Below are 72,089 nucleotides of genomic sequence, written 5' to 3'. Positions count from 1 at the left end.
TTCTCTTCTGCAGGCCTAACATATCCAGTAGGCATGTGCGATCCATTAAAAAATGGTTCAAAAGTACTTACAAAACTGGAGGCCCCTGTGCTTCATTTCTAAAGTTTTTCTAAAGCTTTGGTGCTGAAAAGTTTGTAACTCTAACAAAACTTCTGAAATTTGGTTATTATTCTGTTAATGGTGACTGTGCATGCACATTAAGGAAAACATCACTCTCAATGGGGAAACTTCAGAGACTTCTCTCTACCTCATTTTTGAGCTATCACGATGAAACTTGCTACAGTGGTAGAACACATTTAACCCCCCCCCCCCCCGAAATTCTCATGGTGGTCTGTGAGAAGGCCTTACTGGTGCATTATTTAAACAATTATGTTTATTCATATTATGATCTGATCACCATACTCAATATATCCCATATGCATCGAGGTATTGGGGTAATGATACAAAAGGTTTGCTAGGCTAGACCCTCCTTCACTCAGACTCAGCCCCCTCCCCCCCCCCCCCCCGAATCAAAATCCTGGCTACGGGCCTGGTACAGATGCTATCAAAGGACACCAAGAATGGCTCCTTCTTCGAGGTAGAAAGGCACCATCCAAACTCTCCTGACACCCCCTGATTGCCCTATTGAGTTGAAGGGGACTCTCAAGGTGCATCCATATAGGTCATTCCACCTAAACATCGAGCAGCTCTTCCTGATGGTAAGAGCTGCTCGGCAATGGAAGATGCTGCCTTAGAGTGTGGTAGATTCTCCTTCTCTGGGTTTTTAAAGCAGAGGCTGGATGGCCACCTGCCAGGGGTGCTTTAATTTTGTTTTCCTGCATGGCAAAGAGTTGGATTGGAAGATCTTTGTGGTCTCTTCTAACTCTATGATTCTATAATTTAGTGCATTGCTCACCAGCACAGCAGAACTCGATTGGCTGTTGGGACTTTCTTGCTTTTAAGGAAGGATTTAAGGGACATTTGCAATCATGGCAATAGTGTCTTGATAATAAATGTGAATGCCAAAATTTATGAGGTTGCAAGTCTAGCTTACAACATTATATATACCATACAGATGTCAGCTATCATTTTGTCTGGATTGTTTTTTTAAAGGACTATATATTACAGGTGGCTTGAACTTGGGAATGTGGTTTAAAACACTTCAATGCCATAAAATGCTATCATAAACACGAATGTCAAAATTTACAAGGTTGCAAATCTAGTTTATGACATTTTAAATACTGTATAGGATGCCAACCTTCATTTTTGTCTATTTTAAAAGACACATATATGTGACGTAAACTTGGGAATATTGCTTAAAACACTTCAGATGACAAATACATAAAATGCCTTCTTTGCAGGTCTAGTTCAATATGAATTCTGCAGTAAAATATAACTGTAAGATACTAAAATAACCTGTCCACTAGGATGAGGACTAAGCCCTTAATGCTCATGCCTGAAGAGAGAGAGAGAGAGAAGGAGGGGGGAGGGAGAGGGAGTGGGAGGGGAAGGGGGAGAGTTTTTTAAGTGATTTCATTTTGGGTTTTGTCTCACATGTAAAAGTCCAGTGAATTTAATGAGGAATTAGTCAGTTTATAATTTGTTTTCTTTTGAAAATCTTTTGTAGATTGTTTTAGACACTTTTAAAACTGTTTAGCCCTTTTATCCAGCAGCAAATTTAGACACATTTAACATTGATGCTAATGAGCTTTTTCACTATTTATTTTCAGTGGGTTTGCTTGGACTTTAAGTAGATGTAATCTATTCCCATTAATAGACTCTTGTAGTCTCCAAAGTCTCCAAATGGTTTCCTTTATATAGGGACATTAAGCTTATTAACTTTGTTTCATCGTAAACTTCCTAGTCAGATGATTTTTCACCCATTATGCATCTGTTAGCAATGGGTTATAATTGACTGTATTTTGGGTAGGCCTACATATCTATAATCACAATTCAAGGATTATATGGACAATCACTCTGTGTTTGTATAATCCAAACATATGTGTCTAAAATCAGCACCTGCTCAGCATCTTTAGGCCTCTCAAAATACAGAAAACCTTTAGCTATATATTTATCTCTAATGGGTTCTCTGCAAGTTTCACCATGAAGCAGTTAGATAAAGTACAATAAGTGTACCTGTATATGCTAAGAGCATCATTGTGCCTGCCTCAGCTTTTGTTAGCACTGATTACAATGCACTCCAATGTCAATGTGGCAATATACAGGCCAATAACCACATTACACAACTCCTGGAAAGAAAACATTCATCCAAAGCATACTTACGAGTTTTCCTGTTTTGATTACTTTGAATAAGTCTATCACCATGGATTTGTCCTAAAGTGCTGCCTGATTACTAGAATCATGGTTTTATGAGAGAAAGTCAACATTCTTTTTATGGTTATGTTCTCTCTCAGTGGGAAATTCTTAGATATGTGATTGAACCCGTGAAAAATAGCAGTTGAAAGTTATGCAAAGACAGGATGTTTGCTAACAGTGAAGTATCTTGAGCTAGCGGAAATTGTTTTCTGTGATCATATAATGTGAAGAGATCTCTTGTCTGCTTTCTTACATGGGTGTTTTGTTGCCTCTGGTTACTATGGATTTTTAAATAACTACACAAAGAAGATAGCCAAGAAGAAAGTAAGAACCTAAGAGACCCCATAAGGAGAGATCAAAAGATCAATATGTCCAACATCCCCAGATGTTACTGAAATAAAACTCCTAGAATCCTCAACCATTGTCCATGCTAGAATGGAAGTTCCCCAATATGTGAAGAATCAGATTTTGGAACAGCTTATATAATTCATCTGGTATTCTGTTTCTATGGTGAACAACCAAATGTCACTGTGAAATCCATGAGCAGGAGATGAAGACAACAGCTCTGCTTTGGCCTTATTCTTAGGATTTAGAAAACAGGATGTGAGGAAGAAAGGAAAGCCAGAAATGTGAAATGATGTGATTTGAAGACTGAAGGTAGGAGGAGAAAACTTTCTGAGGAATTGCAAACATAAGGCATCATGCAGGAAACCAAAATAACCTATTTATTTTTAAGTTATTGGTTATTGAACAATACTGGACAAAAATAGTATTACTGTATATATACTCATGTATAAGTCTAGAAATTTCCGTCAAAAATTTAGTTTAAAATGTGGTCAACTTATTGATGGGTCAACATAGTACAGAACCTTTACTCACACTCATATCATAAACATGAATGCGTGTGTGTCCGTCTATGTGTGTGTGTGTGTGTGTGTATATGAATAGTAGTAGTTTATTTAGTGCTTAGACCAGGGGTCCTCAAACTTTTTGAACAGAGGGCCAGGTTACAGACCCTCAAACTGTTAGCGGGCCAGATTATAATTTGGAAAAAAAACATGATTGAAATCCTATGCACACTGCACATATCTTATTTGTAGTGCAAAAAACACTTAAAAACAATACAATAATTAAGATGAAGAACAATTTTAACAAATATAAACTTATTAGTATTTCAATGGAAAATGTGGGCTTGCTTTTGGCGGATGAAATAGAATTGTTGTTGCTGTATACTTTCAAGTCATTACAGACTTAGGTTGACCCTCAGTGAGGGCCATGTAAATGACCTTGGAAGGCCATATCTAGCCCCCGGGCCTTAGTTTGAGGACCCCTGGCTTAGACCATAGGTCTTTCACATATAGGGCAAAAAGATAAATACATAACAACCATATTAGATACAATACAGAATACACTATTAAAATACTAAATAAACCATTAAAATGATATATATATCATACACACACACACACATATATATGCATATATATACACACACACACATATTCACATACACGCCATCCTTTTCTCTTGAGCAGAGTAGCAAGAGGCAAAAATTGAGTCCTTTCAATAAAAAACTAAAAGCAGCACTGACCCCTTTTGACTCTTTGCCATGATATAACTTCTGACTTTTATAATGCCTGGTAGATCGAGTGGCACCTGGTTCCCTAAGGCAGTGCTGGCTCTTTCCCCCTCCAAAAATGATTCTCAACTTATCTATTGATCATATGGAAACCCATGATTTAGACTCCACAATTTTCTCTCAACATATACATGAAGTTGACTTACAGGAGTATGTATGGTAGTATTTCAAATGTCTCTGATGATCAGGATAGGAAAACTGCATCCCACAGATAGCATGCATCCTCCAGGCCCCATGTAAATCCCCACACCATTTCTCTTTTTCAGTGGGATTTTTGGGAAAGTTTTGTTTGAAAATCATACCCACCCCATGCAAATACTCAAAAATGAATTCCCACAAACCACAGACCTATAAAATATGTGTTTCTATTTATTTCTTTTCCCAAATGGTAAAAGGAAGTGATGTGATATCAGTTCCAGAAAGTGGGTTGCTGTGGGTTTTCCGGGCTGTATGGCCATTCTCTCCTGACATTTCACCCACATCTAAGGCAGGCATCCTCAGAGGTTATATTAGTAACTGCAATATACCTCACAACCTCTGAAGATGCTTGCCATAGATGTGAACAAAATGTCAGGAGAGAATGCTTCTGGGACATGGCCATACAGCTCGGAAAACTCACAGCAACCCAGTGATTCCAGCCATGAAAGCTTGAACAACACAGTTCCAGATAACTTTGGGGAAAAGAAACAAAGGTATTAGGCATTCTTGGAGTGGTGGTGGGAAGTGCAAAAATGGTTTAGGGACCCTATAGCATTGTTCCTACCTTCTTATGATAACAGTGATTGTCTAAGCGGCTGGCTATTAGGGGGTGGATTGATTGTACTTTTCGTGCTTGACAGCAGGTTGGACTGGATGGCCCTTGTGGTCTCTTCCAACTCTATGATTCTATGAGTAGTTATAATAAAGTAAGCATGCCTTTATTTAGCCACTTTGAGTGTTTGAGTTTTTTTTAGCTACTTTGAGTCTCCGTGTGGAGAGAAAAAGTTGAGATATAAATAAACACAGCAACAACAACAACCGCAACACCTTATAGTGTAACAGTTGGGTGGGTGCTACTTCATCTTACAGCACACATAATAGGCCAAAACTATAACTATTGCCTACAATATAGACTTGTAAGTAATTCAACCCTATAAAATAAATGGCATGTTCACAGTGTCACTCAGTAAGTTGAAAGTGGATCAATTACTTCCATTCCACCCACACTTGGAAATGTAATATTGATACATGATCTGCGTTTGATAATTGACTGGAAATTCAGCAAAGCTGGAAAGTGGCATTTTGCAGATAACCACAAGGGCTGTCATCCCAAAGTAAGTGATGGATCCTCCTTACTATGAAGTAAACAGAGGAATAAAAAAAGCTTTCATGATTTACTATTTACTGGGGCTCATAACAGATTACTTGGACCATGAAGAATATAATCACCCAGAAGATAGGTCCTTGTTTTGTTTTGTCTGCAATTTATTTTTAAGTTTCTTCAATGTCATACATTTTAAAATTTGTCACTGAAGACAATGCTGATCAGCAGCTTACCTGATAAACCACTGTTAATAATTAACAGCATTCTCTAGAAACTCCTCCTCATCCCTCCCTTCTCCCTGTGCAGCCAAAAATACGTTGATAGGAGTTATGGCAGCCAGTGACCTTGTAAGTACATTTTCAGGGCTTGATTGGGGTTGGCTGCATGCTACCTCATTTTATCTCAGTATGGCATGTAGCCACACCTCTCCCCGCCCCCCCCCCCCCGGAAAGCCCAGGGTTTGGGTGGGTATGTGGAACTGAAGTCCATGCCAAAGCGGGTTATTTAAACCTGCTTCAGTATGAATTTTAGAAATGTGTGAAGGTGCCCTTAGATACATGTTATTAGAGGGGGAAAATACAGAAAAATGGAGGGGGGAGGGAACAGGGGAAAGTTCTACTTTCTTTTGGAGCATTATTATTATTATTATTATTATTATTATTATTATTATTATTATTATTTATTACTTTATTTGTACCCCGCTAGCATCTCCCAAGGGATTCGATGCGGCTTACACAGGCCGAAGCCCCAAAACACATACAACAATACAATACCTAAAGCAAATTAAAAACAGGAAAACAAAAACAGTAACAATACAACAAGACACTATTAAAACTGGGCCGGCCGGAGTAGGGGTACAGGATTAAAAGTGCTGATGTGGCGGGAGGGATGTAGGATATAATATAAGTGCGGTGTGCAGTGTGCAGTGATCTTGGTTCTACTAAGGTGCTTCTAGGATTTGGTGCTGGAGGTTCCTAGTCTGAAAAGGCACATCGGAACAGCCAGGTTTTCAATTCCTTTCTGAAGACTGCCAGTGTAGGGGCTTGTCTGAGATCTTTTGGGAGGGCGTTCCAGAGTCAGGGGGCCACCACAGAAAAGGCCCTGTCTCGTGTCCCCACCAAGCACGTGAGATGATATATCTAACTTTTCCCATTTTCCCAACTTTAACTTCCATACCCTTACCAACCTTCATATCCTGGGACTTCATATCAGTATATCCAGGATGGCAAATTAATTTTATGCATGTAAAGAAATCTAAAATTCATCTTTTGATGAGTACTAGAGAACATCTATAACAAGAAAATGATACTTCATGCCACCCAAAATTGGTGCCAATAAGTAGTGTAACATTTCTTAGTCTATGCTAACACAGATCAAATATTAAAGCCTTAATAAGTATTATATATATATTTCAGCAATAAGTGACTGCATAGCCTATTTATCAAAAACTAATGCTTTATTAAGAGAGAAAAAATGTTATCATTTTTAAGCCAGCCTTTTCAAAGTAAAGTAATTTGAATAGTGAAGAACCATAGTGGACATATTCATAGACATTTGTTATCTTTTTCCAACATTTTCTGGGCTTGCATGGAAAAATAGAAAATAGCAAAATTAAAATGGCTGCAAAAGTTCTGGAGACCTTGCAATAAACAGGAATTGATATAATTGATATGGTTTGTTTTTATCTAATATGCTTTATCTCCAAATTTTCCGCGTGTATGCCTTGAGTTGATTACATCCTCTTAAGATTATTTTCAAAATTAATTTTTAGTCAAATCTAAAGATATTATTTCCATAGATCCAATCCAAACAATAATAGTGATAATGACAACTGCTGCTTTGACTGATGAAGCATCCTATGAACAGAACTCCAGTCAAGGTCAGTCTGGATCCAGCCTTTTGAATTTTATAGATTTGCTTTTTATTATTCTTTGAAACCAATAACATACAGTCATGGGTGCTGCAGGTGAGGAGACAGTTATTATGGCCACTGGATAGAGGGCTATAAAAATTATCTCAAGATACACATCAAGATGGGCCATATGTTGAGGGTGGGATCAGAGGCTATTTAAGCCCTCACATAGGTGTTCTTTGAATTTGCACAAGGAATGCTGTATGACTTCTCAGGATCATTGGCTGCTACGCTTGTGCATTTCGGCTGAATCTCTATTGATTTCTGCTGCCAGATACCAGTAGACCCCTATATCCATTTTTGCATGCCTCCCAAAAATGGGCATGCAGACAGATGGCATTTTCAGACCACAGCCAAAAATACGGCTAGATCCAGTCCATTGGTGGCAATTGGGGGGGGGGGGGGGGGCTCCTTGGGCTCCCCTTTCTGACATTTTAGGCCATTGCATTTTTTGTCCTTATATCCTTCATTAAGACCTGTATTAAAAAGATTCCACTCTTTCTGCGGTCCTTTCCTTTTGGTCTGTAGAGGAGACCTGAGTTTAATGCTTCTTTAAAGCTATTTCTACTTTGGAGGAGATAAGCATTACAGTCTCTGCAGGCACGTGCAATCTCTCCCTGCACTCAGCTTTCCAAGGCATTTAAGGAGGCTTCCCCCTTCCCAGAAAAGGAAGAATGATGACCTGGAGCTATCCTACCCTGGGTTTCCTTTAAACAGTCCTCTCTTTTCTCTTGATTGCACTACAGGGCCTGCCTGGAGTGGTGCTTGCCTTTTCCCCCTCACACCGTTCTTCCTTAAAGCTGTTTCTACTTTGTGCTCTAGAGGAGAGGTAACTAGGGGGTAATAGTTTTCTCAGAATGTTTTTCTTTTTATTTGCTGGGATTACTATTATTATTAATAATTATTATCTTTTAGAAGTATTTTCAGAAGGAGAGGAGAAAAAGAAGCTAAATGGGTGACTTTTCAAGCCCCCAAATGGATGTGTGTCCACCCCATCCACCCATCTTCCATGTTCCCATCTCCCTGATAGTCCCACTAAATAAAAAGAATCAAGAAAATAAAGGACAATAAAAAAGAGTCAACTAAAAGGCCAAGCCAGAAGCCAAGCCAAAAAACAACAACAATGAAGCCAGGATGCACCTGTGCTGCCGAATAAGGGAGAAGGAGCCATGATAGCTGCCACGTGGTCCTGTTACAGATGGGAAAACATGGTAACTAGGCCCTTGCCATTACGATCATCCAGTAGAGCCAAAGAAGGTGGTTTGGCTGGAATAAAATGGCTAAAATTTATCAGTGCACAAGTCTACTGGCTATGATTCATATTGATCCTTTTGCAGGACTAGAGCCTGGTTTGTTGAGATTGCAAGGTTGGCATGCAGACACCTGTACCTTTTAGTGACATTGGGAGAGAACACTCAACATTTGTGTAGTTATTGGGCTTACCTGGGAGATGGGGCTGCGGGACTAAGTACATATGTGTGAGTAATTCATAAGACTGGATTGCCCAAGGGGAGAGTGAATGGGATTTGTCATAGATCTGCCCTAGTTAAGACCTCAGCCAAGTTGTTCCCCTCTGAAGCATGTTTCCAGGTTTTAATCATGAATAGCTAATAGGTTGAATAGAGTTGCCCCCATTTCATCCAACTTTATTTCAGGGTTGGTCATCAAATTCCGTTTACCAGTACCAAACTTAGTTAAAAATTGACTGCATAAGGTTGCCTTCCACAAAGCAAAGCATTAAACAGCTATTATCAAGGTACAAGAGCTCTTGATGATATAATCAAGAATTTCCATAATTCATGCTCATCATTTTATCCTGGAAGATGTAATGATAAGTATGCACTGCAGAGATAAATGACAGAAGATTGTCTCCTTAAAAATCCACATATATTTAAAAGAAATTGATCATTGTGATAATAACCTAGCTCAGCATTATTGTGTCATCTTGTATGTGGTATTTTTATATCCCTGTTGTTTCTAATCACATTTTAACCCTTCCCTTTCTTCCTCTTTAAGGAATTGTTTTATTTCTTTAAATAACCAAGGTTTTATGAATAGTTTGATTTGTCCATCAGTAGATGGAAGGTGAATAGCCTGCATGATGAGTTCTGTCTGAATTCCCTCCTGCCCCATTTCCTTCTCAATTTCCCAGAGGAAACCTTCCATACAAGCCCGCAGCCTTTGCCTGTCTTCCCTGGAAGATCAAACAGAGGGACTCGGAGAAGGAAGCCCCCCTCCCCTAACTGAATCCCCCCTTCTGCTCTTCCAAAGAAGTGGGGAGGGGAAGGGGGAGGGGGCAGCCTCACTGGGCAAATCTGTATCAAATAGCTGTGAATAGTAGAAGCATTATTATATGTTTAAAATGTCACCAAAGTATTAATCATACACTACTGTGTAATTTGTTTATTTAATGTATAGATGTTTCAATTTCATGATCTTGTTCTTTAACTCAAACTTACTCAGGTTGTTTTATGCAACTTGGTTAGTCACTGGCACACACTGTCTTTCAGTGCTAATTTTTACAGATGAAAAATTGCAAGTCCTCTTTGCCAATTTTTTTTGTCTCCTAACAAGACAAAAAAAAGGGAAGCCATTTCTGTACGACTGGACAAATCAACTGATAGAATACATGAAATGTATTCTAAATAGGCAACAGAAGTAAATCACAGGATGTTCTGTTTATACATGATGAAAACAGTGTGTAGGTGGAGATAGCTGAACTGAACTATCTATGCATGGTTGAATAGGCAAGCCAATTTTAAACTCGAAAAGCTCTGTGAGCACCTACAATACTGAGGTCAAACAAAAACTCAAACTCTGCATACATTTATCTGCTGCCTTTGACTGAACTTTTTTGAATGATCTTTAGTAGGCCTGGATAACAACGGAAAAATTTGTTTCTAAAATCGATTTGTATTTGGGGTTTTTTTTGTTTCGATATTTAAAATAATTACAAAATTTTCCTTTTAAAAAGTTCGATATTTACGAAATTTCGTAAATGGTAAAAAAATTAACGAATCGATTTCTGAAACAATAATGAATCGATTCGTTAATGGCGGACGCGACCGCGAAATACGCTAAAAAACCTCCAAAACCTTTTGAAGCTTCCCTCTCCCTCTGTTGTTGACTGTTGGTGTGATATTATAATTTTTTTTCACTAATTAAACCATAAAACTGGCCCAGACGTGCGGAAACAATAACGAAATGAATACAATATCGAAATACGAAGCATTTACAAAACGTTTTTGAAAATTCGTTTTTTTTAATAATTGCTCCAGAATGGTTCGTTATCGTTTTGTAATTGAAAAAATTAACGAATTATTAACGAATTACGAATTAACGAAACGAAACCGCCCAGCCCTAATGTTTAGGGATGGCAGTTTTTTAATGTCCTTATAAGCTGATTGAACTGATTTGTAATAATGTAAAAATGAATTGCTAAGGCTGCAATCTACTATTCACTTTCTCAAGTGTAAGCTCTTCTGAAGATATGCATATGATTGCAGTTTGAATGAGGTTGTTTCACTGAAGTGTCTGCTAAGCTACACTGGGCCAGCAGATTTCAAAGATGTAGTCAGAAGTATGGCAAATCTGGATCCAACCTATTATTTTCTCCACCTTTCTCCTCCAAAAAAAAAAGCTATAAAAGAATGAACTCAAGCTATTATTTATTTTGTAAGAAGTTGCAGCAATGCCCTTCTTATAAATATTGATGAATATGGTTTCATATACTCCACATCTCTGAGTGCTATTATGCCCTTGAAGCATTCTTCCATAGACCTGGGTCTCTTCATAAGGAGCAGGTTCTGGGATGTAATCATAATTTTGATAATGGGGTGCTTGTTTGTTTTACTGAAAAGGAAACAACAAATACCCAAACAGATGGGGAGAGGAAAGCAAAAAGAAAAACCCTGCCTCAGAGTCTAGAAGCTAACAGTATCTCCATAAAGCCCCTGAAGGCTTTTTGTTACCAGTCAGCTGGAAAAACAAACTGCCAGTTCCAGTTAAATAGTTCTCTTCATCCTCCTTAAAACAGGTGAGATATCCAATCCTCCAGCTTTTTTTTTTGAAAAATCAACCCCTCCTTCTAAAAGATAAATTAATGACATGGTTCTTATTAAATATATATTTAATTAATTATTTACAAGTTCAACAGTTGTGAAACCCTTCCAGTCTTTTGAAAATGATTATTTTCCCCAGCTGCCCAGAACCTGAACATTACAAAAAGGATTAATCAATTATCTTCCCTACTCAAAGCCCTGAGGGAGGTAGAGGGGAAATGTACTTGAACAATCGATCGATCTCAAATCCCCTCACAAAAGGAGTTTCGTCCTAAACTTCAGAACTGTGAACCCTGAGTTTTCCCTTTGGTTTTATTGATGGATTTCTGATGAGCAAATGGTTATGAACAAGGGAGGATTCTTATATGTATATTTTATATTAAAGGAGACTAGGATGCATTGAAATGGATATGGTCCAAAACATCTATAAAAGCCTTAAAATATAATGTTATGTTTGTGCTTATGGAACTATTCCAATGTCCTGCTGTGAGGTGAGCTCACCCAGAAAAAAAAGAGCAAACAGAAAAGACCACATTGCATTTAGAAACACAAAGAGGGTCGATCTCTTGGGGGGATTCAGGTGGTGGGAAATATCAGACACAAACAGCACCTTGATGAAATCTGTATTTATCTATAGGCTTTCCATTGAATTGTTTATGTTTGCATAGCCTGCTCATTGTCTCAAAGGCTGACTCTTTTGTGTACATCGGACTTCACCTATAATCCCATCTTGGACTATTTACATATTGCTTTAAACCATTGAATTAGCCCAGCCTGGGTGGACTCTCTAAATGACTCCAGCCTCAAATGAACAAATGGACAGCTCTCCATTCTTCCTGCCACAAAAGAGACTCCATCCATCTCTGATGTCAGCAGGAGTCCCCAGCCAATGAGGACCCAGATCCTAACTTGACTGCTTTTCAGACAAAAAGGGGAGGGATCAGGAACTTTGAATAAGGATAAAATGTCTAGCACTGCATTGAATAGGTGTGCTCAAATCTTTTAATGCAGAGACTCTGTATCAGACATTTTTTATGCCTGAGAGCTGACGATAACAATAACGATGATACTTTTATTTCTTACCTCCCTATCCTCATGGCTCAAGGTGGGTTACAACATTGCTAAAAACATACAATCATCTAAAACATTCCACAAAATACACATATTAAATCATATATATATATATATATATATATATATATATATATATATATACACACACACACACACACACACACACAAAACAAAGGTTAAACACAAGAATTAAAACTGGCTGGATATGCTTGCTAGTAGGTAAGTCTTTAAATGTTTTAAAAATTCTGACAGCTCATTTAGCTGTCAGAGCTCTTCCAGCAGGTTGTTCCACAGCGTTGGGGTGGCCAATGAAAAGGTACTCTGGGTGACAATTGCCAGTCAGATTCTGGCAGGCTGGAGTAGTGTTCGGGGAGGATTGTACGGAAGTAGTGATGCGGGAAAATTTTCTGAGCCCTTGTGGATACTGAGAGATGCCTGGCAAGCTTTACTAACCATAGATGTTTTGAGTCAGGAATCAGGAATCTCACCAGGTTTTTTTTTTTTGTCATGTTAGGAGCATCTTGCAAGTTGCTTCTGATGTGAGAGAATTGGCTGTCTGCAAGGATGTTGCCCAGGGGACGCCGGGATGTTTTGATGTTTTACTACCCTTGTGGGAGTCTTCTCTCATGTCCCCGCATGGAGAGCTGGAGCTGATAGAGGGAACTAATCCCCACTCTCCCCGGATTCAAACCTGCAACCTGTCGGTCTTCAGTCTTGCCAGCACAGGGGTTTAACCCACTGCGCCACCTGGGGCTCCTCACTAGGTTGAAGGCAAATGACAGATATTTGATTCAATTTGCACAAAAGGGACACTTTATACAGTAATGGATGCTCAAAGGGTACAAGTGTAAAAACATAATCACAAGCAGGCATTTTTATACACAAGAGTTCTCATGCAATAACATTGCTACATTTTGAAACTCCTTCTCTTTCCTGATTGGCCTGCACCAAGAAGCCGGCCGGTGTTTCCCAGCAAACTGATTGGTCACAAGGCAGGACCCATAAAGTTCTGAATTGATGGCCTTAACGTTATTTAATATTTCCCAAAAAATGTTCCATTATATCATTCAGAATTAAGTTTAGCCATATTGCTAGAGAGAAGTTTAATTAAAATTGCTAATTGATCATTAAGTAGTCCTTCTGCACATTTGGCAGTTAGTTTGATGTGCCACATATTTGATGGATAGTTAAAGTGGTGACAAGTAACTCAGAAGTATAAATGGATTTTAAAAATTACTTCGCATGTGGAATACAATCCTTTTAAAAGAAGTTTAGTTTTTGGGGTGGCAGGCCTAATTTAATTTGTGCTGGTGAATAGAGCTAATTAATTGATGGATTAATAAACAACAAAAAAGCATTAGTTTACATTTTATCTTTTTCCCATCAGATTCTGAGGTATTTCATAACAGTCTGATGGACATCTGAATAATATATACATTCCTTTTCTATTATCCTTGTGGTCTTAACACATTGCTGCTGTTTTAAAATAATTTATTACATGATTTCTTTAAAACAACTAATTCTCACAAAATCCTACATGAGGGGTTGGGGAACTTGTTACATTTGTTGTCATGGAATCATAAAATCATAGAGTTGAAAGAGACCTCTTAGACCATCCAGTCCAACCCCCTGCCAAGAAGCAGGAACATTGCATTCAAATCTCTGGACAGACTAAGCTCTTACCTTTCACCTCTGTATTCAAAGAAGGGGATAGTTCACTTTTAGTAAGGTAAAGTGCTTATATTGACCCATTAGTAAGTTGAACCAGTTTTTTGGGGTTGATTTTTTTGACTAAAATTTCTAGATTTATATATGAATATATAGGATGCTTGAAAATACGATTTATACTAGCATAAAGCATGAAACATTACAGCCATGCCTTCTGAAATCGTACTTTAAAAGTACTGTAAAAAGTAATAGTTAGTTCACATCACTATAGATTGTAGTTTTAAACACTAAATTTACTAGATTTCAGTTCCTTCCCTCTTTACAATCTTGCTTCTCCCGAGCATTCTAGTGATGAGACTTTGGGCGTTCACACTAACCACTACAATGTGTTTTGTTTTTCATAAGAGAAATGCTTAGTTAGCTTCCTTCTTAATGCATGGAGGAAATTTCTCATACATGGAGAAAAAGTTAGTCTTCTGGAGTTCACATATATTTTCTGATGTAATACAGTTAAAGAAACATAATACTGAAATGCTTCTTTGAATTCCATTGAATATGAGTAGGACTTCATGTGTGCAACAGAGCTCTAGAACTCCATTGGTTCATACATTTAAAAAAAGACTTGAAAGTTTGAACTATCTATCATACCCTTCTGTAGACAGGTCATTTAATTTCCTCTTTTTATTTTTCTTATCAAGCCCACCAGTGAATATTTGGCTAACACGTGTCTTATTTGGAATAATTTATTTTCACAATGGAAGGGTTTTGTTGTTGGAGAAATACATTATTCATGTTTCATTGCAGTAGTGACAAAGCAATGCCATGATAGCCATTTGCAAGATAAAAGTAAATACATGTGCTTAGAATTTTGAAAGGTATACATTTTTTATTCTTCTTTAGAACTACTATGAACCAGCCCCCAAATTTAACAAGTACAGTTGTTTCAAAGACAAAGACTTCAAGCAAACAGTTCAAGTGGGTTCTCATTTCCAGTTTCAAGAAAGCAAAGACAAAGCACACATACCTCTCTACCTCTCTCTCCCTCCTTGTCCCATGTTTGAGGGGACAAAAAGATCATATGCTAATGAAAAATAGACTCATATTTATACTAAATTACTGGACAAAGTAAGGAATGAGGAAATGAAGACAAGGTTCAGTGCATCAATGAGGGTATAATTGCCGACACAAATGCGTAAGTAGAGAATGGGACAGCTAAGAAGGTTATGGAGAACAGGAAATTATCTTCTTCAACTATTAAGAGGAACCAAGGGCATGAGGTTAATGTAGTGTAGAGCCACTTAAAAATATAGTAGATGAGAGATTGGTGGAAGATATAAGAAAGCACAATGTAATGGGGAACATTCTCTAAGGTGGTCTTAATGCATGCATTTACAGGTTACGGGTTATTTCTCCCTAAATTAATTATTACCAATTTTCAATACAGGATTCATCAGTAACACCAAGCCTGTTCTGCTGTCACTGATGAAATATCCTCCCTTTTTCTGAAACCTTACACAACAATAATATATAATCAAACAAAGGTCAGTCAGGGGCACACTCTCCAAGTAAGTTATGTGACCTTACTGAAGATGGAATTCTCTGCAACATCCACTGGCACGTCAATGGAGAAATAAAAGTCGTTGGAGGAGAAAGAAAAGTGGCTCAGCCTAGAGTAATGAAAAGTAAACCTTGGGTTTCGATAGAAAGTAGAGTTTGGGCCTAGAAAGTAGAGAGTATTGTCCATGGTGTTTTCACCTCTCACTGGCTTTTTCTTTTTACAGACCTCACTGCCACAACTGTCCTCCTGGAGTGTCGAGTCATATAATAAATTGCAGGTCCTCCCCCACTGTTTAACACGAATGACAATCTATTTTCTTTAAAAGAGACTACCTTTTTGTTTGTTTATTTTTGTTTGGCAGTTTGATTGTGCATGTGTCTTACCCTCTCCACCCACCCATATTTATTTATTTACCACATTGATACCCTGCCCTTCTCACCATGAAGGGGACTCAGAGCGGCCTTACAGTAAGCAGCAATTCAATGCCATAGAATACCGGGGAAGAAAATTCACTCCTAGACAATTGAATGGCCTAAACATGGGTTCGTCTTTGCTTTGTGTGTGTATTTTTTTGCTATGTTGCTTTTCTAAGGTAGCAATGCATAACTCAGCTATTTTCTTTCCCCTATGAGAAATTCCTCAAGAATTTCTGTGGATCCAAAATTCTCATATGGTTTGTTTGTGCATCAAGCACCATTTGCAAGAAACGTGGAAATGCATGGAAAATATTTCAGCACAGAAACATTAATTGCTGTACAGATTTTTTTTACATTAAAAATATTGCTGTCTTTTCTAACAATGAGTCAAAAGTATAACAGTTTCAGTTTAATGATGTTAGTGGAGTGATTTGCTCTGGGGTTCATTTGTTTGTCTATTTAGCAGTCCATGTTAGCCATGGAATTGTTCTCAAGAACCATACTTCAGAAGAGTTGACTTTCTTCCAAACAGTTTTCTTCAATGTCCAGGTTTTGCAACAGATATTGGAAATATGGCAGGGACAATTCAATGATATATCTTTACACTTAAGGACCTTGTCCAATTCCTTCATAGTTGCCCTTCCTAGTCGTAATCTTGATTTCTTGATTGCAGTCTCCATTCTGATTAAGTACTGAGGTAGAGTATAGAAAATCTTGAACTAGCATAGTGTCTTTAAAATTATGTAACTAATCTGTTCTCATTATTTTGGTTTTTTTTCTTCATATTCAGAGTTAAATTACTTGCTTTTTTCTTTTCCTTTCTTTGATGCTTGTTCCAAGTCTTTGCTATTTTACTATCAGTAGTCATCTGTAAATCTTCAATTGTTGATGCTCCTTACTGCAATTCAATGCTTTCATATTGAGTCTAATCTTGCTTTACATAAGATATGTTCAGCATGCAATTAAAGAGGTAGGGCACTAAAAGCTTTGCCTGACCCCCTTGCCAATTGGAAACTATACACTTTCTCTGTCTTCTACCCTAATAGTGGCATCTTCCCACAAGTACAGATTACAAAACAGGACAAGCAAATGTTTTGGAACACCAATTTCTTTAAGAGTGATCTGTAGTTGATATGACCTACACAATTAAAAGGATTGCTATCATTTCTGTAGCACAGGCTGGTTTTCTTCTGAAATTGTTTGTTGCACTCCATTATCCAATGCGTATTGCAATACAATCACTAGTGCCTCTTCCTTTCCTAAATGCAGTTTAGACATCTGGCATTTCTTGCTTCATATCTCATTATAATCTTTGTAGTAGAATTTGAGGCATTGCATAGGAAATTAAAGCGATTGTCCTGTGGGTTACTGAAAACCCTGGTGTCCCCTTCTTGAGGATGGGAAAGTATATTGGGTGCTTCCAATTTGTGGCCCATTCTTTTTTTTTTTTTTGGACCAATTTTAATAAGAATTACAGTGTGTTCTGTCTCTGTCACTTGAAGCCGATCTATTAATATTCCTTCTATTTCAGTTGATTTATTTCTTCCAAGTACTGCAAGTTTGCCTTTCACTTCACTTTCTAAAATTGTAGGTTTATCTTCAAATGGCTCTTCCATCTTCACCTCTTTTATATGGTTCTTGTGTATATAATTTCCATTTTATATCTATTTGCTTATGTGATGTGTCCCCATGCTGGTTATAGAGCATTTCCCATTCTTGGTATACCTTTTCCTTTGATTTCTTTAATCTTATAAAAGTCGTGTTTTTTCATGTTTTGTCTTCATCTGTTGTTACTGTGCATTGATTATTATAGTTGTTGTCTTTGTTCTGGAACGTAAGTTGTTACACAGTTGCATTCAAGGTTCAGACTCTATTTCTGTCGCATTTTACTTTTGTATGTAATGATTTAACTACTTGAAGAATTTCATGCCATCCATGAGATGAGAACATGTCCTTGGATTCAGCCCAGAGTTTGCAAATACACTTATTAAGAATAAATTAACTATTTTAAATATGACTACAGACAAGGAATAGTCCTATATAATGCCTTGCCTTCTTGCAGAAAAAGATATACAGAGATAGTCTTGTAAAATGATGTCAGCTATGTCCACCTCAAAGGGATCGATTTGTATTTAGTATCAGCCTGCATGTGCTAGCATTCTTAGTCATGTAAGCAAAATTATAAATTTAACACTCTTATGTAAAAATTTCCTTGGCAATCTGAGAATGAAGCTACTTTATGTATCATGCCTATCAATAGGTATGAAAATTGATTTTCTATACTACAAGCATATTCTTCAGAAATTATGAGGTTTTGTGGAACAAATGGGAAACAGAGCAGTAAAAAGCTGTAAGAATTAAAAGCAGCCAGGCCAGGTCCTTCTGCAGTTAGACTGGAACTATATTTCTGCTAGACTTTGTATGGTGACAGAGTAGCATGCCATTTTCCTAAGTAGACATATTAGCCTCTAGAAGCACAAAAAGGAAAGAGAAAGTAGTAGTAAGAAAACAGAAAAGTCATGTGGCACTACCTTTCAGAATTTTTATTTTTTGCATGACCTTTTGTGGATATAAACCCACTTCTTCAGATACAGTAGACAGATATCCCTTTCCTAATTGTTAAACAGATTGTGCAATGAGTGGTGTATTCCAGCTTAAAATTGTATTGTTAATTTTTAAACTTATATGATTGTAATGTTATTCAAAAGTAGAAATTTGATTCTCAACTTTAACCCCAGCTCAAATTAAACTTAAAATTAAATTAAACTTAAATTGATTAAAGTTAATTAAAATCAAATGATACTTAAAATTAAGTTTGGATTCAATCTTCTCTTCAAGGAATTAGGTAGGAAGTCAAGATTTTTCATTACCAAAACTCATCTATCAAAACAAACAAAATGTGTCAAATATATTAGCTCTATGGAGGCATGGCATGAGTAAAATGGAAGTATTTGGTAGTGCAAATAGCTTACCACCAACATTATAGAAGTGGGGGATTATGTGTAAGGCAGACAAATTGCTATTTATCCAATACAGGCAGTCCCCAAATTATGAATAAGATCGGTTCTGTAGGTTTGTTCTTAAGTTGAATTGGTATGTCGGGACAAGTACATTTTTTAAGTGTAACTCCAGCCGTGTGTGTGTATGTTAGATAAAAAAAAAAATGGTTCAAAACTCATTTCGGATGTAGGGGGCGCTGGTGGTTCGATTCTAAAGTCAATTCCAATTTTCACAAAAAAAAATGTTCAAAACTTTTCGAAACTTCCGAGACTTCTGAATCCTTTCGTTAATGGTTTGAAAGCATTATTTCCTGTTGCATTGGGTGGTCTTTACTTTGAAAGTGGTTTACTGCAGAAGTAGGGAAAAGCAAGTGGAGGAAATTCCTTCCTTCTCTGGTTTAAAACTGGCTTCTCTTGCTTGAGCCAAGGCCAGGGACCAGAAGCAGGGAAAAGCTGAATAATTTCCAACTCACTTCATGAGTCGTAACAAAAATGACGGAAAAAGCTTCGGAAAGCAAAGGGACTTCTGGTTTTCTTAAAAACTTCAAAATTGCTTCAAAAAGATAATTTTTCTGACTTTATTCTGAATTACGAAGATTCCGACGGTACCTAACCATGCCTAATATATATATAGAGAGAGGGAGAGGGAGCTTTGGATAGCATAGGGAAGTGTTTGTTTTGTAGACTTTGTTTTACTGTCAATGCCTATTCAGAAGATTTTTACCTCACTTTCTCTCTCTGTGAGAATTGGATTTTAAAAAAATTGTTTGTGGAAAAACCGGACTGGTGAGAAAGCTTCAATGGAGACACCTTTTCCCCATGATAACTCTTCCGAGAGCGAATTTCCCTTCCAAGGGGTAGATTTCTCTCATTTCCTGTTGTCTCACCCCTGTTCTTAACTATGAGTCATTTGTAAGATGGATATTTGTAACCAGGGACTGCCTGTACATGGATAGGAATGAAACTTAATATACAAAGAGAGCGCTACATGCATTTATTCATAATATATCATATGCCTTCCTTTTTAACAGCTAATTTCCTGATATAACAAGAAGAAATAATCTAGCATGCAAAAAGAGAGGTATACAGATAAATGCTGAACATCAAAATGTTTATTTGTTCAATATTTATGTCATGGAAATTGAGAATACTGCGATGTCTCTCATATCAATCTAAACTGCATAGATACATCTTTCATCTAAAAGTAGATGAGGAAATTCTCTCTGTACTCAAAGCATTTGAATTTAAAAAGACACAGCAGGAAGTATTTTCTGGGTTTACTTAGAATTACTTGCTGGTTTTGGGTTGTGAGCTTGAGATGGAGTAAGGATTTGTTGGGAAGGGAAACAGGAACAGACAGAAAGTCTTTTCAAAGTGCACTAGCCAGGAAAAGATGAGAGAGAATTAACAACCAGAACATATCAGGGAAAATAATTCCCAAAATGCAAAACAAATGCAAGCTCATATGTGAACTCTAATACCAGCTCTCTCATGAACTGCTAATCCTCTCAGTTCCCAACATTATGTACTTTCTGTTTCTTTGATGCAACATGAAAAAGGCTAGAAACTAGTTTGAGAAGACAATATAGGAAAGATATTGAGTTCTGATTCCTATCCCAGCCTAATCAGAATTTTGGGAGGAAGAAAGCACAATTCATTTCTAATCAAGGGATTGCAATTGTGAATGGACTTCTGGGGAAGACTGGAGTCCTCTCAGCTACCCAACTTTACCATAAAATTGTCATTTAAGAAGTGGCATAAATTAAGCGTGATAGTTTTTTATTTTATTTTAACATCAATTCCACAGTTCATTTATTATACGTGAACAAATCAGGTCAATAAGCAACTTAAGATCCACCACTGTAACATTTGCACATCAATGAGGTATCATATGAAAATACATATACTAATATTTTAAAAACATGAGATTAATTACTGTGGAACAAATTTTAAAAAATCAGACCTCACCTGCTAAAATTATAATTCTGGAGTGTGTTTCTGAGCAAAATTTACAGGAATCGGAGAAAAATGTGCTGAGGATGTGCATTCTTTTGCTATCAAATGCCATTTCCAAACGCTGTATCAACGTGATTTGATACATTTTAATAGTTTTGATCTGTCCATAATATCCTACTCAAACCAACAATGCACTGCCATCTATAACTCATTTTTCTTTTTTAAAATTTGGTACCTTTTGGAAACAAACTCCACAATTGTATTTGGCTGAATACAACTGCAGCTCTCCAAGTTTCCCAGTCATTTCCCTTCAAACCGCTCCCAATTGTCCAAGGCACTGCAATAGATATAGTTTCTCTTCAAACCTTCTCCAACAGCATTGGGAAGTCAGTGGTCAGGCTGTTATTATTTTTAATGACAGATTAAGAATTGTAGAACGTAAGTATTCCCTTTAATACTGAAATCATGTAGTTTTTGCTATTAGAGGTGGATCCAAAATAAAACTATAAAGAAAAAAGAGACTGACATGCTTGTCATACAAAGATACAACACATAATGAATACATTCCCACTGGGATCTCCCTAAGAGCCCAAAGAGACCTGATTTTTAAGGGTCACAGAATAGTCAGTCTGTGAAAACACTGGAAGAGTTCACTGCGAGTACATCATAGTTATTCCACTTATAGTTTGCTAGGTCTATGGCGGGGAATCAGGTGTGCATGCCCAGTACACTTGTGGTCTCTCTGCCCTGCATTGCCTCCAACACATTATGTTGAGAACTGAAGTGCACCACAAAATCCAAGTGCACCACAAAACATTTCCATGGCCCCCAAACCAAAATAATCCTGCACACTGATGTGGTTTATTAAGAGGCTGGTGCTCTCAAGCTGATTCCACAAATACACCAAATAAATAAAACTGACAGAAAAAAAGTCACAAGTTAAAATGAGTTGTTGCAGGCTGTGAACATAGAGATATGGCCAGGCCCATGACAAGAGAAGGAGAAAATACAAGAACCCACTGCCAAATTTAAGGAGAAAATTTAAGAACCCACTGCCAAAGAAACTTTGTACAATAGAATTGAAAAGATGATCAGAACATGATGAAAAACGTTAAGAAATTGCAAATTTAGCAGACAGCTCGTGATTACAGGGTCAACGAGAAAACCAGGTGCCCATATTCTGACTGTCTTCTTGTCAGGATTTATTGAGCTATGTATGTGTTTTAAATGTGCTTCTTTGTATTGCAAATATGGATGCCACTGAGAATGGAAACTGCTGTGCTGAAATGTTTAGAGTTGAGGCTGTGATTATGTGAACTTGAGAACTTGAGATAAGCTATGTTCTGATGAGAACTTTAAGGGAGTTGCCAGCTTGAAGCTAGAGAAAGATAAACAACTGCAGAGGAGTGTTTTGGCTTTCGGTTTTACTGTCTCTTCCTGTATGTCGCTCGCTAAAGATGGATGTATTAGCTGTGTGCTTAGTAAACTGAGTTTTCTTTTGTAACTTAAGCTTTCAGAGTCCTTATTTTTGCAAAGCAGTGTCTGTAAGATCTAGCATTCCTTCCGTCAAGTTGCGCCTAAGCTTGACAGTTCTGAGCATAGGACTGGGTACATAGCCTCTAGTAGTATGGAGGATGCGGAACATTATGTTCAAGCAGTCAAAATGTCTTCCTTTCACCCAAACTTAAAAAAGATCCAGGACAAGTGCCAGCAACTGCAGCGGCACTACAGTATCATGCAATATGAGTCCAAACAGTTCCTAAAAGATGTTGTGATGCCTCATTCATGCAGCAGTCAACAGTTCAATCATTTTGCTTCTCTGGAACAAAGGCATTTGGTTTCTGTGCAAACGTCTGTGCAACAAGCAGTGGGAAAACGAGGGAAGCATCAGCATAAACCTGCCAAAAGAGAACACTGTGAGCAAAAACTTAAGAGTGCTCCAAAAATTCTTTTTGCTTATTGATACTAAAATGAGACCTCGTTAAGACTTGTTGTGTGACTTTAGCTTGTTTATGAGTTACAGCATTCCTAAGACCAACCTACCACATTGTTTACTTTGCAAGATTTGTTCAGAGAGGTTTGCTTTTGCCTCTCTCTAAGCATGAAATAATGTAACTTAGTCAATTTCACCCAGCGGGTTTCCACGTCAAAGCAGGGATTCGAACTCCAGTATCTCACTTAGTCCAATGCTCAATGTTGCCTCTCATAAGACTAGATGAGACAACCATAAACTCCAATGGTGACTTGTGAAAACTATGCCTCCGTCCCCATGCTCTATTGTCCTCCTTTACTCTACAGAGGGGGATCTTAACTCTTGGGGTCTATATATTTAATGTGTCTGTTCTCTTGAAAGTTACAAAAAATAAATTGAACACTAAACATCACACCTTTTTCTTAGGAATTTAAACTGCATCAAGAGTACTAATCTAGCCAAAGATGAACTTGCTGATATTCAAAAACTTACTACAACTGGAGTGTAAACCAAAATCCTTGGAGGAGTTTGGTGTTCCTTGAAAGAAGCCTTTTCCCAGCCATAAAGCTAGATATGAAAGCTTTAAATCCATTCAGAACGACACATATACACACACACTACATTCGAATTTAAACACCTGTAACCATTAATCAATTAAATTAATTGGTTGTCTAACACTGACATGTGTTCCACCCTGTCAAAGAGAATCCCCACATCTTAAAGTTATTATTCAGGCTAAGCAACACCAGCCTCTACATGGACACGTGTTTACAAAATAAAATCCAACTTTACCATGTCTATATTTCAAATTAGAATATATACACCCAGTGTTTTTCCGTGTGTGGATTTTCTCATGGTATTGATTAGAAATCTTCATTGTTCGCTCTTATATTTGTGTGTTCCTTTTCCTCAGTTTCTTCCCCTCAAACCAAAACAATTCCAAAAAGATCCTCATTCCTTCATTGACTGAGGAGAGGAAAAAAGAGGGAGGGAATGGGGTCTTTTTGATAGGGACATTTGAGGTTTGGTTTGGGGGGGGGGGCAGGGGAGGAAAGTAACACACACACACACACAGAGATACGGGAGCAAAAAATGAGTGGTTCTAATATACAGGTTTAGAAAATGCACACCTGGACAACATGGAATTCATATGCTAATAAGTTAAATAAAGAATCATATATATTCTTGAATCTGATATTTGTATGAGGCTTTTAAACATATATTTTGATAAATGCATTCCAATATAATTGATTTTCTTTGAAACTTTATTTTATGGATTTAAAAGCATTATTCTGTAAAAGGGTTTGTAAGCATCATGAAAGGGAATTCACAGCTTTTTGCTCTGTACACACCTTGACAGGCTTGGCATCCAAGCGGATCTTTCCCCAGGAGACTGCCTCATCAGGCCGAGCTCCTGAGTCTGAGCCATCAAACTCCTGGGCGGTGTTGATGTATACAGAGAAGTCAGCACCGTTTCTCTGGAGAATTGGAAGAATTGGTGGCATCAGACATATAGCATGCAGAGGGTTCCAAAACAACAGAAGATCTACTCAACACACCAGACCCAAAGTAACAGACAACCTTCCCAGATTTACACTCAGGGTTATCACACCTCATAAATAAAGGCAAAGTTTCTTTTTTAAATTTAAAAATCTGTATTTACTTATTTTAAAACATTTCATAATACAGTTGTCTTGTTACACCGTCTATTCCCAGATCTATACCCCCACCCCCAACTCCTACCCCATCATTCACATAGTGTTATTTTAAAAAATAGCTCTTTCAGTTCTATTACTTCTACATATTCAAATTTCATCCATTACATATATGGTAAGTATTGTAATATATTTTCTAATTGTTCATCCACAATCTTTCTTGGTCATCTGGCGGTTTGAATTCATAATTTGCTTTTATTGTTGTTGCCGTCGTTTCTTACCCGCCTACCAGCATAACTAAAACATATTGTCATAAAACTTTATGTCATAGAGATTATGACATTATATATGTGTCTGTGTGTGTGATAAAATACATAGAAGAAAAATTAAATACAGTTAACATGAAGCTAATAAATGGTTTCCAAGTTTTATCAAATAAATCTTTTGTTTCTCTTTTTGCTAATCTTAATTTATACGTTAGTTTTTCCAATATGGCTGTTTATTCTTTATTGAAAAATTCTCTAAAAGGTTTTGTTTATTTCAAGTCTTGTGGCACATAACATGAGTAATATAAGGTTTTCATTGACCATGTCCTTATTCTTACTTTCAAATGCAGAAATCATTAGTAGAGCTTCCCTGAAGGGCACTGTTTCCCCCACTATTTGCTCCATATATGCTAGGACATCATTCCAGAATCTCCATACTTTTTGGCACATTAGCCATGCATGGATCCAATTCCCTATTTCTACCCAATTTTTCCAACATAATTTGGAAAGTCCATTATTAATTCTATGTAGTTTAAGTGGATAACAGTACAACCTGTGCATACGCTCAAAATATATTCTCTCAGTTAAGTAGAAGACAAAGCTTCTTGACAAAGTATTTTTTGCATCCCATAAAAAACACTACCCCAAGATAAACCAACAGGCAAATAAAAGTACCATGTCATCTCTACACAAGTACACAAGTACTTGCTCTTCTACAAACATGTATCTTACTCAATAACTTCGTTGCATCTCCCTCCTCCATGACAAATCCTGACACTCTACCCATTGAACACCAGTGTACCGTACCATCAGGTTGGCATTGGCAATATGGTGTTTGACAAGGCCTCCACCCAAGATTTTTATATATATATATATATATATATATATATATATATATATATATATATATAAAAATAAAATCTCACTCAATAACTTTGTTGCATCTCCCTCCTCCATGACAAATTCTGACACTCTCTACCCACTGAACACCAGTATACCTTACCATCAGGTTGGCATTAGCAATATGGTGTTTGACAAGGCCTCCACCCAAGATTATCATTCCTGTCTTTCGTGCAAAGATAGCCTGGGTATTGATGAGTCTCAGATCTACAAGAGTGGAAGAAATAAACAAATAAACAAACAAACAATAATATATGACAAAGTGGCAAGCCTTGAGATGGTAAATATAATTTTGAGTTCTTAGTATACAAGGATTCCCAACGACAGCTCACAGAATACATGAACATTGGCTCCATTCCAACTGGACCTGCTAAAATTAAAAAATATCTAGTGTCGGTGGACAACAAAAGACATTTAAAGATGAGCTTAAAGCTAACCTTTAAAAATGTGGAATAAACACTGAGAACTGGGAAGTCCAGGCCCTTGAGTGTTCTAACTGGAGGTTAGCTGTTAACAACAATGCCATGGATTTTGTAGAGACACAAATAGAGGGCAAAAGGGAGAAACATGGCAAGAGGAAGGTGCATCAAGCAACTCCTTCTTGTGGCCACTTTCCATCTGGAAATCTTTATCCTCATCGGGAAAAACCATGTGGATCCAGAATACAGGCAGTCTCAGAGTTACAAATATCTTACTTACAAATTACTCATAGTTAAGAACAGGGGTGAGACAACAGGAAGTAAGAAAAATCTATCCCTTGGAAGGGAAATTCACCTCATGGGGAAAAGTGTCTCCACAGATGCTTTCCACAACAAGGCAAATTTTTCAAAATCCACTTATCACAGGGACAGAAAACGAGATGAAATCTTCTGAACAGGGATACAGACAGCAAATCAAATGCCACAGGGGTGTTAACCCTTCCCTATGTGATCCAAAGCATGCATATATATGTATACTTAAAAATATATACACTAAAACTTGAATTACACCTACATTTTTACCTGTTCCAACTTACATACAAATTCAACTTAAGAATACACCTACAGAACCTCTTAGAATCATAGAGTTGGAAGAGACTCATGGGCCATTCAGTCCAACCCCCTGCCAAGAAGCAGTAAATGTCTAGTTTGTAACTTGAGGACTACTTGTAGTTCTCTATAGTCACTTATGGACCACCACCAAGACTCTACCCTTGGAAATCAATCATACTCTGTCACAAGTTATCGCCTAAATGAATTTCAGTTTGAAATACTGGAATGTGATTTCCATTTATAAACCAATTTCTGAAAATCAAAACTACTGGAAAGTTAATGGCCAGCCTTTATAAAGAGATTTAAGTGATATTACAGAAATGCTGCCTTACCTTCTACGATGTCCAGCACAAGACCTGGCTTCTTATAGGAGTGAAAGAAAATCATATCTCCCAGGGAACCATCTGTTATTGCTGGGCTTAGCACAGGGATGCTGTTCTGCCAAAAACAGTTTGCAGAGTTAGTGGAAACGGACATTTCACTAGGTAGAAGCAAGAGAGATGACAGAGTGGTGGGAGATTGTCTTAAAATGCCTGTCTTGTTCAGAGACAAACTAAATGCATACAGCTCAGCCATCTCTTAGGTCTGTTTGTGAGGGGAGGAAACACCAAAGCAAGCAATCGAAAAATAAAGTGAATGTCTGTTAAGAAAACAAGGGTTTTTTTGGAACACTGCATATAACAGAGGACCTCTGATGATCAGAAATGGGACGAAACCTATCTCACTGTGAAATGTCAAAGAAAGAATGTTGTATCCAGAACACAATAATCTGAGATATCAAACTATGCAAAAAAATCTTCCTCTTCCTACCTTTTGTGCCCAGTAATAAACTGATTCAGGATTGTTGATTTCCTTCCCAAGTCGAGCTATGAGCTTTGATGGAGTCCACTTCACGCCCTGAAGAACAAGGAAGCCAGCAATATAGTTAGACTGACTGGAAAGCAAAGTATTAGCAAAGCACTGGTAGATTTCAAAGGAAGAAAGATTCAGTCAAATGGAGGGTAATAAATTAATGCTATTAGCAATAAAATGTGAATGAAGAATTGTCCATGTAATCACACTATGAACTTATGAGTACATCAAATAAGACTTGTCTCTTTTGCCATCTTATCCTCCACCATACCTTATTTCATTCTGAAAGAGGAAGATTTGCACTTGTTATCAGTGCCAAACAGAGGGAAATTAACACCCAAATAATCCATCCCAAACTAATTAGTTCTCACCTCTGTGTCCTGTTCCATCACCATCTGATCTAGGATTGGCATGAGCCAATCCTCAAATTTGCAGTAATTGTCATTGGGCACCAGCAGATTTCCGATCCTGGAGGAGAGAAGGACATGGATAGAACCGTGCTCCTACATTGTTCCTTCTTGCCCCACATTGAGAAGCATATGCATTAATACCTGTTGATTCCACTCTGCCGTAGTTCCTTTCCACGCAAGCTGAAGTCTCCAATATAGGTAGGTGCCAAGCACTTGATCAGATCTTCCTCTACACCACCTGCTGTAGTTACCAATACATCCACCTACAGAAATTGAGATAGATTATAATGCCTGACAAACCCCAGTGCTTCTAGGGCAGTGGTTCTCAACCTGTGGGTCCCCAGATGTTTTGGCCTTCAACTCCCAGAAATCCTAACAGCTGGTAAACTGGATGGGATTTCTGGGAGTTGTAGGTCAGAACACCTGGGGACCCACAGGTTGAGAACCACTGGCTTAGGGTCACAGAACTCACTTGTTGTAACAGTTCTGCTGGCTGTCAATCCATTTGGAGCACAATTCAAAGTGCTGATATTGAACTGGAAAGTCCTATACGGCTTGAGTGCAGTCTATTTAAAATATAGTATATCTCGTTACAAGACCATTAGACTTTCAATATTATCTGGAGAGATCCTGCTTTCTGTCCCAATACTTTTTCAGAATTGTTTGGTAGGAAGAGTGCCTTTTCGGTGACTGGTCTTAGTCTTTGAACTTTTTTAACTGTTCTTAGTCTTTGAATGGCTTTGCTATTGGTCTCATCCAAAAACATTCTGGTGCCATCACATTTTTTGAAACAAAATGTAAAGGACTTCTAATTATGTGTTGTGCTATGTTATGGATTCTATTGTCTTTTGATGAAATGCTTTAAATTTATTTTATTGTTTTTAGAATAACTTTTTAATTAATGCTTTTACCGAAGTTAGGATGTGTCTTAAAATCAATGGTGTCTTACAACTGAAGAAACATGATTTTGTTGTTGTTGTTGTTGTTCCTTAAAATTCTCTAGTCATTTAGATGTCAGAGACTGTGTACTTTGGAAAGGCATTTCAAGGTGATTGCATTTTAGAGCACAAAGGAGTCTATTTCCCGCAGTACATTTCCTCTGATGCACATAACTCAAAAATGCTTTTCCTAAGAAGGTAAGAAAATCTCCTTGGGGTTGGGCAATACCATATTGTGTTGCACCAGGTAGCGGATGGTCTCACGGACACCTGAGCTGATGAGGTTGGAGGTGAAGCCCAAAAAGATGGTGCAGCCTGTCAGACGCCGTGGACAAGGATTGAGGTCAGTATGGTCTCCTGCATCCTCCTGTAATGGGGCCAGCTTTGCTTCAATCTGCAGTGGAGAGTATACCTATTTGAATCAAGCTTCAACGCAAACACAGAACACAGGCAATGAAGGCTTAAATACTATTCTGCCCAATACAGCTAAATATAGGTGACAAAAATGTATAGCTGATGTAAGAAAAAATGAACACGGAAACAAAAGAGGCCAATAATTTAAACCTCTTGCATTCTAGGAAAAACAAATGAGACACTGAAAACAGAAAATGAAGATTTGCTAAAAAAATAACACTTATGCCACTTTATCTGTAAGCAAGATTTTTCCCCACAGAAAAGAAAGATAAAATTGAAACTAGTTTGGGTTCATAGTTCTGGATTCAGAGAAAGAAGAACGGTAGGGAGAATCTTCCCTCCTCCTTCCTCTGAGGCAAAGCAGTTTTTAAAAAGCCCAACACAGAGAATAGAAGAAAGAAAACCCCACATACAACCCCCCCCCCCCAAACCGGAGTAGCAAAGGCAGAATTTTATTTTTATCAAGTAATATTATATTTTTGGATTAAAAAAGGATAAAATGTGACTATTATGTGATACAATACAGTACACATAAGGTTTAGGGTTAAGAGTTTGTACATTCTTTGTGGGAAGAAGTGCAGTGAAGAAAGGGACAGGCAGTATTTCTGTAATCTTGGTCAACTGTATGTGTGTCTGCTTGTTCTGTGTGAGATACATGATGTCAAAACCAATAGGAAAGAACGTTGCCCCTAAATCCTATTGCCGTTCATGAATAACTTTAGCTACTTACCATATGATTAACCTCATTGACAGCCTGACCAAAGCTGGTAGCTTGGAAACCCGTTGTGAGGTAAGACTGGAGTAAGGCATGATAATCCAATCCACAATCAAAGTCATATCCACATACAGTTTGACTCCCTTCAGGTGGTCCCTCACTGGGCTTCAGTACAGCAGCCACTGCTCCTGCAGGTAGGCTGCCTGCCAGATTCTCCATCAGGTGGACAACAGTAGAGTTGAGACCTAAAACAATGAGGACACAGGAGAAAAGAATCCCTCAGAATACTTCTATAACATCTTGCCATACAAGTTGTCACAGAATTATGGGCACTTAATATATATTAGACCTCTTTTCCTTCATAGTATGTATGAAGTCTTGGCTCTGCCTTCTCCTCTCCTCTGCTTTAGTTCCCCGTTTTCCTATAGTGTAGTTACCTTGCTTATATTAGTTTGTGAGTGGAGCTTAAGACACCTCAGAGGCCTGCCTCGGTTTGTTCCTTTTCCCCAGAGCTCTATGCTGGACTCCTCCTCCTTCCTACAGGGTGAGGCAGTATAACTTCCTTTTTTCAAAACTTAATAAAACCCATTGTATGAATCAGAGTTTTTTTATAATGTAGGTGCATACCTAAAGTTTTGTTTTTATGTAGTTTTGAAGATCAAATTAGGTAGGTGACATCCCCCATTCTCCATACACTGAGTAAACCAATTTCTGGCATTTGTCATGACTCTTGCCAGCATAGCAGGCGTTATGTTGGCAATTTCTTCCTGGATGTTGGTCTTCAAATCTTTTTTTTTTAATATTCTTTATTAGAAAAATTTTCCAGATACAGCGAATAAAAACAGAGGAGTGGGGGGGGGGGGGGTTAGGGGTTTTTCGGTTATATAAAGTCGTTAAAAATTTAGTGTGGGGAGGGGTGGGGAGGGGTCTTGTAGGGTCCTTGGACGGTTCACATAAACATGGGATTTCAAAAAACCCCATAGAAAAAAATCACAAGGGGCCAAATCTGGAGAGCGGGCCGGCCACTCCAAATCCGCTCGAAAAGTAGACCTCAATGGCAAAAGCACGCTCCTCACTGTTCCAACACAGGATGGCGACTGAACTGTGTCAGAACAAAACTTTATACTCCTGCCTCTCAAACGAGACCACTAGCGCACCGCCACGTCTTCAACCGACTGAATGGTGCACATTTTAAAAAAGGAAGTTATGCTGCCTCACCCTGTATAAGTAGAGCAATAGAGGCCTGGACACTTCTGGAAATCCTAGGCCTATCAATCCAACAGGCATTTCTTAGCACATACAGCTACTGCTACATTTACCATCAGTCCAAAGGACAATCGAAGTGTTGGCCAACCCAAGCTTCTTAAAGAGAGAAGATGAAGGCAGTCTTTAGCCATCACTTGGCACCAGAGGCAAAAGAGACTTTCAAACACCCTAGAGAGATGTCTTCATCCAGCCGGTGCTCCCTATGTAATGTATTGTTTTAAGTTACCTCAGGATAGTCCCGGGTGGAGTTAACCCTTCATTCGCCTTGTTTCAGTAAATTTATTTTGGTTATCTTTTTACCTCGCCTCAAAGTGCTTCTGTCTGTTAAGGGTTCTAAATCTCAATAGAAGGTAACAGATAGCCACCGAGTAAAGCCAGAGAATATAATTTTCCACAAAGGCTCGGGTGTGCCATCACAGTATGGCCCTTCCAAACTGGGTGACTACATCGTCTCCAATTTTGCAATTGGAATACCAAAATAATATTTCCATATGGATACATAATGGGATACATATACATAACAGCCATGCCTTTCCTTACATAGTGAGATATCTTAGAGATGGGACCCAACTCTAAAGAGGAAATAAATCTGTGCTTCATATACACCTTATACACATAATCTCTTTTAACAACTGTATTCATGTATCAAAGTTCGTGTGCACTGAACCATCAAAAAGCAAAAGACTCTATATCTCCACCATCTATGCTGAAGTATATTTTAGATTTCGGAGTATTTTGGATATTCAGAATTTAAGATAAGGGATGCTCACCTTGTATATGTAAATGTGTACACATAACGTACACAAGCACATGTAATATTTTCAAGTGGGGCAGGTCATGGATTGTAAATACACAACTAAAACTGATCAATTCCTTAAGCAGATAGATTTATATTTTATATACATAAAAGCACCACTGCTCTATCTTTAGGCAGAATTATATTGACTGAGAGGATTATGAATTACAATGTACAAAGGACAGACAGGCAATTATTCTAAGCCCTAAGAAAGAATCCCATTTACAAGGAAATCCCACTGAGATCAATTTGAAATCAAAGAGTACTATTTTAGTTTCTTTAAAATCCATACTTTCCTGGTTTGAATGTTTATAACAGGAAAAAAGCCAAATTCATTTTGAGTGACGAGTGGTAGTATAGAAAAAAGAAGATTGTCACAGGTCACATTTTACAAAAAAGGTAGCAATGAAAATGTTCTGGCATTGCTTCCAGAAACTCTGTGTGTAACCCAGTCTTTCAATACCCATCTCTCTCTATCCTTTTCTGCTCTGTTGCTTTTGATGTGGTCTTGGTTTGTTTTTAAAATAAAAGTCATTACTTTACTTGTTACGGGCAGAAAAATTCAGTTAAAGGTCATATTCCAGACTGCTGTTAGTATTTCTCACTTTAGATCATGTACTAATCTTGTACATGGGGTTCCATGTGCTATTGACATCTGTCTTTCTCTATTTTCCATATTATTCATGTACTCAATAAATGAAAAACAAGCTGCTTCAAATGAGGGATTATCTTTGTTTGCTTTTCTGACCTGACAGGTCAGCTTCTCTATTAGAGTTAACTTCCAAGATTTATTACACCGGTTTTCTGTCATTTTTCCCCTTCCAATTACTAACTGTAACCTGTTTGGCTGTTCTAAGTATAAAACAGACTAAAGCTTTTCTGTATATAGAATACTTCTGTATTCCTGGGTCCATAATGATGTTTCACAGGACTATCACATTCACATCTTGATCCAATTCTCCTTTTGATTACAGGAATGGAAATATGGACGACGAATTGGATCACAATTCTAGTTATGAGATGTATTACACTGTCTTATTGTTATGTCAATTTTGTATACTATGCTCTTATGGTTTTAAATTGTTTATCACTGATTGTTTTTTATCCTTGTTGTAAACCGCGTTGAGTCGCCTGTTGGGCTGAGAAACGGCGGTATACAAGTAAAGTAAAATAAATAAATAAATAAATAATAGGTCTTCCCAGGTGAGGGAGATAGTGTGGTACCCACCACAAATTACAATAAGAACCCAAAGAACCACATCCCCATCAACACTATGCTGATCTGACACGTCATTGTTTTTATTATACCTTAATTAAATGCTCTGTAATACAGAGACACTGATTTTGATTTACTGGAAATCTGGATTTGATTTCAATCTTCATTTTAGGCATATCCTAAATCTTTTATAAAAACAGTCTCCAGGTTATGATCAAGATAGGTTCTCTAGATTTGTTCTTAAGCTGGATTTGTATGTAAGTCAGAAAGGGGACATTTTAAAAGTGTAACTCCAGCTAATTTTTTGTAGCTTTGGATAGCATAGGGATTTGTTTTGCTATATGTGCCTCAATTCAGAAGATTTCACCTCACTTTCTGTCCCTGTGATAATAGGATTTTGAAAAAATTGGCTTGTTGTGGAAACAAGGATTGGCAATAAAACTTCAATGGAGACACTTTTCCCCCATAAGGAGTGAATTCCCCTTCCGAGGTGTAGATTTCTCTCACTTTCTCAGCCTATCGGTGACTCAAGGCGGTTTCCAACAAAACAGTATACATAGTATCATAATACAATTTAAAACATTAAAATTACATAAATCTCACAACAATAAAAACAACATCATTGGTGTCTCCTTATTGTCAAGCATTGTTCAGTTCCATAATCAGTCATCAGTTCCTATATCAGTTATCTGTATCCGTTACTCTGTTTGTGAACGCTTGCTCAAACAGCCACGTTTTGTGTTGCTTCCGAAACGTTAAGAGGGAGGGAGCAGATCTAATCTCTCTGGGGAGAGCATTCCATAGCCAGAGGGCCACCACTGAGAAGGCCCTGTCTCTCGTCCCCGCCAAACGTACCTGGGACGAAGGAGGGGCCGAGAGCAAAGCCTCTCCGGATAATCTCAAGGTCCTAGATGGTTCATAAGGGGAGATACGTTCGGACAGGTAAGTTGGGCCAGAACCATTTAGGACTTTATAGGCTAGAACCAGCACTTTGAATTGTGCCCGGTAGCAAACTGGCAGCCAGTGGAGCTGGCGCAACAAGGAGGTTGTATGCTCCCTGAGAGCCGCTCCAGTTAGCAATCTGGCTGTTGTCCGTTGGACCAGTTGAAGCTTCCGGACAGTTTTCAAAGGCAACCCATTTCAGACTTAAATAATAATTATTCACTGCCTTATATTCTTGATTATTTGTACTATTAAATATTTGAAGCTAGAGAATCATTGAGCCATATCTTATTCTTTTTGTACCACATGCTGAATCCTAACACAAGTATTAAAGACAATTTACTTTCAGCGGATGGCAACAAAGATGGCAAGGACCTAACAGAAACTGAAGAGATCAAGAGAAGGTGGCGAGACTATACTGAAGATCTGTATAGGAAGGATAATAATATTGAGGACAGTTTTGACAGTGTGGTGAGTGAATTTCTTTTTTTCCTTTTGGCAGTTGATGGTATCCATAGAATTGTCTTCATCACAACATGTCAAATGAATTTATTTTCCTGCTGTAAGCTTTCTTCACTGTCCAACCATGCATAGCCTCTGGAAATACTAAGGTATGGGCCATCCTGACTTGGAATTCAGTAATATATGTTTATATTTAAGGATCTTGTCTAATACCTTCATTGCAGAATTTCTAATTCTAGGTGGGATAAGGAACATGTGAGCTAGCCTATTAGTTTCTATGCAGCTTGAGTCTTGATGACATAATAACTCAGAAAGAAGGCAAGTTTAGTGAGTGAGCGCTTAACCACAGAATGAATGCAGTTTGACACTTTAAGTGCTGTGGCTCAATGCTATGGAATCCTGGGGTTTGTAGTTTGGTGAGACAACAACACTTTTTGGCAGAGAAGACTAATGAGAAACTACAAGCCCTGTGATTCTGTAACATTGATCTATGACAGCTAAAGTGGTGTTGAATTTCATTCATTCTACAGCGTGGCTGCACCTTTTGTCCTCCAGTGCTACTCTATGATCAACTTCTGCTGCAAAGCAGTCACAGAATTGTAATGGATAACCAAAGGCACATCTATGCTCCAGGATTCATGCAGTTTGACACCAGCGTGATATCCCAGGCTCAATGCTATGGAATTGTGATGATTGTAGTTTGCTCTTTAGTGTTCCCTGCTGCAAATCCAAGGATTCCCTAGCATTGAACCCAGGAGTGGTAAACAGTGGTTCTCAACCTGTGGGTCCCCAGGTGTTTTGGCCTTCAACTCCCAGAAATCCTAACAGCTGGTAAACTGGCTGGGATTTCTGGGAGTTGTAGGCCAAAACACCCGGGGACCCACAGGTTGAGAACCACTTTTCTAGTGTTCAGGCCCAGGCTATTTGGCCAACCGCATCCCATTGTACGAACCTGTCCAGGCCCTGAGATCTTCAGGAGACGCCCGTCTCTTGGTCCCACCTCCATCTCAAGCTTGGTTGGTGGGAACGAGAGAGTGGGTTTTCTCTCTCATTGGCTGCCCATCAACCCTAGAACTCCTTGTCCAGGGAAACCAGAATGGCCTCTTCCCTGCTGTCCTTTGGGCACAGTGGTCCTCCAGGCGTCTTGGACTTCAACTCCCAGAAATCCCAACCAGTTTGCCAGCTATTAGGAATTGTGGGATCTCAAGTCCATAACACCTGGAGGACCAAAGGCTGAGAACCACTGTTCTGGCAGCAAGCTAAAACCTTTTATTCAGGCAGGGGTTTAAAGATAAATGTGTTGTAATTTGTGGTTTATATGCTTGTATGGTTTTATCTTGAATTGTTTTTAATAGTAACGATGTTGAATACTGTTCCAATATTTGTACATTGTATATTTTAAGCTGTGACTCATTGTGACCCACTTTGAGTCTCTGTATGGCGACAGAAGGCGGGATATAAATAGGTAAAGGTTTCCCCTGACATTAAGTCTAGTTGTGTTCAACTCTGTGGGTTGGTGCTCATCTTCATTTCTAAGCCAAAGAGTTGGCATTGTCCATTGACACTTCCTAGGTCATGTGGCCAACATGACTGCATGGAGCGCTGTTACCTTCCTGCAGACCTATTGATCTACTCATATTTTGCATGTTTTCGAAGTGCTAGGTTGGCAGAAGCTGGGGCTATCGTATTGATATCGTATTGTTTTTCATGTTTTCCTTTCCAATTAACAATGTTCAAACAAAAGCAGAGAGTGAGAGAGACTGTTTAGGTGCTCTGGGTGCTGCTAAAGTGCTCTCAAACCACTTTAGCTCAGTTGATCAAATGCTTGAGTGTAAATTGTTTGTGGATTATTTACAGGTGAAGTAACTTCTACGATGATCATCATGACAGACATCAGTAGTCTCATGGTCTTTAAAGATAATGATGTTTCAGTTATCTGCTATATTAAAAAATAAATATAGATTTTCCAGCAAGAGCAGGCATAGGCAAACTTGGGCCCTCCAGGTGTTTTGAACTTCAACTCCCACAACTGCTAACAACCTCAGGCCTTTTCTGCTTAAGTGGCTGAAGGGGAAAGGAAGGAATTGTGGGAGCTGGAGTCAAAACACTTGGAGGGTCGAAGTTTGGCCAGGCTTGGTGTAGCTGTATACGGAGAGATGCCTGGAGAGGTGGTACACATCGGCCAAAGTGGGGCTGCCCTCCTGCATGAGAACAAAGAAGGAGGAATGGCATTCTGACTTTCCCCATCTCCTCTCACCTGCGGCCTGAAGTGGGGCAGTCCAGAGTCCTGAAACGCCAGCTCGATTCCAACATCTTTGGCGAGAAGGAGGGAGAGATGGGAGAGAGAAAGGAAATAGGGGTAAATGGGAATCACCCCGAGGTGGTCCTTGGCCTCCCCATGGCGCGGTGGCAGCCCTTCACGTGGCGGTGGGCGGAAGGGGCGCCGGGCCCTGACTTGGGGGGCTGAGAGGCCCGCTTGACCTCACAGTGCGAGGGAGAGGCAACCAATGCCCTCCGCTCTGCCTTACCCGCTGCAGAGCCGCGTTAGAGGCGACTTCCAAGGCAGGAGGAGGTCCCCAGGCCCGCGTCCTTCTAGTCCTCCCCTCTCTGGCTGAGGCGACTCCTCCAGACACGCACGCCTTCACCCCTCTTTTTAAGCGGGTCCCGAGAGGCGAGGACAAAGCCGGCTCTTTCGCGCTTCCGTTGAAAAGCGTCCCTCCCAATCCCGCCCCCCGCCCTCCCTTCACAAAGATGGCCGGCGGAAAGCTTCACCTTTGGGCGGAAGCTGGCCAAACAAGGCTTCCCTTCCGGCCCAGGAAAGACAGCCAAGTGGCTCGTAAGCGGGGCAGCAAAGAAAGCGTTTGGATGAAGAGGTTTTCTTTACCCTCTTTCTTTCCGTAGGGGCAAAAGAGGAAGATGATATGGAGGCGAAAATGAAAGGCGGTGTTGCTTCTGGGAGGGCTACCTGGTGTTTTGGACTTCAACTCCCAGAATTCCTAACCGTTGGCTAGTGCAGCAGAGGCTTCTGGGAGTTGAAGGCTAAACTCCCCTGGGAGGCCAGACAGCTTTCCTGTAGCAATTGAAGCGCTCCCTTCAGACTGGGGGCCCTTCCACACAGCCATATAACCCAGAATATCAAGGCAGAAATCCCACAATATCTGCTTTGAACTGGGTCATCTGTCTGGGTTATCCACATTGTCATATAAAAGGTAAAGGTTGTCCCCTGACATTAAGTCCAGTCAGGGCCGTAGCCAGAAAAAAAATTCGGCGAGGGTTGACAATTTTGGTGGTGGTGGTGGTGGGGGGGGGGGGGGGTGGTGGTGGTGGTGGTTGAAAATTATTTCGGGGAGGGTTGAAAATTTTGGGGGGGGGGGAGTTGAAACCTGCCTCCTAGCTCAGCTGAAGCAAAGAGCACAGCAGGGGGCAGAGCAACCTTCCATAGCCTGCAGCTCCGCCCCTGTCAATCACCTCCACCAAGTCTGGCCTCCTTAATGAGAGCATTCAACACACACACACCCAACTTGGTTGCTTCACTACATCGTCTATTGCTGCAAGTAATGACAGTGTGAATAAATTGTCAATATTTGCTTGAGATAGTTCTTACAGTTCTGGAGGGACTCTTAATTTTTTGCATCTCATAGACTTAGCATGGGGATTTGGTTAACCAGTTAAAATTCATGAGTAAACCAGGTTTTTTAAAAAAATCTGAAACATTTCGGGGGGGGGGGGAGTTGAACCCCTAAAACCACCCCCTCGCTACAGGCCTGAGTCCAGTCATGTCTGACTCTGGGGTGTGGTGCTCATCTCCATTTCTAAGCCGAAGAGCCAGTGTTGTCCATAGACACCTCCAAGGTCATGTGGCCGGCATGACTGCATGGAGCGCCGTTACCTTCCCGCTGGAGCGGTACCTATTGACCTACTCACATTTGCATGTTTTCGAACTGCTAGGTTGGCAGAAGCTAGGGCTGACAGCAGAAGCTCACGCCGCTCCCCAGAATTGAACCTACGACCTTTCGGTCAACAAGCTCAGCAGCTCAGCACTTTAACCCACTGCGCCACCGGGGGCATATAGTCATATAGTCCAGTTCAAAGCAGATAATGTGGTATTTTATTCAGCTGTGTGGAAGAGGCCTGAGGGCCAGTTTCTGGTAGAAGATTGGTCTGTGGTAAGGATTGCATTGGATATCTTCTCCCTTTGTTGACTAGACACTTATTTGCATATATAATTGATTAGTTAAATCCCCGTGTAGGCACCACAGCAGAATTATAGCACTTTGACATCACTTTGGGCCCTTCCAGACAGGCCGTATATCCCAGGATCCGATCCCAGGTTTTCTGCTTTAAACTGAATTATATGAGTCTGCAGTGGGTAATTGTATTATACCTGGGTTCGGAAGGTCCGAGCATTACGCTGTTTCCACTTTGGGGCCGCTGTTTGCACAACGCAGAACGGAACATGTGACCGAGATGGGGGTAATGTAAGCCAGGCTGGACACAGATGTTATAGAAGGAATGTAAGAGTTCTTTAATGGTAAAACCCTAATCCTAACCCACAGGCCCGTAGCCAGGATTTCGATTGGGGGGGGGGGGGGTGAGTTTTTTTCAGGGGGGGTTTCGGGGGGGCTGAGTCTGAGTGAAAGAGGGTTTACCCTAGCAAACCTTTTGTATCATTACCCCAATACCCCCATGCATATGGGATATATTGAGTATGGTGATCAGATCATGATATGAATAAACATAACAGTTTAAATAATGCACCAGTAAGGCCTTTTCGCAAACCACCATGAGAATTTCGGGGGGGGGGGGGGCTGAAGCCCCTCAAGCCCCCGCCCCCCGGCTACATGCCTGCTAACCCAAACCCTAAACCTTCCCCTAATCCTAACCCTAAACCTTATCCTAACCCTCCCCTCCTTTGTATCCTTCCACCAAATGCAACTTTGAAGTATATTCCCGCCCTCATTGTGCCGCTCCCCCGCTCTCACTCCGCCCCCTCTCTAGACCACGTGGTCCTTTCCCTTATTCACAACCGCCATTGTGGGATTGTGCATTATGCTCGTAGCTTCCGGACACAGCTATTGTACTATCACCCCACACTGCAAGATAATCTGGGATAAACAGAAAACCTGGGATCAGGTCCTGGGATATAGCACCTGTCTAGGAGGGGCCTTTGAACTGCCATAGGATTGTGGGGTTTATAGTTTGTTGTGGCCCCAAAGCTCTCTGATAGAGAATAGTAACAATAATAATAAATATTTATTGATATCCCACTTTTTTCCCACGAAGGGACCCAAACATGTTAAAATACAATAAAATACAATACAAAATCAATCAACAACACAAATACAAAACATAATGAGCTAGAGATAAAACATAAATAAGTTAAATATCGCACAATCCCAGAATTGTACAGCTCTGAGGCCTCTTCCACACTGCCCCTATGTCCCAGTATATGATCCCAGGTTATCTGCTTATTCCAGATTATCTGCCAGTGGAGACTCCTATTGTAGTGAAATCATATTTACGGGAAATCATTTGTTCTCATCTTATTGGCCCAAATCCACTCCTGTGCAATGCATTTTTACCTTTAAGCAATCATCTTACACGATGTATATTCAAGAAACCAATCCATTTGTGCTTATGCGTTTATTAGCTTTTTACTATGTGATACATTCAAAGGCACACCTCCCAGGTCAAGCAGTGTGCCAAGTTAAGCAAGTGAAATCCCAATTAAGCAGGTTTTTTTTTAAATATGACTTCAGGCATCTTCCTCAATTCCTCAAGCATCTTCCTCAATTCCTCAAATTTTCTTTGCACACAAGTTAAGCATTAACAGCATTCTTGAAGCAAAGCGGTTTCTTAACTAAAGCATTTAAAATCAATTAAACCATTCTTTAAGCTTCCTAAACCCCTTTAACATAATCTCGTTTAAAACAGATATAGGGCAATGTCCTGGGATACAGGAAGGGGCCTGAGTCATGGCAGTCAAAGTGGTCTCAAACTGGTCTGAGTTGCCCAAATAAGGTTAGCCAGACTGAAAACTGGAGAGAGGCCCCCTGTGTCTTCAACAGTTTTGTAGAGGAAGAAATTTCAATTGGTGTGTATTTTACTTTTCCCCCCACCTTTCTCCTGCCCAGGGTTTGAGGCACCGCCTGACTCAGTTTCGGCTTGCCATGCAATGGCCAGATCACAAGCAGCACCTGATGAAATGTTCTCTTCCCAAGAGCCTTCTCCAGTTTTCACTCTAGCGTCTAGGTCTTTGTGTTCGTCAATACATTGAAAAATGACAGATTTTATTCCAGAAAATAAAACTAGATCCAGCCACCTTGCACGTACCGTAGGCAGAACAAGAAGTGGTGCTGAAAGCACCTGGGAGTTTGTCAGCTGGGGGTTTATTGTTTAATAGGCACAGTAGGTGCTCATTTTCATGGGATTTCAGCACATGAAGAGGTGGCATTTAAGCGTTTTCTCTCCTGCTGTGGTCCTGACAGCCCACCTTCATCATGACGCTCCTGGCTTTAAAATAAACAGAGCAACAATTGAATTGTTTTATGTGTTTCTCTTGGTTTTCCTGGCCTATAGCCAGAGGGTGGGAGGGCAGTTTTTTCCTGCAATTATGACACTGTTATGCAGGTGATACCATGTGTATTTATATGTTGGTGTAAATTGCTTCTATATCTATAGAAGTCAAAGTATGTAAAATAGAGTCTCACTTATCCAAACTTTGCTCATCCAATGTTCTGTATTATCCAACACATTCTGCCTCCTGCCCAAATCCACAGCTTTTTCAAAACATTGTGATATTTTGGTGCTAAACTCGTAAATACAGTAATTACTACATAACATTACCGTGTATTGAAATGCTTTCTCTGTCAATTTGTTGTGAAACATGATGTTTTGGTGTTTAATTTGTAAAATCATAATGTCATTTGACGTTAAATAGTCTTTTCCTTAATCCCTCCTTATATCCAACATTTTCACTTATGCAACGTTCTGCCGGCCTATTTATGTTGTATAAGCGAGAATCTACTCTATATACGTTTGTTCGTTGGTTTGTACAACAAAGGTTATTTGGCTTGATGGATCTAAACTTGGCACACATACTTTTAATTTAGAGATTTGAACTAAAAAAAACAACATCCTTTTTTGAACTAGAGCTGAGGGAAAGAAAAGGAATGAAGTGGATTGGCTGTTGCTAGGTAAAGTGGCCCTTTGTCATGTGACCGGAAAAGAAAGGGAGCGAAACAGAGTGGCTGTTGCTAGTTAAGATGTATGAGCGGAAGTGTGGAAAGAGACAAAGAAGGGTGAAGTCAGAAAAAGGAGGGAAAGCAGGGAAGAAGAGAAAGAAAACAGGGAAAGGTATGAGGGGAAGAAAAGAAAGAAAGAGGAGAAAATGTACAAAAGTGAGGGAAGAGAAAAAGAAATGAAGAGCAACAAAGGCAGAAAACAGAAAGAAGAGGGGGAAGCTGTATGAGGAAAAGCAAGGAAAGAAACAGAGGGGACAAGGTGTGTGAGGGAAAGGAAGGAAGGAAGAGCCATGATGAGAATACAAAGCTAGACAGCATTGGGTATATGTGTATACACATATTTTACAGCTTTTAGCAATCCCTGTCAACTTTTTGAACTCACTTATTGCTGCATTCACCTTTTCCTATCTTTGCCTGGCCCAATTCAGAGCTCTACATGTTTGCTAAACTTGTGTTTTAAGTTTATTCTCCACTAGAGCTGAGCAAGTGTGGTAGCTTTGGGGCACAGTTTTCTGATCTGGAGACCCCCTAGGGAATGTGCAGACTGCCAAAAATGCCAGGGTTCTTTAAAAAAAAGTTAAAATCTGTTTAAAAGCTTACAGGAGAGGCAATTCAACCTCTCCTTTTGATCAGGGAAAATTGGTTTCTGAAGTTTGGAGTGACTGAGGGATGCTAGCAGACTGCCTCCAAATGCATTTTATCCACTCCTTTTCTACCCCAGTGTATTTTACTTGCCATTTCTATTTCCAATCTTATTATCTCTGTATAGTGTTTTTCTAACCCTGACTCACACTTTTTAATACTCTCTAATGGGGCTGATAGAGAAAGTAATTTGCTCACCTTTAATACAGAAGACGAAGAAATGAACAGCAAATCAGATGCCTGCCACAGAATTACAAAGGAAAACCACCCAGTTGCTTGTAGAAAGCCATTTGTTGCTTGATCTCTCGATGCTTAGACGTCTCACAATGTTCATGTAGTGAACCAACAGTTGCTAAAGCAGGTGTTTTGAGTTCCCATATTGTCAAATTGCCAATTGAGAGTCTTTCTTAATGTCTGTACAGAGGAGATATTTCTCAGCTACTGACAGTCTTCAGTAAACTAGATAGCTGCAGCAATGGAAAGCATGTTGTGATGCCCACACTAGATTGACTATACCAATGGTTCTCAAACATTGGTCTACTGGATGTTGGGGACTTCAACTCCCAGGCGCCCCAACCAGCATGGTTAATGGTCAGGAAGTCTGGAAGATGAAATCGCAAACACCTTGAGGATCAACGTTTGCAAGACAGGGCCCCACACCACGGTTGGGAATCCTACATCCCTCTAGATGTTTTATACTGTTATTTATGCTGTAAGTCATAGCTGTCCTTGGCTGTTCTGGTTAAAGCTCCTGTGAATTGCAATCGATTAACATCTGGAGAGATGCATGATTCCCACCTTTGGCCTCTATTCTTCAGTGGTCTTGGAGCCCTTCAGATAAAATGCAAAACCTCTGAAGTTTTGAAAATTAGCAGCAGCCATTTGGAAAGAATAATTTTCTCCTCTCTTATTTTTACTACATCTCACTTCGTCTTAGCAAGGGTTAAAGTGTAGTTGATTCATGGAGGTGTGGGAAGAATAAAGCAGCCAGACTACAGCAGTGGTTCTCAATCTGTGGGTCCCCAGATGTTTAGGCCTACAACTCCCAGAAATCCCAGCCAGTTTACTAGTTGTTAGGATTTCTGGGAGTTGAAGGCCAAAACATCTGGGGGAATCCACAGATTGAGAACCACTGGACTACAGGATCAGGTGAAGTCAACAGTTTATTTCTGGCCAGAAACACATGACAGTCCAACTCTCACTGGAAAAACAAACTCACACTCAAAAACTAGGTGTGTTGCCCCTTTTATACGCTTTTCTAAACTTACGTTTCAATTGCCTTGAAACCCCCTGTTTTACAAGAAACTATTTGTACCTATTCTATTGGCCAATATGCATTCCATATTTATCTTAAAAGCAATCAGCTTACATTACATTGGCACTAAGTATGGCATTGAGGAAGAGCCATATCAAGTTAAGCAAGTTAGGCACAAGTTAAGCAAGTTTAGGCAAATTAGTAAATATATCTCTTCTGTTTCTTTACATACAGTTAATCATTTAAAGCATAGGCCCACTCAAAAGGAGTATGACATTGGCCATTTTTCTTTCATCTCATAGGGACTTGCCTCTTCCAAAAGAATGAGATAGCTACCAACTGTTTTCTCCACTATCCTGTTCAGAAGAATATGGTTTACAAAGACCCAAGGATCAAAACAGGTTCATCTGGGTAATTTTCAGGAGATACTCCACTGAGGCACTGGACCTTAGCACAACCAAGTAATAATAGCATATAGCTGCCAATTGCAGCAGACCTGGGATCAAAAGTAATTGTGACAATTGGGAATTCCACCCTATTCATCATCAATGGGAATGTTTAGCTTTTAAAGTTGTTAGATATGCCAGATAATGATCAGGGATCTGATGGCCATGAGAGAAGTGAAAGAAGCAATCTGGGAAACTGAACTCTCATTAATTGGTATAATTTCCTCTTGTGGATTTGTAAAAAAAAAATGGCATTTCCCCATTCTTTGTGTGATAAGCAAAGTTTGGTTTCTTCTTCCTATCCTTTGCAGATTCAATTCCTAGTGGACTTGCTGTTTTGCAGCTTTTACTTTATGCTTTATTTCTACTTCCCCTTTGCTTTCAGATGTATATTTTTATGTGCAACACATTAAACAGCTGAGCTGTTGAACTTGCTGACCGAAAGGTTGGCGGTTCGAATCCGGGGAGAGGGGTGAGCACCTGCTGTTTGGCACAGCTTCTGCCAACCTAGCAGAAAATATGCAAATGTGAATAGATCAGTAGGTACCGTTTCTACAGGAAGGTAATGGTGCTCCATACAGTCATTCTGGCCACATGACCTTGGAGGTGTCTGTGGACAACGGCGGCTCTTTGGCTTAGAAGTGAAGATGAGCACCATCCCCAGAACCGGACACGGCTAGACTTAATGTCAGGGGAAACATTTACCTTTACCCATCATTGTACACACACAAGGCTAGCACCAGCAGCTCCATATAGTTGTGTTAGTCTGTTGCAAAAGAAAAAACACCATCTTAATGACAAAGATTTTATTTGAATTAAGTTCTTTTGGATTGTGCTTCACTTTTTTTATCACATAGGGGCTTTAAAGCATTCAGCCCTGAATTCTGCCGCCTGCAGAACTCTGAGAAATGTTGTTTAGACCTTTTGAATTCTCAACTACAGAGGTATTAACCTTCCCAAACTACATTTCCTAGAATTCTGCGAACTGCAGAAATGTGGGGCTGCCCTGTTTAAAGCCCTGGTGTCATAACATGGAGATGCAGTTATATCTGATTAAGTAGACTGCTTCTTTGAAGGTTCTGCCAGATAAAATGCCTCTATCCTTTAGAGGGCACTTTTTTCATGTGTTTCTTTCAGGTTACTAGCATTGGAAATTAGCCAGCTGAGATCCCATACTAATAATTTATTGGATATCTTTGGGATAATTCTTTAATGAGTTAATTGAACTTACTTTCCTGGGTTGTTGTAGGTTTTTTCGGGCTATATGGCCATGTTCTAGAGGTATTCTCTCCTGATGTTTCGCCTGCATCTATGGCAAGCATCCTCAGAGATAGTGAGGTCTGTTGGAACTAGGAAAATGGGTTTATATATCTGTGGAATGACCAAGGTGGGACGAAGAACTCTTGTCTGTTGGAGCTAGGTGTGAATGTTTCAACTGACCACTTGATTAGCATTTGATGGCCTGACAGTTGTTTTTTTTGGGGGGGGGGGTGGCTTGCTAGTGCCTGGGGAAATCTTTTGTTCCAACAGAATTTCTAGTTCCAACAGACCTCACTACCTCTGAGGATGCTTACCATAGATACAGGTGAAACGTCAGGAGAGAATGCCTCTAGAATATGGCCATATAGCCCGGAAAAACCTACAACAACCCAGTTACTTCCCTAATAATTGACTGGTGCTGGAGTAATTCTCTTTTTCACTGTCTCCTAATATTAACCTGCCAAGAGTTTAAATTGAAACATTTTGACTTTCATAATTTCTATAAAGTTACATATATTGCAAGGAGTCTAGTATATCAAGAATCTGTATTTCCACAAGATCATAAAGTGTAACAAATCCAGTCTTTCCTCATCTTTGTAGAAATATATGAGAATGGAGAGGGAGCTATAGATCCCAGTTTTCATTTCTCTGCACATTCGAGTGACTCGAATTTACAGAAATTATTGGAAAGCCAAATAATCCAAGGTTACTGCTTTACCACTTCAGCCTTTTCCTTCTTTAGCAGTAAAAAGAACATTTGTCTTCATATGGGTAGAATAGAGACGAGACCAGCCTAAAGCCAACCAGGGAATTTGGTCTCTGTTCCCTGAGCCTCGCTTCAGTGAATTATTTTTAGGAGTGTGTCTTTCTCTGTAAGTGTCTAAGCCCAATTTCTCTCCTGCCCAGGACATGATAGATTTTTAAAAAAATGTTATAACTCTAGAATTCAGACAAAGACTGCCTGTAACCTGTCCTGCCTCACAAGGTTGAAATGCATTTGTGTTGGTTTGTCACACCTAGGTATTGCTTTCTTTGAAGTATTATACCATTGCATGTGACCAAAGTCAGTACACTGAGATGAATGATCCTTCATTTGACTCTTTGTCCTATTATTGCTGAGGAACGTGAAATGCCATCTCCATATAGAAATGTCCTTCCTCACACAGAGAAAAACAGGATGCTTTCACAAGCGTAGCAGGTAGTCCACATTGCTCTCTGCAAGAATATCCCATAACTGCTGAATTAGAAAGATAATGAAACACATTCAACTCTCATGAGGTACTTTTACAAATGGCATGTCTTTTTATACAGCTAGTGTCTAAGAGAAGCTAATGTTCAGAACAGTAAAGTGCTGCATTTTAGCTGAGTGATTCAGGGAAACATAGATAAGCAAGCTGGCCAATGTACCTCCTCCAGCTCTTCAGTTTCATAAGGTACTTGGAAAATGTCTCCATCTTTCCTTTGACTAAACCATTACCCTGTTTACTCAAATCCTTCTGTAATTATCAAGATGAGTTCATTATTGTAATAAGTAAACATGGCAGCTATTCTTCTCACTCATACTCACATATCTGGGATGTGTGTGCAGAAGTGTGTTGAAGCCTTCAACACTTTGTTTTGGTGTAGTTCTTAATCTAGTATTAAAATATATGTGCAGGTGATAGAATCAGCTACCAATAATCCTCCTGTCTCAAAGAAAGGAATTAACACCAGACTGGAAGAGAAAGCAATGTGCCAAATCTGTGTTCCCAGTAATGATGCCACATGTGAGGAAAATGTCAGCCTTTTTTTATGAGAACTGTCACACAGGAGTCAGGGTTACTGCTGTCACCTTGTCAGCTTTGCTTAAATAGCAGTGTACTTAATACATTTATTTATAGGCTATCTAACTTCTAGGTCTTCTTCTTGTATGACACAAGGGAGCTGCTTCCAACAAAAATCATGCATCAATAAGTAAGTATTACAGAGCGTTTCCCTTTAAAGTGCCACTATCCAAGAAAAAAATTGTGTACTACCTGCTTGGGGCCCATTTGGAGAAATTATCTCATCAGATGGGAAATGAGTTCATTTCTGTGCATTTAATAGGTGTTGTAAGCCTCACAGTAGCCACATGATTCACTGATGCATTGGACAAATGAGACAGTGATGTTAATATTAGGTCAGTTTTAAAATGTTTAGAATCCGGTAATACACTGGATTCCTGTTAGTTTAAGAGATTGCTGCCAGCTGAAATTTAACCTGAGATTTATCTGTTATTACTTAGCTATACTGTATAAATATTACTGTAGTTTCTTTTACCTTTGCGGTTGTTGTCTGTTTGATTTTAACATCTCATCAAGGCTGCGGAATAATAAAACAGACTCTTTCTCTGTAGAAAAGATTTATACTAGCTTCTATGGGATGTGTCCATAAAGACAAGTTCTTTCTCCCCTTTGCAAAAAAAAAAAATGTGCAAATCTCACAGCTTGCTTGCACTCATATATATTGCAGAATGAGAAAATATGTTTATCTTAGGTTTCAGGTTTTCAGCTTTACTACACGTAAAGCAATATTTTGAATTTTTTAAAAAACGTCCACATACAATGTGTGCTCTCATTGCAAATGCTGCATGGTCTATGTGGTTACATGATACTGTAAGTTCAAATTATCCTTTCTTCTTCAAAAGTTGTTACTGGCTATAATCTTGTGCTACCATATAGAAGAACAGAGAAAATGTGAACATATTGAGGTCACTTTATCAACCCAAGCTCAGTCTAGAAGGAGTAGTTCTACCCATCCTTTCAGCCAAAACAGCTTACAAATCATTAATTTGACAGTTCTCTGCCCTTCAGCATATGATCTAAATAAGACATGACACATAAGGAAAAGGGGATGACAATGTGGAAGGAGATTAGTATTGCAGATGTTGCATGCTCTTATCATTCAGAGGACAGGGCAATGGCTATTGGAATAGGGAAAGGGTCTCTCATTAGTAAGTGGGGCAAAACTTCATGAAAATATGCCTCAGAGCCAAAAAATGTTGAAATGAAGAAAAGGACTCTCATGCAACACAGGATCAATCTGTGCTGGGCTGCTATTCTAGAACTAGAGTTGGAGCACGACAGAAATAGCGTGCAGGTTGATTAGGAGAAACTGAGAAGATCAAAATTGGGTTTTAGGGATCAGAGTGTGGAAAGAGATCAGCAAGCTCATATTTAATTTAATTATTACATCATATTCCCTAGTTTTATTTTCTTCAACCGTCAAATTATCTACTTTAATTAGAGAGAAATCATCAAACAACCCCTTAAAAGATGGGGAATTGTTTTTATCTTACATAAAGAAGAAAGGCGATATTATGTTTTTGGGATTTGAAGATTGAAGAATTTTTGGTGGACATTAAATCAGAAGATAGCATTTTAGTTAAGAAATATAGAGAGGTTTAGCAAACTCATTGTATAGTCTTTGGTTTGATGGGTGGGAAGAAATTCAATATTTTATGTCTTAAGTTGGGTAGGGAGAGGTTGTGGAAGATTTAGGGTAGTTACTTCTAGCTTTTAAGGTATTTTGGTAGTGTGTTGTCAGTATTATTTCGTTCCTTGTATTTTATTGTGTTTATTACAGTGTATTGTTATACAGTTTATGTACCAATAAGATTATTAATAAAGTATTTTGTAGAACTCTGATCTATTTTTTTAAACAAAAGTATTGATAAGGGAATTGGTCATTTTTTTCCACGCTGATCCTACTGATAAAAACAGCCACTTATCTAAGGGCGCTTCCACACAGCCCATTATCCCAGGAGCATTCACATTTTAAAATTGCGAATGTTCCTGGGCCCCTATCCACACTCCCACACCCCCAGAAAGCGCGTGCTTTCGAGAGAGGGTGTCCAGATGTTCTCTCAGAACTTTCTGGTAGAACATCCGGACACTCCAACCCCTCCCCAAAAGACCCCAAAAGCAGTGTAAAATTAAACAAAAAGAACTTACCCAGCCTCTATTAAAGGGCTGCCGGAGTTCTCCTGGCACGTACAAAGGGATTTCCCCCCTGCCTTTTTCTCCTGGCGTGTCATTTGTACATGCCAAGAGATCACCGGCCGGCCTCTAATGGAGGCTGGGTAAGTTCTTTTGTTTTTTACACTGCTTTGGGGGTATTTTGGGGACTGCGTTGATATTCTCAGAGCTTTCCCAGCTAATTTAGCCCAGAAAACCATGGGGATACTGTCTAGAGTGCAGTCCAGACACCGGAAGTAGTGGTCATTTCTCTGTTATTGAAAAATGGGGGGAATAAGTGGGAACAAGTCTGTATCTTTCCTGTATGCACTATGTCAAGGAAGATCCTTGTAGTTGTCTGTTGCAGCAAGTACATCCACAGGAATACTGCTGGATGCATCCCTGTTCTCTGGCAATACAAAAATGTTGAAGGGGTGGGGGTATCAATATTGTAAAAGTAGATTTGGCATTAGAAGATGTAGCTACATTTCCCAAAGCACAATATTGGTCATTGTTTTAACTTAAAGGAAAAGTCTAATTGCCTCAAAGGTAGACCTCAGAGACTTGATTGTACATAAGACAACATTTAGGAATTCAGCCTATAACTGATGGAGTCACACCCCCCCTGAAGACACAGGTCCACAGTTTGGGGATCCTCCTGAACTAACCATTGAACCTAAAGGCCCAGGTATCTGTGGTGGCCAGGAATGCCTTTGTACAATTAAAATTTGTGCACCAACTGTGCCTGTTCCTTTAGAGGCTGAATCTGGCCACGGTGGTACATGCTTTAGTTTCACCCCATCTGGATTACTGTAATGTGCTCTACTTGGGGCTGCACTGAAGAGTGCTTAGAAACTTCATCTGGTCCAAAGAGCTGCAGCCAGGTTGCTCACTGGGGTTGGCTACAAGGAGCAGACAACCCCCACTGCAGCAGCTCCACTGGCTGCCAGTCTGTTACCAGGCACAATTCAAAGTGCTGGTTATGACCTTTAAAGCCCTAGACAGTTCAGATCCAGGGTGTTTGTCTGACCGTATTTCCTTGTATGAACCCTTAGATCTTCAGGAGAGGCCCTTCTCTCAGTCCCACCTCCATTGCAGGCCTGGTTGGTGGGAACAAGAGTGCAGGCTTTCCTTCTCGGTGGCTGCCCCTGGACTTTGGAACTCCCTGCCCAAGGAAGCCACAATGGTCCTTTTTATTCAAGGTCAGTTTTTACAGAAGGAGGTTTTAAAGATTAAGTCAAGGGTCCTGTGGTTTTGGCTATGAATAGCCTTTTTATCAATTTTTAGAATTTTAATTGTTTATTTTTAATGTTATTATTTAATTCTATTTCAAAGTTTATATATTTTAGGTCTTTAATTGTATTGCTTCTACTGTAAGCCACTTTAAGAGAAAAAGTGGAGCAATAATAATAATAATAATAATAATAATAATATTTTTATTATTATTTATGATCATATCCTCAGCTGCTGCAAGAAAATCACACAGACTACAAACAGAGGCACAACTCTGTGGCCCAAATGATTCGTTGGAACTTATGTCACAAGTACCACCTGCCAGTAGTAAAGAACTGGTGGGATCATAAACCTGCAAAGGTAGTGGAAAATGAACACACAAAAATACTGTGGGACTTTCGAATCCAGACTGACAACGTTTTGGAACACAATACACCAAACTTCACGATTGTGGAAAAGAAAAAAGTTTGGATTATTGATGTCACCATACCAGGTAACAGCCCAATTGATGAAAAACAACAGGAAAAACTCTGCCATTACCAGACCTCAATATTGAACTGCAAAGGCTCTGGCATAAACCAGTACAGGTGGTCCCAGTGGTCATCGGCACACTGGGTGCCGTGCCAAAAGATCTCAGCTGGCATGTAGAAACAATAAACATTAACAAAATCATGATTGGTCAACTACAAAAGGCAGCCTTACTTGGATCTGTGCGCATCATTCAAAAATACATCACACAGTCCTAGATGTTTGGGAAGTGTTTGACTTGTGATTTTGTGATATGAAATCCAGCTTATATATATCTCATTTGCTGTGACATACTATGTTTTCGTGTTAATAAAATAATAATATATTCAGCCTTCAGGTTATATAGAGCCTCAGGCTTTTCAGGAAGCAACATCATCTAACCTGCAAGTCCTGCTACCAGTCTCATAAAAAGTTTCCAGAACAAGTTACCAATAAGAAGACAGAGGAGAGATAATAAGCACTGCTCCTTAGAGAACCATCCAGGGGCTGAGAGCCGATGGCTGAACCTCTTGGACAGCATCAAAATGCATCAGCTGAGAGGTTCAAGAAATTGTGTGTCCATTACAATAATATATATATAATATTTGAATTTATGTTAGCAACATAATGGGCTTTTACACAAAAACGGTATTGCCAAAAATAAGTTCTTTAAGAAGGATGGTCAGATACATTCTGTTGCTGTATAAATTTTGAAGGTTTCTTCTTCACACAGATGCCTCAAGTGTGTAAATATGAGATAGTAAAGTCACTTTGTGTGGGTTTTAGCTTCCAAAAAATAAATCTATGACTTCTTTCTTTGCAGCGGTTGGGCAGCAGGGAAAGGGAGTTGTGTGAGAAATAAAAAAAAGTTTTGTTTTAAATAAGAAAATGTGTGTTTTATCCATTTGTTTATGCAAGTAATCTTCTAGCTTGTAATATATCACAGGATTTTTCTCCTTATTTCATCTTTTTCCTCAGCCAATAGTGAGAAATACTTTTTATATATTCCAATTTTTTTTGGGTGGGGGGGGGGGGAACAGCTGGATAAAACATCACTATGGCTGCCCGTGCAGATTCATATAATCCGGTTCAATGCTATTAATCTGGATTCTGAAACTGCATTGTGTGGCAGTATAGATCTAGCCTATATTATCATATATACTCATGCATTAGTCGATCTCATGTATAAGTCAGGGGTAAGTTTAGGAACCCAAATTATGGATTTTCATATGACAGGGTAAGTTGAGTGTAGGTTTAAGGACCAAAACTATTGATTTTTGAATGGGTGGTATATAAGTTGAAAGTAAATCCACAGAAAGGAGAAAGCCCTGGCCATCATGATTTTCCTTGCCAATCATTTTAAAAAGGCAGAAGTGACACTGCATTATAAAGGCAGATTTGTGAATCAGTACAGTAATCCTTGAATGGACTAAGCTCTCCCCTTTCACCATTCCACTCTAAGAAGGTGGTGATTTCTTTCTTGATAAAGTTTTAAGGAACAGTACTTTTGTTAGCCCATGGACAAGTCAACCCAGTTTTTTCAGGTCAAAGTTTTCTTAAAATGTATAGACTCACAGTAGGTTCTATGTAAAACCTCTGTCTGCATTCTGCTTCCAGCTAATTATCAAAAGTCAGTTGCTCAAGGAGGCTAATCGGGTTCTGCATAGACACAACTAACATCTGTAAATACTTAAATAATCTATGGCCCATTCCAGGACACCTTCATCTAAACATAGTATGAATCCATATAAGAAACTAAGAAACACTCCAGCTTTCATGACACGTTGGCTGAAAACTATATAAAACATACAATTTATACATATTTCCCACAGCTTGCTGGTATAAATCTTTCTAATTCCCAAAGAAAGATTACCAGAATTGCAGAGGCACTCATGAAGACAAATAACACCCAAATGTTTTTGTACACAACATTTCCAAGGAATATATATCACATGGAGGATCCAAGCAGGAGCATGAGAGAAAAAAAGTGCTACTAATGTAGAAAGCATCCTCTAACTTCTGATCAGGCTAAGCCGACATAACAATAAACAGTTGCTAGCCACGTGCTGTTGGCAGCTTGGTAAATATAAATCTGCAGATTTAAGGTGAAAGCCTGGTCTCTTGGGTAAGAAAAGGTAGGATATTGTGCACTTAATTAGCGAGTGCACTTTGAACAGATAATTTAAAAGCAGGGTTTTTTGTTGGACAACAGTAAAGACAAGGAAATAGAAGTTAACTAGCTGATTACATTCAACTAGTAGAGTTGTCAGAAACAGAGCCTATATATCATTGGAGCATTAATCAAGCCGATAATCCATCAGAGTTACAAACATTATCAGGATAACACTATAGAGAAGCCAAATGTCCATTTCAGGGTCATAAGCCATTGCCAGAATGTCCAGAATACAAGCTTGAATCAGAATCTATCAGTTGAGGTCCAAGGTAAGTCTAAATTTCAGGAAACACAATATAGCAAGAGTCCATGCTCCTACCTTCTAGAACTGATGTTACAGCCAGCAACAAAGTATCACCCCTTAGCTTCTTAAATTCTAAATTTACAGGTTTTGCCTGTTGCTGGCTCTCTTCTCGGGTAATCTCAAGGATGCGCACAACTGAGACTCCTCTCATCACAGGTCCATGAAAGCTGGAACAGTGAACTCTTCCTCAGCCTGCCCAGAGGAACTCACTTGTTCTGCAGGCTAGGAAGTAGTAGCTCCTTCTATGGATGTTCCTTCAGAGCTTGGTTAAGGTAGCTGCTGGGCTCAAACACTACTGTTGAGCCTTCCACCAGTATCTCCTTATCCTCACTTTCCAAGCTATCCATGACAAGAGTTGCCCTGTTGATCTGCAGACCTTTCTCTCCTGTGGCATTTACCATAACATCAGGAGGTGGGGGTATGGCCTTCAAGATGTTGGACTGTAGCTCCCAGCAACTGAGATGGTGAATAATAAGGGATTGTAGGAACTGCAATCCCAACAACATTTGGAAGATCATATTTTGCCTACCCTAGTATAATTCTAGGTTCAAGAGGAACTGGAGATGAGGAACTGCAGATGAATGATAGAAGGGACTCTGGTTTATAAGATGTTTTAGACTTCAATTCTCAGAATTTTGATAATTAACAAGCAGGCTAAATTTTATGAGTGTTGCATTAAAAGAGAGATGAAGTCCTGTTAAAGAAGTGTAGTTGCCTAGTTTTTCCCCTTCCTAGCACAACCTCTATTCTCACCTGAGTCCCCACAGAGAGAAAGGTATAAATAAAGATAATAAATAAATAGAGAACAATGTTGAGTACACTCTCATTTGCCCCCACCCCACCCAACCCACTACACAACATCCACATTAAAGGCAACTAGTGACATACGCCCATTTTGTGCTGGTACAAACACTTTTATGTTAATATTGCTAACATACCCAGTGGATGCAGCAGAAAACCTTGGGTGCCTTGACATTTACTAGTAGGAGCTTACATATCCTCCTGTCTACATTGTTTTCTTTTTGCTCCTATCAAGACAGAACTTCAGTGTTTTTGCAGGTCTTATTTATTTATTTATTTAGAGCTTTTATAACCCGGTCTTCTCGACCTCCGAAGAGGGACTCAGGCCAGCTAACCGCAGAGGGTTAAAATACAATAAGATAAACCACAGTAAACATCATAATACAATAGTACAAAAATACATTAAAATACAATTATACAACTTACAAAAGGTCAGTTTGTCAGAATAAATCATAAATTCATCGCCATCCGCCTGTGTGGTCAGCAGTTATTGACTCAATCACCATTCTGCAAATGCAGTATTCCAAAGCCATGTTTTTACCAGCTTTCTAAAAGTCAGGAGGGGCAGATCTAATCTCTATCGGGAGGGAGTTCCAGAGCCGAGGGGCCACCACCGAGAAGGCCCTGTCCCTCGTCCCCACCAATCGCGATTGCAAAGGAGGTGGGACCGAAAGCAGGGCCCCTCCAGAAGATCTTAATAACCTTGATGGTTCATAGGGGAGAATCCGTTCGGACAGGTAAATTGAGCCGGAGTCGTTTAGGGCTTTATAGGTCAACTTTATAGGTCACTTTGAATTGTGCTCGGAAGCTGACTGGCAGCCAATGGAGCTGACGCAACAGATGAGTAGTATGCTCCCTGTACCCAGCTCTTGTTAGTAGTCTGGCTGCCTCTCGTTGGACTAGTTGTAGCTTCCGGGCAGTCTTTAAAGGCAACTTCATGTAGAGAGCGTTTCAATAGTCTATACGGGATGAAACCAGAGCGTGGACCACCATGGCCAGATCAGACTTCCCAAGGTACGGGCACAGCTGGCGCACAAGTTGCCTCTGAAGACTGCCCGGAAGCTTCAATTAGTCCAATGTGCGGCAACCAGGTTACTAACGGGAGCGTGGTAAAGGGAGCATACTACTCCTCTGTTGCGCCAGCTCCACTGGCTGCCAGTCAGCTTCCAAGCACAATTCAAATTGCTGGTCTTAACCTATAAAGCCCTAAACGACTCCGGCCCAATTTACCTGTTCGAACGTATCCTCCCCTATGAGCCATCAAGATTACTAAGATCGTCTGGAGGGGCCCTGCTCTCGATCCCACCGGCCTCACAGGCGCAGCTGGTGGGGACGAGAGACAGGGCCTTCTTGGTGGTAGCCCCTCGACTCTGGAACTCCCTTCCACTGGAGATCAGAACTGTCCCTTCGATCTTAACATTCAGGAAACAGGTGAAAACCTGGCTTTGGGGATTGGCATTCAACAAATGAGCCATGATCCTGTGATATGGATGGAGGACGACAAATAATGACTTTGATGACGACTGACCACTGTAATCATAAGATTGTATTTTTGCCATTTTAATTGTTTCAATGTTTTAATGTTTTAGTATGATTTAGAAATATGATGTTTTAATGACTGTCTGTAATATTGATGTTGGGAACCGCCCCGAGTCCCTCGAATGGAGGTGAGAAGACCGGTATACAAAACTACCAAATAAAATAAATAAATAAATTGTGCAAAAGCTCCCCTGACCACCGCCGAGACCTGGGGTTCCAGGCTCAGCGATGAGTCCAGGATCACTCCCAAGCTGCAAACCTGCGCCTTCAGGGGGAGTGTAACCCCGTCAAGCACAGGCTGTAACCCTATGCCTTGTTTGGCCTTTCAACTGACCAGGAGGACCTCTGTCTTGTCTGGATTTAGTTTCAATCTGTTAGCCCTCATCCAGTCTGTTACAGCGACCAAGCACCGGTTCAGTACTTGGACAGCATCCTTAATAGTAGGTGGAAAGGAGTAACAGAGTTGGACATAATCTGCGTACAGATGACACCGCACCCCAAAACTTCGGATAATCTCTCCCAACGGCTTCATATATATGTTGAACAACATAGGGGACAGTACTGAGCCCTGCGGGACCCCACAGTACAATGGCTGCAAGGTCAAGCAGGAGTCCCCTAATAACACCTTCTGGGAGCGACTCTCGAGGAAGGACTGGAGCCACTGCAAAGCAGTACCCCCAAGGCCCATTCCCGTGAGGCGTCCCAGGAGGATACCATGATCGACAGTATCGAAGGCCGAAGAGAGGTCCAGCAGAACCAACAGGGACACACTCCCCCTGTCAAGTTCCCGGCAAAGATCATCCACTAAGGCGACCAAGGCTGTCTCGGTACTAAAGCCAGACTGCGCCGGATCCAGATAATCCGTGTCTACCAGGAAATCTTGGAGTTGCGAGGTCTAAGAAGAGGATATGTCATAAAACTATATATTTACTGAGGTTGTGCATATGTACAAAAACAGGGAATGTAAAGGATATCTGTAGTTAGCTGGAAGAGACTCCTTACATCTCTCCCTCTTCCACACACCTTGCATACACCTTGCATGTAAGGTGTGCGGAATATCAGCAACCTTGGGTTTCTGAAAACTTCATTGACTGTTATTGTTCTGCTTAGCAGGGTTTTATTTTTTAAATTATTCAGCTTTTGGGCTGCTTTTGTCATTGCTAATAGGTTAAAGGAACTAAAGTGCTCAAGTGCACTTCCAATGAAATATTTTTCAAAGAATACCACATGATTGTGGGAGATGCATTGTTGTGTAATAAATTTAAGGGGATGTTTTTTGTGGCTGAATGTTCCTTGTTGTTTGGCCTCTAGCATATATTGTGGCCAAGGTTGAACATCAATGCCCTGCTCAGTCAAGAACAGTCAAATTTATTCCTCCTCTTGCTACCCACTTCCATTGCAATCAAGGTGCTTGGCTGTACCGAGATTAATTTGCTTCCGCCACCTGTTGTATTTTAATCATAGCAGATGCATTCAACCAAATCACCACCAAGGTCAGCCTCCATGGGCTGATACTCTAATCTGCTCTAACTTGTAGCATTTACTTGAGCGAATAATGAACACTGTCAAGGCAGACCTCACCTCTGTACATTTTGCGTAGAAACATGTAACTTGAATGAATACTGGAATGATTCTTTCAATAGCATGGGTCATGAATATATTATTCAAAAGATTACCTTTATAAGCATTACTAACAGTACCATTTATTAATAAAATGACTGCTTTCCTGTTATTGCTTGAAATAATGTCAAACATTTTATTGTCAACATGTGTAGTACAATAAAAATGTTATGGTTCCAATCTTGCTTAAAATATTTTTTTATTGAACCTCATATCCAAAAAGAAATGTGGGAATGTTTGAAGGTAAAATAATGTATATTTAAATATGTCAATCAACAGTCTTACTCATCCTTAGCTACACTAATACCAATTAAAGTATGAAATAAATTGACAAAACATCTATATGTCAGATATATTTATCTAGACTTAGTTATACTTAAAATCAGCCCTTTGAAATAATCTACAGGAACATAATTGTGTTTTGTCTGTTTGTTTACTTTGTTTTTTGAAAATAGATGTACTAAGTAGGCTTGTGCAGTCTGGATAAACTGTGATCCATTTTGGTATCCCAGATTTCAGTAGGGGTCCGAATCCATTTTTTGAGAGTTTCCTGAATTCAGGAGAACAGAAATCAATTTTCAGTCTGGGAAGCTGAAAGATTCATTTTCTATCCAGCTCATTATGGGGCGGAGGAACTTTCCAGGTTTCCCTTTTCATCATTTTAGGCATCATTTGTTCTTATATTCTTTATTAAGATGCCACTCTTTCTGTGATCCTTTCCCTTCTGTCTGTCAAAGAGACCAGGTTTAAAACTGTTTCTACTCTATAGGAGACGGGCATGTGCAGGACACTCTCTCCCTGAAGCATGCAGCTTTCCAAGGCATTTAAAGGAGGTGTCTCAATTTCCCAGGGAAGGAAGAGCGATCGACCTGGAGTTATTCCGCCCTGAGCTTCCTTTTAAAAACCCTCTCTTTTATCTTGATTTTCAGGCCCTGGAGTAGTGTCTCTCCCCCTCCCCCCATGCTTAAATCTACTTTCTGCTTCAAGTTTAATGCTTAGTAGTTAAAGCTGTTTCTACTCTAGTGGAGACGGGCATGTGCACAACACTCTTTCTCTGCAGCACACAGATTTCCAAGGCATTTTAAGGAGGCTTCCCCACTTCCCAAAGAAGAAAGAGCGATTGACCTAGAGCTAACCTACCCTGGGCTGCCTTTAAAAACCCCTGTATTTTCTCTTAATCTACTGGCAGTGGAGTAGTGCATTTCCCCCCCCCCCCCCCCCCCACTCACACTTCAATCTCCTTTCTGCTTCAGGTTTGCTTAGTAGTTAAAGCTGCCTTGCTGTAGAGATATGCTTACTGTTAAAGAAATTCTCCAAGACATACAGGAGCTTCAGAGTACCACACGTTTATTGTTCAGAATACATGAATCATGTCCTATGGCTCATATATTTTATGACTTAAACCCATAATGTTATATATCACCTAAATCATCTGATGTCCCCCCTTTCCCACACATCAGAGCCATTGATATTTATGGCATACTAATAAAACCTCCCCATTTGTCCATGCATTGAGAGATTACACAGGGGGTGTCACAATTAACTATTATTATGACATCAGCCTATAATCAATATAGCAGATCACTTTAAAGCAGTGGTTCTAAACCAGGGGTCCACAGAATGATTTCAAGAGATCCACAAGCTTGAATTGAAAAGAAAATCAACTTATTACCTTTTTATTTTCTCTGATCTCTAACTGAAATCTAGCATTTCCTTCATTTATCAATGTGTGCAATAAATTACAGTGGTATTCATTTCATAATGCATGCAGTCAGGCATGTAGCCGGGGGGGCTTGGGGGGGCTTCAGCCCCCCCCCCCCCCGAAATTCTCATGGCGGTCCACGAAAAGACCTTACTGGTACATTATTTAAACTGTTATGTTTATTCATATCATGATCTGATCACCATGTGCATGGGGCTATTGGGGCTATTGGGATAACGATGCAAAAGGTTTTCTAAGGTAGACCCTCTTTCATTCAGACTCAGCCCCACCCCCCACCCCCCCCCCCCCCAAATCAAACTCAGCTCCCCCCGAAACAAAATCCTAGCTACGGGTCTGCATGCAGTAGTAAAATTTAATTTAAAGATATGGCGATGTTGGTGTCTTAAAACTACCTGTCGCCACATTCTGAAAAGAGATCCATGATTTTTTCCTGATTGCCATGGAGTCTCCTGCTGCAAAGAAATATAATGCCAAGGAATGACCAACTCCAATGAAGCCAATAACAATTTAATTTTTCTTTCCTTCTCCCCAAGAAGAATTTCCATAACTGACTCTTGAAACCTTTAATCCAGGTTGTTGAATAATTACTGGGAATGGGATGGGCTATTTATCCACAAGCACAGTTACATGTCACATTAACAGGGTTTACCTCTCTTACATAGCAATTTGTAGTGTTTACCACTATTACTTTGTGCTATTTTATTTGTTTGTCAGAATTTGATTGCATAAACATTGAGACAAATGGAGTGAATGGGGTAGGCTTGTCTGGTTCTAGGATGATGGGACCTGATAAGCAATCCTGGAACTGGGAGTTTTTAAGCACATACCTGGGCTGAGAACTGTCACTTTTTAGTGGTATCCATTGGAATGTCACACTTCTTTTCACTGACAGCCTTATGGTTGCCTTTCAAGGGCCATTTGTAATTATAAGACTGTATAAATGTAACTATGCTGTCCTACCATTGGAAGTCTCATGGGCCAGTTAAAATGATGTGGTGGACCAGATTCAGTCCATAGGCCTTGCATTTAATGTGTGATTAGTTTTTTAATCACATCAGTACATCGGTTTGCTCTCAACAGAATGTTGCTATTAATACAGTATGAGCCCCAGAGAAGAGGAAAGCAACCCTTCCAAAACCTGGAGCAGTGGTTTTTTGTGTAATAAGGACCCAACCGAGATGATGCAGTTCTTAAATTGCTTGTACGGCTGAATACATATGTGTAGGCTGCTATCATACCAGCCTTTTTGTCTTTGTTTTACTCGTTGGTCCAATAATACTCAAATCAAAAGCATAATTGGAAAAATGTTTAGTGCAAGTTGGTCTCTCAAAATATTCTTCCAGGACATACATAAAGGGAAATACATTAAATCTCGTGTTAAAAGTAAGTACATGTTACATGTTTTCATCATCTGATTCATCCTCTTCTTTCAGAGATTCCTTAGCATATTTCTCAGCTTCTTCCTTAATGTCTTTTGGGACAACTTCATGTTTTCCTTTAGTTATTTCTCCAACCCAACTGAGTTCCAATTCGAAAGCTTTGTCTTTTACTTCATCATGGACTATGTAGATTATTTTTGCAACTTCTTTAACAGCATCACAACAAGTCATGTCTTTCATCTGGAGCTTTTCGATTTCTGTCTTTGCAGCCTGCTGTGCTTTTCCAATGGCACATCCCCAGTAACTGTATGAAACACCTGAAGGATCAATCATGTACAACTGGGCACCATCATCATTGTCATAGGAGCCCAACATGAAGCTGCAGCCGAAAGGTCCGACAGCACTGTATAGTGTGTAGGCATGTACATACATAGCCACTCTGTCTGCAAGATGTTTCAGTGGTATAGTGTAACCATAGTTGGATCTGAAGTTGGAAGCTTCTTCCCTTGCTATGTCAGCCAAAGACCGAGCATCAGCCAGAAGTCCTTCTTCATAAAGTTTGGATAAAACTAGTTTTTCCACTCCAAAGACTACACCATCTTTACACCGAATCCCAATTGCTGTACTGCTATTTTCAACAGCTTTCATGGCATATTCTACTTGAAACACTCTGCCATCTGGAGAAAATGTGGAGGCCGACAAGTCATACCCGGTGCCGATGGAACTCATGGCGGAAGAGGCCTGAGAGCAAACAGCCGGCCCTCCTCCTTCTTCTTCTTTGCCGCCACCTCACTCACACTACTCCGTGTGATTAGTTAATCTAGGGACTTCATTAGACGGGCGAGGAAAAGTGGAGCAAACAAATTTATTTCATTCTCTACTGTCTTTCCCCATCTTCTGGGATGGCTGGCCATCCCATGTCATTTCCTGCCTTTTCACATGGAAACCAGAAGTGGTCATGCATTGTGGGATGACCTTTGTGGGACTCCATTTTGCCAGTGCTTGAAAATGAAGAGAAGATGCAGAGTAGAATGCATCTGGTGAGGTCCTGTGACCTCATATTTCCTATATCCTTCAAATACCTTGATATTCCTCAGCAAGCAAGCAAGCAAGGTAGACTACTGGCTTGTACATCAGCCCTATATGATACTCTTGTCATGCCCTGTGCTATATGAAAATTACAGCCATTTTACTGCATTTCTCACTCTGGGACTATTTATACTATTGATGCTACTACTATACATCTTCCCATTAACAGCTAGATCACAAATTTGTTTTTAATCTCCCTCTCAAAATGAAAGTTACTGATCTGACTGTGAATTCACAGACTCCTCTTATGGAAATAAACATTATCAGTGTCAATACAGCAACTAGAAGCTGCAGTTTGGTCTCTTGTCTGTTTTCTCTACTTTACCATTCAAAGATCCTTTCTCTTAAATAGAATGTAAAAGATAGCAAGAAATGGGAAAGCTGCTGTCTAGGTGAATGCCCTTAATTTCCTAGGCCACCTAATGCTATCTGTTTCACTTTAAGGGCATTCCAATCTTTTTGTCATCCATCACCTGAAAGAATAACATATTACTGAGTGTTGCTTTATGTTTAATGATATGCAATGTTTTCTTGCTGGGTACATGGAGTGCTCTGTTCTGCACATATTATTTATTTATCAAGCATTCAGCTCTCATAATGTTTTTTGGAATGTGAAGACATTAGATACAGACATGGCCTCAGATACATAGTTTTTACTTTCCTGCCAAGACATGGGGAAGAAAACATAATTTAAAGTGTTATATCAGATATTTAATTGATGAGTTTGCATAGGCCTGTGTCAGATTTTGCCTGCTAAAACCCTGGCATTAGACAGAGTGAGGCTGTTGTCTCAGGTAGCAGAAAGTAGGATGAGACAGTAAAGTGTTGGAAGAGAAAGCTATATGCTAAGCAAGCAGTCTTCCCTGCAACATTGGAACTAGGATGGCCCATTGAAAACTCTGGATGCTCTCCGTCCCAACAAACCTCTCAATTTATTCCTTTGCATGCCTTTTTAAAGTGCCCAGAAGAGCTGTGCTTCCAAATACATTCATGCCTATGGAGTACACAAGACAAAAATGTGGTCTCCAAAGCAAGTGTTGGATCTTTCCAATAGCAAAGAAAGAGGGGTGGAGAATAAATCAGGATGCTAAATGGCGCAATTAACATGGTTCCTGGACCAAGCAACCAAGGAACTGAGAAATTAGATGAAGAAAAAAATGATATCAAATTAACTAGCTGTGTTTCCTTAACCATGTCCAAAATAACTAGATCTAAATTCAGAACTATTGAGCTGGCTTTCCAGAATTATTTAAAATTGGCATGGTTTGTGGCAAAGGAGGTATGATCAGAGGAGGCTTTGATGCTCTGATGGAGATCGGGTAGTCTGGAAGGAAATAATAATAATAATAATAATAATAATAATAATTTCATTTCTTATATGCCTCTCCTTGTGGCTCGCGGCAGGTTACAGAATATTTAAAACACATAAATATTGTAAAATACTACAAATGCTTATTAAGAATGTATTTCTATAAAAGCTTTATGTATTCTATGAAATACATGTTAAAATACACACACACACAAATTAAATAATGGACACGTATTTAAAATTCATGCTTTAAGATGGACTGGGTAGGCCTGCTGGAAGAGATAGGTCATTACATGGTTTTAAAATTCTGACAGCTCATTTAGCTATTAGAGTTCTTCTAGCAAGTCATTCTGAAGTTGTGGGGCAGCCAGTGAAAAGGTCCTCTGGGTGATAATATCCAGTTAGTTTCCGGCAGGCCGGAGCAGAAACCCCCCAGAGGACCTCAGTATTTGGGGTACATTGTACAAGAGAAGGCGATCATTTAGGTACCCTGGACCCAAACCATGTTGTCGGGACACAGACACCTTAAAGGGCCAGACTCAGAATTAGTTCCAAAACAGAGTTTATTAAACAAAGAAAAAGGACTCAGAGACACTTAACTCAGTGTCTCTGGTCAAAACACAAAGGCAAAAACCAGTCCTGGTTCAAAAGCAGTAACTGAAGCAATAATCCGGATCATCTGGAGAAAAGAACCGGATTATAACAAGCGCTCTGAGAGTCACATAAAATAGCACAGCAATTCAACAGTTAACAAACAAAAGAGCCACAGCGAAGGAAGCGTAGTCAAACGAAGTCCGAGGTCGTAGCAAGCTGAATCCAAAGCAGCGAAGTTCCAAAGTCCACGTAGGCAGCGTCGTAGTCAAACCGGTCCAAAGTAAAGGAAAGGGGAAGTCAGCACTCACAAGAATCCAAGCCGAGTTGAAAGTACACACAAACGGAAGCAGCAACCTGCAGATCCAGGACCCAATGCCAACACAAAATGGGCAATGACAAGAACCCAATGCACGAACATAAACCAACACCTTGCCTTCTGTGAAGAGTCCCCATTTCAGAGCCTACTTTTATCCCACACATCATCATCAGAAGATGAACTGACCTCCACCCCATCGTTATCCCTTGCAGCTGTTCTTGATCCCACACGTGAACTCCTACTTCCATCCCTCCAACTTCTCCAACTTCTGTCAAGACTTAGATCTTCCCAGGACTCAGCCGTATTCCCCGATTGCCAGTCCTCATTACCAGAGAACCCCACAAATGTATCACTGGACGTCGGCTCTGCACATACAGGATTGTACCTCTTTTACCTTAGTCCAGTCCAGTGTATCATCTCCATCTTCACCACTCTCTAACCCATCACTTCCAGAAAAACCCAAAAATAATTCCTCATCTGTGGGTGCATTAAGTATATCCCGAACCCTTTTCCTCTGTTGCTCCTCATTAGACTCCTGCTCCCGAGTAACCCGTTTTCCCCTTCTAGTGCCCAACCTACTGTTAGCATCGGTACTCGCAGGCTCTACTACAACAATGTTGTGCTTAAAAGGTCAAAAGCAAAACTTTGTACTTTGCCTGGAAACTAAGGGCCCTTCCACACAGCCATATAACCCAGAAGATCAAGGCAGAAAATCCCACAATATCTGCTTTGGGGTTATCTGAGTTCACATTGTCATATGTCAGCTCACTGTAGCTGCTCCCAAATAAAGACACAGGACACGTTGTGGTATCAGTGGAAACTTTTACTACAGGATGCATTGACATATGATAAGCCAAGAGTGTCAGGCAGCAGCCTGCATTCCCTTTTACACCCTCCCCCACATTCAAAGGAACAATTCCCACCAAGATTGAAAGCCCACGAAATCCACCTGCCAAATCCCTCAGCCGTTTTCTCCCAGGGTCAGACGTTGTAGGTGCCTTATCGGTTTATTGTCAATGGCCCTGATTTTGGGCACCAGAATCCAGGCCCTGAAATCTGCGTCCTGACAGCTATATATTTCAGTTCAAAGCAGATAATATGGGATTTTATTCAGCTGTGTTGAAGGGGCCTAATTGTTAGCCAGTGGAGTGGCTTTAGGTAAAAGGTAAAGGTTTTCCCCAACATTAAGTCCAGTCATGTCTGACTCTGTGGTGTGGTGCTCATCTCCATTTCTAAGCTGAAGAGCCGGTGTTTTCCGTAGACATCTCCAAGGTCATGTGGCCGGCATGACTGTATGGAATGCCATTACTCCCAGTTGTTCCTGTAACCAATCTGGCTGCCGTATTTTGAACCAGCTGGAGTTCCTGAACTTGGTACAAAGGTAGCACAATATAAAGCACATTGCAGAAGTCCAACCTTGAGGTTACCAGCTTATGCACTACCATCTTTAGGCCCTCAAAATCTAGGAAAGGGAGCAGCTGGTGTATCAGCCAAAGCTAATAGTAAGCACTCCTGACAATAACAACTCCTTGGAGAGATGGATCCAGGAGTGTTCCCAAGCTGTGAACACAGTCTTTTGAGGGGGGGGGGGCGTAAACCACATCCAGAACTGGTTGATACACCCCCTTCCCCAGGTTAGGACCTTTGATGCCAAGCACTTCTGTTTTGTCTGGATTCTGTTTCAATTTGTTTTTCCTCATCCAGTCCATTACTTCCTCCAGGCACTTATTCGCTCCATGCCTATGGACAATCTCTCCCAGTGGCTTCATGGAAATATTAGAGAGCATTGGGGATAGAATGGCACCTTTTGGGACACTATATAACTGTTCTCTTTTTGAAGACAGCTGTACCTAAGCACCACCATCTGGAACCTGCCTGAGAGGTATGACTGGAACCACTGCAACACAGTGGCTCTGATTCCCAGCCTCTCCAGGCGTTCCAGAAGGTTTCTACAGTTGATGTTAATGAAGGCTGCTGAGAGGTCTAAAAGCACCAACATGGACACAAACCCCTTGCCAGTGCAGAGATGGAGATCATCTATTAAGGTGACCATAGCAGTCTCAACTCCATATCTTGCTCTGAAGACGGTCTGAAATGGGTCAGGAAAGTGTGTGTCATCCAAGACAGCCTGAAGTTGGAGGACATGTGCCTCTTCAATAACCTTGCTCAAAAAAAAAAGGAAGGTTAGAGAATTATTAAGGTCCACGGAATCCAGGGAGGGCTTTTTCAGCAGTGGTCTTACTGCTTCTTACAAGCATGCCAGGCCAGCCCCTTCATCCTTGAGGAGATCATTATTCTTAACTGACCTGGCATTATTTAAGAGTAAGGTGAGTTTTTGTGGGTGGCCTGGCTCACTCTCCAAGTGCTCAGACTGGCAGGATAGGTATTAAACACCTTTCTCTCCTTCCTCTATAAGGGCATGTGACTCAGCCATCACCATATCTCCTTCTGCTCTTCACAACTTCTATTGTGCCCCAATTTCCAGACACATTGAATTAAAAACAACAATACAGGGACAAACAAACCACCAAAAACAAAAAGAAAGAAAAAGAAAAACATGAAAGACAAATTATAAGATTAATAGAATAACACTTAACACAGTCAATGGGTATATTCCCAGTCAATCAGGTCAATTAGCTGGCTAGCCCACTAATCCCCTGCTTCAACCAGGGACTGTCTTGTACCCAACTAGATTGTTCTGGATAGCCTTCTCACTACTACCCAGCCCTTCAGCCGGCTCTTTCAACACCAGCTAGTGTAACAATCCCAGAGTGACCAGTATTCAGAGAGTTGATTTTTTACAAATATATGTAACACATCAAAATTGAAGTCCACTCAGACTTTGTGGACTCAGCTTTATAGCTGCACTTCCCCCTTTGAGTTGCTAAGTCACACCGAACTGGAATGGGCCTGTGGCTGCTGTCTATTCACAAGAAGTTCCAGAGCCAGCAACAGAAGACCTGGTTGGAGATGTTCAGGCCTCTTCTACAGCAGCCATGGCAGACTCTTCAAGCCTGATAGTTTGGAAGGAACCAGTTTCACTGTGCGAGTGATTAGATTGACAGATCAGGAACTGGTTAAGGCCAGGAAGGAAATTATATTCACCACAGAACCTGGCCTCAAATTGCTTTGTCCCTCCCTCTCAATTCCTGCAAAAATGCACATCAGTGCTCCGGAGACATAAGAGGTGGGAAAAAGAGAAAGTGACAAAGTGGATTTGATCAATTATCCCTCTGAGGGTGTCAGTTGGCTCCTTGCTGCCCAAAAAACTGTTGGAGTATTTTTCAGTAGCCCCCATTCTGGATTCAGCATGGGCAGGTGTCTACAATGGTATGATTTTTTTAAAGGAAGAGATGTTTCATGAGATACAGGAGACAGGCGTCTTGGCAGCTTAAGGCAATCCATGAGATCGAAGGGTCAGGTATACAAATCTTTGAATATGCACTGCTAAGCAATTGCCAGTTTCCAGTTAGGTTTTGGAGTAATTGATTTGGCATTTGAATTTATCTAGCATTTACATGGTTAGATTAGGCCATTTTCCAAAGATATAAATTAATGTAGATCTTCAAAAGCTCTTGATCTCCTAAGTCTGCCCCCTCCCTTCTCTCCGTCATCCCCTTTCTCTTTGTGAGCTGCAATATGTTCTGATGAGATACAGGCATTGCTGTACAACATTTGATTTTTTGAAAAAAAATCTTTTCTGTTTTTGAAAGACATTGGAAATACTAGCCCATTCACACTGTAGGGCAGCTATCTTATGTGTGTAATCCCCTCTTGATACAGTGTCAAATTTAGGACATCAAGGTGATCATTAATCAAGACGATGACAGGGATGAGCTTATAGGCGGGACTCCACGATCAAATATGAAACACACGTACTGTATGCTGCAGATTTAAGGTATTTAACTGATCAAACTTGTCTTCCTTAAGTATAGCAATCAATAAGCAAAGCTATAAAAGTAACAACAAGCCTTCTGTTTGGATTCCTAGCTGCCAGAGGCAGAACAAGGGCAATATCTGGAAGATCCAAACTCTGCTCTTTCCTCAAACACAGCTATTTGCCAATTGATATAAAGACTCAGTATGGTGCAGTGATGGATGAGGACATAGGTAATATAGGTTCTGATCACTACTAAGCCCCAAAACACACCAGTTGACTATGCCTGCTATAGATGCAGGCAAAACATCAGGAGAGAATGCTTCTGGAACATGTCCATACAGCCCAAAAACTTACAGCCAACTACTGACCTTGAGCCATTTTCTCTCTCTCCCAATCCCAATTTCATTCTCATTCTCTATCTATTTTATTGACCTATTTCACAGTTGAGTAACTAAAATGGAGAAAGTAAAATTTTATGTGTTTGTTATACAAAACTGAAGATTCCAAATAGTAGAATTTGAGGTAAATGACCCCTCTAGTTACCCTACTCAACTTTGGAAAAAGGGGCATTGCCAAATTCTTCTTTTTCCCAGCCTCCACATAATGGGCTGAAGAACAACAACAAATGAAACTATGGATCGTAAAAACTATGGATCTTAAGCAACCTCTGTTGTTTATAAATGTTTGTAAAATGTCTATGTTTGTGAATGTGAAGTATGTCAGATCTGGGAAATTCTCCTGACATATTTCCTTGATTTTACCCTCATCTCTATGTGCCTTGATTGGGAAACATTGGTGATAGACCCTGAGATTTTGGACAACACCTTGAGCTCACTTGAGAAAAGTGAAGGGCAGATATAAACAGCAAACAAAAATGAATATTTGAGAAGGATGGAGCACAGTGTAAGGCAGTGCTGTTGGGATACAATAGGGAAACCTTAGATTCTTTTCCTTTTTATAATTTGCTGTAGAAAGATGAGAAAGGAAAGAGTAGGATTAAGGTACTGTTAGAGACATAACTCACTTAACAAAGTATCTGACAAAGATGCTCGATTTAATTAAGTTTTTTTAATGCCTGCCTGCTTTTCACTTTTCTTCATTGTCCTGTGTCTGATGTTTTGTTGTTTTAGCAGTTTCACCAGGATGAAAATGGTAAAAATAGCAGAAGGAACAAACAATTATGTTTTTGAGTTGCAGCAGTATGTATGTGAATAATGCAATAAAGCTTGAGCTGGAAAAGAGTGAAATTCTGCTCTAACCAATTGTATTGTAGCTGTGTGGTTGTTTACAACAGGCAAAGTAAACTGCACCTGCCTCTTACTGAGCATTTGTGAACAGCAGAAAAGAAAGAAAGGGTGGGGGGGGGGGAGAGCAGATAATCCATCTTCCCCCAATATGTTAACATATACATAAAAGCATTGATCTATATATTTAGCTATGAAATTGGGAATAATAAGAAAAATGAAGGGTAGTGAAAGAAAAAAAGTCATTCTTGAGAAGCATTCAAGTGGTCTCTAAAAGATTAAAATATTTTTGTGCACCTATGGAGGTTTACTTCACCTGGTTGTTTCATTTCACATGTGAAGAACATGGTTAATTTTGGATTTAAAAACTACTAAAATATATTGAAATTCTTTTCTCTTTTTTGCGGTGTTGGAATCTATCATATTCATTCCATGTTGTTTCTACCTATGATATAAGCTTCATTATTAAAGAAGTAATGGCCACGAACACATTTACTTTGACAACTGAAGTATAGGCAGTCCCCAAGTTATGAACAAGATAGTTTCTGTAAGCTTGTTCTTAAGTTGAATTTATATATGAGTTAGAACAGGTACATTTTAAGTGTAACTTCAGCCAAACATATGAATTTATCTCTACCTACCTATCTATCTATCTATCTATCTATCTATCTATCTATCTATCTGCTTTTAAAAAGTTTTGGATGATATAGAGAAGAATTAACACCCCTGTGGTGTTTGTCTTGCTGTCTGTGCCCCTGTTCAGAAGGTTTCATCTCACTTGTGTCCCTGTGATAATTGGATTTTTGAAAGAAAAAAAATCCAGCTTATTTGTGAAAACAAGGATTGGTGATAAAGCTTTAGTAGAGACAGCTTTCCCCGAGGACAACTTTTTCAGGAGTGAATTTCCTTTCCGAGAGATAAATTTCTCTCACTTCCTATTTTCTCAACTTCAGAAGGTTTTGCCACTCCAGATTGGCAAGTGTGTTTGTGCGTGTCCACAGATGCATCTCTGCTGTACAATTAATGCAGTTTGATACCACTTCTCTTATGTCAACAGGCATTTGGGGAGGGGTAAGGGCAAGCTTTGCGGAGGTTGGGTGGGATATGAGTTTTAATGGCCATTTTAATGTATTCACTGTATTTTAATTCTGTTTTTACCACAGTTCATTATTTTTTTTAACTTTGTATTGCATCTTTTAAACTTGTTTAGTATGAAGTGTTAGCGGCCTTGAGTCCCCACAGAGAGAAAGGCAGGGTATAAAGATGATGATGATAGAAGGATATTTTTATGGTTTTAACAAAATAATAATAACATAACTGTTAATAAAGCTGTAGTTTTAATTATTTATATCTCACCTTTTCCCCAGAAAGGAGTTTTGAGGAGGCTTATAAAATTAAACTGATACATACAGGGAAAAATATGTAAAAAGCTTACATTAAAAGGCTACATATAGAAAGTAAAACATATCCACTAAAATGTGAGGAAGAAGCTTTCCCACCCTGCACAGTGGGGTGGGAGAAGGGTTTACCTCCTCCCACGAAGGGAGAGAAATGTAGTTCCAACTAACTACTTGGAAGGGGATGGAGCCAGGCTCTTAGCACTGGCCTGCCCCCTTCCTCATTCTTGAGCCAAACGTCGACCCACCACTCCCGCCCATTAAACAGTATATTATGGTTGCCATTAGGGGGCCAGGTAGGATTTTTTTCCCTCTTATGTTCTACAAAGGCTTTTTGCCTACCCCATACTGTTGCCAGGCAAATTGGGATGGTGTGGCGTTAAATAGGTGGTCACGAAAAACAGGAAAAGCTAAAATGTGGTGTATGCCCAAGGCACCCCCTTCAGGTGTGAAGGCCATTAACTAAAACACTCACCTAAGGTTCAATTTGATGAGGTGAGGGGAATTATAATGGCCTAGAAATAGGAATATAATCTCAGATACACTGAGAAAAACTTCTCCAACACATTTCCTTCAGAGGTTGAGCGGATTGGGCATCCAGGGGACCCGGGGGTTTCACCCTAACCAGCCAAGAGGTAGGCCAGACAGGGACGCTACCTCGGTTTTGCCACCAAGTTCAAAATCTAGAGATTGAGATCCAGTCAAAGTTAAACAGGTAATAGTTAATAAAAGTTGCCCAGATTTAAAACCCAAATACTAATGTATGGCCTCGTTATTTCGGGGGTTGGCAGGCAGTTACATTAGTGCAGCAAAGTTTTAAGATCCCTTTCTTCATGCACAACAAAAAGTCTGTTGTAATTCTAAATCCTGCATATGTGATATAAAAGATTTTGAAGTTCAAAAAAAGGTAAATTGGCACTAGTAGAACATATGGATTTCACAATGCTGTTTCCTCATTGCGCTTGCCCACATCCTATCCTCTTACCCCATCCAAGTATATCTTTGCTGTCAGAGCAGCTCTTCCATCACAGTGTTGCATGGATGTATTCTAGGTGTCACTTGCCTTCTGTTGTGGCAATGATGCAGTTGACATTCTTCCAAATGTTTAGAGATCTTCAAGAAGAATATTGTCCTATAGCAGGAATGAACCCCTTCAGTCCTTATCATGTTTTAGCTTTCCTGAATGACACTTCCACCATTAGCCCTAAATGTTACCTGTGGGGTGTGAGAGGAAACCAATTTCTGGTTCAAAACAAAAATGATGTATAGTGAGGGAAAATGCAATTGTACTTTAAAGTGTATTTTTAAGGACTGTACTTTTAAAAAGTGCCACATCTCATTGCAGATTGTTCCATAAAGGTAAAGGTTTCCCCTTGACATTAAGTCTAGTTGTATCCAACTCTAGGGGGTGGTGCTCATATTCATTTCTAAGCCAAAGAGCCAG

General features: G+C 39.8%; 1 protein-coding gene, 1 long non-coding RNA gene and 1 pseudogene across 3 annotated transcripts; 1 reads left to right on the top strand and 2 right to left on the bottom strand.

Moving 5' to 3' along the window:
• Positions 1–20,019: 20,019 nt before the first annotated feature.
• On the bottom strand, positions 20,020–37,453 carry DHPS (deoxyhypusine synthase). Of its 2 annotated transcripts, XM_060769502.2 has the most exons (11): positions 37,245–37,453; positions 36,974–37,029; positions 30,050–30,279; positions 29,135–29,299; positions 28,109–28,230; positions 27,929–28,025; positions 27,516–27,602; positions 27,038–27,143; positions 25,778–25,881; positions 24,206–24,331; positions 20,020–22,779 (listed from the first exon to the last, which is right to left on the bottom strand). In XM_060769502.2, the coding sequence occupies exons 3-11, from the start codon at positions 30,251–30,253 to the stop codon at positions 22,684–22,686; spliced, it is 1,107 nt and encodes a 368-aa protein (XP_060625485.1). In that variant the 5' UTR covers positions 30,254–30,279; positions 36,974–37,029; positions 37,245–37,453; the 3' UTR covers positions 20,020–22,683. The 2 variants fall into 2 exon arrangements, with proteins under 2 accessions (XP_060625485.1, XP_060625486.1); XM_060769503.2 differs by lacking the exon at positions 36,974–37,029.
• Positions 37,454–37,536: 83 nt separating this feature from the next.
• Positions 37,537–52,057, top strand: LOC132771459 (uncharacterized). The gene is made up of 4 exons (XR_010909702.1): positions 37,537–37,589; positions 47,460–47,516; positions 50,593–50,739; positions 51,002–52,057. It is a non-coding gene; the product is annotated as an uncharacterized lncRNA (long non-coding RNA).
• Positions 52,058–60,730: 8,673 nt separating this feature from the next.
• LOC132771460 (proteasome subunit alpha type-3 pseudogene) lies at positions 60,731–61,617 on the bottom strand (annotated as a pseudogene).
• Between the last annotated feature and the right edge of the window lie 10,472 nt (positions 61,618–72,089).

Source organism: Anolis sagrei, chromosome 3, assembly GCF_037176765.1.
Source record: "Anolis sagrei isolate rAnoSag1 chromosome 3, rAnoSag1.mat, whole genome shotgun sequence".
In the NCBI taxonomy this organism is placed as follows: Eukaryota; Metazoa; Chordata; class Lepidosauria; order Squamata; family Dactyloidae; genus Anolis; species Anolis sagrei.
This window is presented reverse-complemented; position numbering and strand designations above follow the sequence as displayed.

Bases quoted from the DNA above. Each gene is read 5' to 3' on its own strand.
- DHPS (XM_060769502.2), bottom strand. From the start codon at position 30,253: ATGGAGAATCTGGCAGGCAGCCTACCTGCAGGAGCAGTGGCTGCTGTA. The intron at 28,231-29,134 runs GTATTGCCCAAC...CAATTTCTGTAG, and splicing joins ACCTGGTGCAACACAATATG to GTGGATGTATTGGTAACTAC. The intron at 25,882-27,037 runs GTAAGGCAGCAT...CCACTCTTGTAG, and splicing joins TGTGCTGGACATCGTAGAAG to ATCTGAGACTCATCAATACC.